The sequence below is a fragment of the Sarcophilus harrisii genome, chromosome 5 (assembly GCF_902635505.1).
Source record: "Sarcophilus harrisii chromosome 5, mSarHar1.11, whole genome shotgun sequence".
NCBI classification, from domain to species: Eukaryota; Metazoa; Chordata; class Mammalia; order Dasyuromorphia; family Dasyuridae; genus Sarcophilus; species Sarcophilus harrisii.
The window spans coordinates 16,119,295-16,191,383 of NC_045430.1; the positions used below are offsets into that span (position 1 = coordinate 16,119,295).

Sequence of the window (72,089 nt, forward strand, 5' to 3'; positions counted from 1 at the left end):
TGTGGCAATGTGCTAAGTGCTGGCAACACCAAGAAAAGTGAAGCACAGCTCTGGTTTCAAGGAGCTCACACCCACAGACAGCAGCCCCCTGGCCCCTTGGGCCTCCTCTGACAAACTTCTCATCCCTCATGTAAAAGCTGTCGGATTCGCCGACAAGACGTGGATGTGTGGAGGCTCCCCCAGCTACCCAGTGCCTCCCACGAGGGAGGAAGAAAGAGTCCAAGATGAACCTTCTACTTTCCTTCTAGGGCCCAGTAAGGTGGTCCACACCCCTTTGTGGCTTGGTTAATGCCTTCTGGCCAGCTTCCACACCCACTGATGGAGAGATCAGCAATCACACCTAATCCCTCCCCCGTCAGCCTCCCACCCAGCGGACTCCTCTCTTTGTATCAGTCAGACTCAGCTACTCCTCCATCCCAAACCTCCCTCCCCTGTCTCTGTGCCGTGGGACACACTCCCTCTGTTTCCACCTCCAGAGCCCCAGCTTCTCTCAAGAAGACAGCAGGGTTCAGCCTCTCCCTCCTGGGGCCTTCCCCTCCCCTGCCTCCCTCACCTACAAGACGTGATGATTTCTGCAAGTGTTCCCCCTTGCCGCTGGGAGGGTAGGGATTATCCTCATGGCCCTAAAGCCTTGAAGAGAAACTGAGGAGGCTTAATAGTCACAGATTTCCATTTAAGCCAATGACAAAGGCAAAGGCAGTAGGATAATTCAGTGCGTGGGGCTAGCCTCAGAGCCGAAGGCCCGGGTTCCCATCCTGCCTCAGACACATGCTACCTGTGACCCCAGATGAGTCTCCTAAGGGGCAGGGAAGGTGCTGGTTTGCACTGATAGGCGGGAAGGCCTCAAAATCACAGTTCCAGTAAAAATAAAGGCACAATTTCGCTTCCCCTCAGCCTCGTGATGTCTCTACTCTGTTGCATCTGTGAGAAATGTTCACGTCCAGCATTTTCAACTTTTTAGACAAGTCTTAACATTCCCATTAATATGAGACTCGGGAAGGGAGGAAAGAAATCCATTAGTTTGAACACTGGAAGATGAAGGAGGATCCCTGCAGCCAGCCGGGATGGGGTAGGACGAGAGTCCGTTTAGACAATGACTAATACTGCAGGACCTAAATGAGGTCATGGGGACATCTGCCAACCACGGACCTGGGGAGGGGGGAGGCAAATGTCAGGATGCTTTGGTCCCCAGTTGCACCAACCAGCTACTCGGCATAAAGAGAAGCAACAGGGGAAGGAGGCTGGGGTGAGGAGTTACAGGGCCTGGCCCTTTGGAAGGGACCTCCTGGGTCACGGTCCAGAGCTCTCATGAAACTAATGGGGAGAGACGGGCCAAGTAATGTGACTGTCAGAAGATCACCATTTGGATCCGGGCCCTGACATTAAGCTTGGTCGGTGGCAGATCACCTTCTCTCCCTGAGCTCAGCGTAATCATTTGAGTCGTGGCTAAGGTGCTTTGCACTAGGGCAGTACACTAAAGCACTAAAAATTTTTTTTTACTGAGCAAGGCCCCTTCCCCCAGTCTGTTAAAATTCCCTGTCCTTGGCACATGGAGACGGGAAACAAGTACGCTCGGGACGAAAAAGCTGACGGCACGAGTGGAGGTGGGCTGGGAAAATGGCCGAGGGTGACGTTCTACTAGAAAAAGGGGAAGGGATCCTCAGTGGGAAGGAGAATTGGGGGATGGTGTGAGTCCTGAAGGAGTCTACTATCTATCGCTTTGCAGCACAGGGGAAAAACAGATGAGACGATACTCCAAATATTAAAAATGTGGGTTTTGTTTTAATATATAAGTACAAAATTTTATTTCTTTATACAACTTTAATGGAATTTGGACCAAACCACTAGGATTTGTTTAAAAAACCAAACCAAAGCAATGATATAAAAACTGTAAGTGAGTCTGAATCCAAAGCTCTCCCTCTAATAGTACCAAATGCCACAAGGTACAGATTATTATACAAATGTGTACAAATTTTAAATACAAATACAATGGGGTTCGGTTTTGAAAACAAAACAAAAACAAAGAATGGGCCCACATCAGAATTTCCTTACTCTAAAAATGACAACTTAGAAGGAACCTCTTCTGGTTCTGGATCTAAGTCTCAGTGTTCCCTCCTTGTTAAAATGGAAGCTTTTTTTAATTTTTTTTTTTTTTTTTTTTACTTTAAACTGGTGTGCAACAAAGCTTTGGGTCAGGAGGCCAACCCCGCCACTTCCCATCCCTTCCCTTTTCTCCCTGTTTTTCGGTTCAACCGCACAGCAGCTTTGAATGGTGAGGGGGCGTGCACATAGCTCCTGGTGGCTGTCCCAAAGCTGAGCTTGGCGATAGCATGGCTATGTGATGGGGGAACCTTAGAGGCTCCCCAAGAATTTCCTCTGAGCCAGCTGGACTGGAGCCCAGGGAAAGGAGCCCCAGGAGGCGGACCCCAGAGGTCAGACCTAACTCAAGCAGACCTTGGGCCCCCAAACTTCACAGCTTTCTCTCCTACGAGAAAGTGAAATTATTCTGGTTGTGTGGAAACAAGGCTAAGGGTCACGCACACACACGCACACACACACACACACACATGCCCCACATACACACGCCTTAGCCCTTCATCTTCAGCACAGCCCACACAATTTTCCACGAGGAATAAAATCCTAAAGGAATGATTCTTCTTTGTCAAGAAATGCTTCAAGCTACAGGTGTGTTAGGGTTTCTGGGGCAGCCTGGAGGGAGGATGAGGAAAGGGGTTGGAAGAGGAACAGATCTAACCAATCTCAATCTTCCACATGCTGCTGCTGGTGGAGGTTTTTTTGTTATTTAAATTATATATACAGAAATTTACAGGATAAATTAAAAACTAACAGATTTTAAAGAGTTAAATATACATGATTAAAACGCACACGCATACACACACACACACACACGTACAAAACTACCTAAGACTCAAGTGCTTTCCTGCAGCTCCCTTGTGAGCAGAGAGCAGAATACTCAGCACTTACATGCTAGGAGACCCTGGAAGATGGGCCGAGGAGGGAGGGCCCTGCTGAGCAAACCCACGTCTTCTCCCGCCACCGAGCACCTGAAGCACTGGCCCTCAGAGGCCTCGGGGAGTTCAGGCCCCGGGCCTGGAGCCGCCAGCCCTCTTCCAGGGCATCTCACTAAGTGCGTTCCAGGAGGAGCTTCGGTGGGTGTCCGGTGTGCCGCACCCATGGGCTGGGCCCTCCCAGGAGGCCCTGGGCCTCCCTCCAGACTAATGATGGGACCAGAAGCTAGTCATCCCTTGCCTAAACCTGTTCTTTCCCTCCAGATAGAAATGACTTTGTCATCTCCCACCTGGCATAAGTGGAGATGGTCACCTCGAGTTGAAAGGATCTGTGTTTTCTCTCCCCTCTTCCCATCCCTTTCTTCCCTCGTACACTTCCCACTGCAAGATAGATAAGGCAAACGGTCAATGATAGGTCTGGGGGACAACACTCGGCTTGGAACAAAACCACCACGTTTTATCTGTCCATAAAAGAGATGCCTTCGGTGCCCAGAACAACCCCCAGGCCCCAAGTTTCTTTGATTTTAAGGCAGATTGATCCACCACCGGAGAAAAGCAAAGCAAAACAAAATTAAAAACCCAAACCCACATTTAAGCCAAGGCTCCCCTTGGCTGGGCCTTCACGTTCCATAAAATTGTTAAAAGTAGGTAGTTACAATCCTATGTATATATTGTACATATATTAAAAACATTAAAACCTACACCCAGAAGCCAGCAAAGGGCGCCAGAACAGTCCATGTCCACGCGGGCCAGCAGGGGGGCAGGGAGAGGGCGGGTCCCAGAATCCTTGGCTGTCAGAGTCCGGGCATGATGTAGGCGATGTTGTCCAGAGTATTCGACTGCAGAGGGAGACCATGGACCCGACTCAGGGGAGCTCTCTGTGCTGGAGAGCAGGGGTGGGGGGTGGGAGGTAGGGGCCCAGCAGGGGCCCTGGGGAGGGGTTAGAAAGGGGGAGGGTGGTAAGTGAAAGACCCTGGGGAGGGGTTAGAAAGGGGGAGAGGGGGTAAGTGAAAGACCCTGGGGAGGGATCAAAGATGGGGAGGGAGTAAGTGAGGGATCTTGAGGAGGGATAAAAGATGGGGAGGAAGGCCAGCAGATGAGGAGGGGTGGGTCAGTGAAGGACCCAGGGGAAGGATTAGAGATGGGGAAATGGGGGTCAGCAGAGACCCTGGGAAGGGCCTATGAGTTATAATGCTGCTGGAAGACACTGTCTTTGAGTTCCCTTTATCCCTATTTGGGAGACAGGGAGGCCTGGAAGTGGATGGGGAAAAATGGGCGGGCCAGAACAGCCATGTACCAGTGGGACACTTGACTGCGCTTCTCCTTTCTAAGCCTGTTTAAAGAAGCCAGTTCTGTTCTCCTCTAAACAGGGCATCTCCCTCCCTCCAGTGTACAATGTATAGAGCACGCACACATGCACACGTGGGCACACCCACCCACACCCACATGGCGGGGCTCCTCCGGGGCCTGGCACAGATGCCCGAGTCCAGCACGACTCACCAGAACTTGCTTAGGGCAGCCATTCAGCTCAGGCAGTTGTGTGGTCAGGCAGGCCAGAGGACCGAGAGCACAAATGATGGAATCGAGGAGAACCGACAGACTTCCAGAAACGGCCACCATTCCCTGAAAAAAAGGGGTCGTAGACTTCAGTCACTCCTCCTGGCCACCTCACTGCCTGGCTGGGCCCCCGGGCACTCCGAGCACCCAGAGCGGGGAGTGTGGCAGGTGAATGCTCCGGTGGTCCTTCCTGGGTCCGGCCCCTCAGTCATGAGCGCCTGGGCCCAAGGCCTCGCATTCTGAAGGTGGCGAGATGGAGAGGCCCTGACGCTGGTACAGGGGCTGGAGGCCAGGCCCTCGTGAGCTGTGTGACTGCACAGCCCTGCGTGAGGTGCACACGATGCTCATGTTATCTGCAGTGGGGGATGTATTGGGAGGACGCTGTGGGGATAGGCGCAGCAGCTGCTCCCTCTACCTCCTGTCCTGTGGGGCCGAGGCCCCCGGCCATGCCAGGGCCGGCTGCGTATCCTCATGCCCCACATCTGGGGCCCCAGCCCAAGCCACGGTCAGGGGCTGCAGGAGCTGAGGAGCCGCAGGCTTGTGCCCATCGCTCAGGACCTCTGTGACCTTGCCTACCTGGCCTGACCTCTCTTGGTTTATTTGGGAAACAGCAATACTCACAGTGCTAAACCTGAAGGGGCGTTGAGAGCATCTTCCATGTGCTACCTACATATGTAGGTGTGAAGTACACTGTGACGACACAGTGGTATACAAATGCCAGCTATCACTGCCCACCCTTCTAGGAGTTTTGCTGAAAGCCACTCTAAGAATCATCTGGGGGATATAGTGCTTTTATGGGAGGCCATAAAGGGAATCCTGCCCTAGATCCCTTCGAGCTGTGTGACTCTGGGCAAGTCATTTAACTTCTGCCTCAGTTTCCTCATCTGTGAAATGTGGATGTAATGGCAGGGACCTGCCAGGGTTGTTGTGAGGGTTGGTCGGGCACTCTGCCAATCTTCAAATCGCTAGGTAGGCTGGCCCCACGGGCGCTCACCCATCCTTGCTGGCAGCCCTGCCTCGTCACCATGAGGATGGCAGCACAGCTTGGGTTCAAGGCCCAGCCCGCCAGGTCACTGCCTGGGTGACTTCTGTCACATAGTTGTGGGGGTCATTCTATGGGCTCTTTCTATTGGAGCCAGCTGCTACAGGAGACAGATCCTTTGTAGGCACCTTGGCGCCTACCTAGCCAAGCAGGCCCTGTTCCTGCCACTCCACTCTGCCAGCTGTCTGCAGGGAGTGGTGGATGAGGTGCCAAGGGAGACACTGAGGTAGGACACAGTCCACAGGCCAGAAGTGGGTATGGGCCCTGGGCTCTGGGTCAGCTGTGGGTATGTGTCTATACCTGCAGGGGATAGAACACTCTTAAATCAATCACTTGCCATGACCCTTGAGGTGCAAAGAAACAGATCTAGTGCTGTGCCAGCCAATGGAGTGGAGGGTTCCAAGGGACCTTTAACATCCACCTGCCTTACACGACACACTTTTTGCCTCCCATTGCTTTCCTGGGGAGAGGACTTGGCTGGCTTTGAGGGAAGAGCAGATGCTGGGGCAACCTCTCCAGAATACGGAAGGGTCACTGGCATCATAGGACCCCTGGAAAATCCAGGAGACAGACATCCAACTTTCCTGGGACTCAGGAGAAAAATTATCCGCCCCTCAAATCCTTCTGTCTTTCTAAAGTCAACCTGTGAATCTGCTGAACAAAGTTCATAATGAACAAACCTCAGCTGCCTCTCAGAAGCGGTTGCACCTTTCATAGACCCAGGGGATTTCATGGCTGAAAAATGGAAACTGATTAAGGACTGATAAAATTGCTCAAGTTGTCTGCGGACTCATCAGAAGGCTTGAATGCAGAGTCAGCCAAAGAACGGATCTGGTGGGAGATATAGGGTGTAATAAAGATAGGAAATCCCAAAGTCACTTTGTGGGTTCCCTCACGTCAAAGGACAGGCACTTCCCAAGTACCTAGAGCCAGGTATGATTTAGAGGGAGCAAGCAGAGGCCCCTGTGAATTACCTATTCTCAGGAAGTAGAAGATCTTTGGGAGAGCGTGAAGCAAATATATTCCTTATATCACAAATCCTCTCCAATGACCGACAGTCCCAATTCAAGCCTTTTAGGAAGGATAAATCAGGAATTTAGGAGAACTTTAACTTTCTAAGGTCAGAGGAGAATGAACGTCTTTGGTAACCAAGTGGTTTGGGCCCCTAGGTTGTGAGCAATCACTCCAAATTGCTTTGACAAAGGCAGAAGAAACCTTTGCAGGAAATGATAAGGATTTGAGAGCAATCAGCAGAAGGGCACATCCAGTGTACTGGGGTTGCCTCCAGGGTTCACCCCTGGTCCCCCAACTCCTAGTGTGGTCACCTTTCTCCTAGCCCATGCTCCCCTGGCTGAACATGGGGATGGGTCTAGGCAGGAAGCTGACGCTAGTTACCCCCAGAGTCCCCAGGGCCACGTCCTCCCATGGAGCGCACGCTTATCGAGCACCCTCTCTGTGCCAGGCACCGGGGAGGCCCAAGAGGAAGGGCAGTCCCCGGCCTCTGACCTTACAGCCGGGCACGGGGCTGAGATAGAAAGTACACGCTTATAACTGGAGGATCCTGAGAGAGGCACCAACAAAATGCCCCAAGGCCCTGGAGACTGCCTTCATAGGGAAGGAAATGCCCTGGACAAAGCCAATGTGGTGGGAAGGAGGAGGTTAAGGGCACGTTCGGGAGGCCAGCAAGAGGAAGGCCTTGCATCCAGTGCCCAAAGGAAAGCCACTTGAAGTCTGAGGGCAGGGAGAAGGCCTGATTAAAACCGTATTTTAAGACGATTAATCTGGCAGGGAGGGTCATTAATGATAATTATAAAGATAGTGATAAAAAGGGAATGTAATTCAATATAATAATATATAACATAATGAAGACAATTATAAAGATAATTGCAAAGATAAATATAATCAAAAGACAATTTTAATAGATGTGGTTATGGTCTTTAGGAGTCAGGGTGACTTGTGAGAAGTGCAGAGGTCAGGCTGAAGCGAAGGCCACCCCACTCACCTCTGTTTCTTGCAGCCGGTGACCGATAAGGCTCAGCGATTCTCCCAAGAGTTGAAGGTGTGCAGCTACATCAATGGGGTCTGTTTCAGGGACTTTGGCTGGGGAGGAAGATAACACGACCGTGCTGGAAGGGGACTTTTTATGAGGTGACATCACTCCAGTAGGAGAAGCTAAGACCAAAGGAAGAAGAAAACAGGGAGATGAGCATTGGTTACTGAACTGAGCGCCAGACAGTGATGGGCTCGTTATGCCTCTTACGATTCACACCCCCCAATGGCCCAGGCCTTTCTGGCCCCCCCTCTGCCCTCGGGGGTCAGCCAGTCCAATCCCCAGCCTGTGTACGGGAAGGGATGCGACACCTCCCAGACTGGGAGACCGCCTTCACTCCCACCTTTGACTCTCATGGCCCCTTCGGAGCCGGTGACTGCCTTCCGCTTCACCGTGGTGGCCTCGGCCTTATTCTGCTTGTGCTGGAGGTACTGGGCTTTCTGTTTCCAGACCTGCAGAGACAGCAAGGATGGAGAAGGATGTTCAGGCTGGGGAACAACAAGGAAGAGGCAAACTGAATGGCCCACTGGGCTCAGCCAGGAGGCCCAAGCTGGAGGCCCAGTGATGAGGTCTACTAAAGAAAGGAGGCCCTGGGCAGTGGGAACTTGTGAGAAGGATCGTCAAAATGTAAGCCTGACATTTAGCTTATATGGGGGCTAAGTATTTGGTGAGCCAGGGCCCATGGCTAATCCATTCTGATGAACAGTCTCCCCAGGGAGTTTGGGAGGCAGCAGCTTCGGTGACCCTGCTCCAGGGTCAGGCAGACAATCTCTAAAAGCAGAATTAGTATGTTCCCTGTTTTCACTACTCCCCATGGCTGGAATGGCCTTCTCCTCCTAAAATCTTAATTGTCCTTCAAAGTGTGACCCTCATTTAGCTCTCCCACAGCACTCTGTCTCCTCTGGGCTGTGGCTATAGCACATGCTGCTGGTCTGTCTGTGGGAAAGACTGAGAGGAGGGGACCTGGGGTCAGTCTCCCTCTGAAGCTGATTAGCAGGGGCCCCTGAGCAAGTCTCTCCTGGGCCAGGGCTTACTGATCCATAAAGTGAAAATAATAACAATACTAATGATAATTTATTACCCATCTCACAGAGTTGATTATTGTGGGGAAAATGTCTTATAGATTTGAAAACATCATAGAAATAAGAATTATGAGCACTGTAGCGAGTAATAAATGGCTGCTAAATGAATGTTTAATAGACAAATGAATCTGACTTTGAAGAGAGAGGTCCTGGGTTAAAATTGTTCACCCCGAATAACACTTGTGGCTTGCCTTTCTTTGAAGATGTTGCTTCATTATTTGCACAAATGGGTGATCACTTCTCACTCCCAATGCAACAGCACATTGCTAGTGGATCAGGTGGGTGCCCCAAGGGTGCTCCAGAGCTGCCCAGATTGATGCAGGTCTAATCTATGATTCCGCTCCTGTTCAAGTTTCAGACCACGTGCAGCTAGCATGCTTCTCTTAAATGATGCTCTCTGACCTCTGGAATCGCTCTGCTGGCAGCCCAGGCTTTTAGGCCCAAAAGCAAGACCATTAGAAACAGGCAGCTTAGGAAAGCAGTGGCTGATACTGGGGAGTGCTCTGGCGTACTTACTCTCTATAGGTCATGGCCCTAGGCTTGGCAGAACCACACTACAGGTTATGGAGAGAACCACAAGGGGGAAATGTTCGACTGCTGTGAGAAACATTTGTTGAGTGTGAAGAACCAGAAAGAGAGGAAAGACCTGAGATGGATAGTTTTTAAAGGGAAAAGTATGATGCCTAGAAACTAGACTGTTGGAAAAATTCTAGAGGATCTTATTCTTAGGGGAACAATTATAAACACCAGGAGCCTGGGAGGAGCTGACTCTGCCAATTTCTCATGTGCTCCCTTAGGCCCTGCTTAACATCAGAGCCAGACCCTGCTTCAGTCTCCAGGATTTCTACCATCTACCCTTAACTCTCAATGGAAGAGAGCCACTCTCCTTCCGTTCTTTCCACAGTCTCCTGAGATAGCCCCAGGGCTTGCCCTTAGGCTACCTTCTCTCCATATTAAAACAGGTCCATGGAAAACAAATAAAATCATAAATAAAAAAGGGAAGCAAGAAGTCACTAACAGTCATCATGGTTTCATCCTGAACAAGTCATGACACATAATCTGATTTCCTTTTATGACAGGCTAGTTGCTAGTCCAGTGCTATAGCCAAAGCGTTCCTGGAGTTTAGCCAGGTACTGAACAAAATTGCTCAACATATTTTTGTGAATGAGATATGGGCTAAATAAGAGTACAATTCGTTTGAGGTGGAATTGATTTCACTGGATCTAAAGAGTTATGAGGCTGCTGAAGACCAAGGAAAGGGTGTCTGGTGTAACACTGCAGAGATCTCTCCTTGGCTCTGGCTGGTTGCATTTTGATCAGTGATTCTGACAAAGGGATTGATGGGATGTCTGGCCAATATAAAGAGGACATAAAATGGAAGGGGATCACCAAAAAATAGGATACCAAGGTTAGGATTCTACAAAGTGGCCGGCCGGCCTGTTGAGTCAAATCTAATAGGTTGGGAACAATATAGAGCATGAGTGGCTGCACCACTACCACCTGCACTAAGTCACAAGTCCTGCTACAAGCTTCCATGCTCTCATTTGTCAAAAAGGAATAATATGTTTTCTTGCATCTCTCTTTGGGAAATACACACAGGGAGAGATGGGACTGCACAAGAAAAGGAAATGAGGGTATTGGAGGACAGCAAGACCGGCCCAAATCCACAGTGCATGTGTCCCTAAGACCCTGAGATTCTGCTTTCATGAGATTGCACTAGTGTGGGCCTTGGTGGGGCCTAGAAGGGGGAAGGAAATGCAGAGTCCTCAGTCAGGGTCTCATCCTGGGCATCAGGGATGAGGTGGGAGCTGGAGGGTAAAACCTAGAGGATCTGCTGGGACTGGAGAAAGGAGGCTTTGGGGAGATTTTTGGGAGTGCCCTAGAAGGAGAATCATGTAGGGCACAGAGGCTAGAGAAAGGCAAACTGAGGCTTGAGGTAAGGAGAAATGGCCTAACAATAGAGTTGGCCAGAAGTGACCAGTGAACAGTGGTGGGCTCCTCTGAGAGTGATGGTCAGGACTGGCCTTGGGGTTCGCATGACAGGGAACATTCTCCTCAGAGGCTCAGCATCTTCAGCTTTACTCGGGGGTAACAATCTGGGGGACTTTCCCCACTTTGGCTGTTGTAAGGAGAGAATCCTGTAGCTTTAGGTGGTGTGGAATCTGTGCTGTCATGGCCTAGACTGGGCATCCCTTCCAATTCTGCTTCTGTTTGGAGGCCGAGTGCACCCCACAAAAGAGGTTTCTGCTCATTCTCCTCTTGGTCTGGGGCTGCTTCCTCACACAAAGGGCTGACTTTCCCACCACACTCTCAGGGCAGGGAGGGTGCCTGGCTACACACCACATCCACCATAGGGACGTGGTCAATAACATGAATATCCACAACAGGTAGGGCAGGGGGAGCACCGTGGGCAGAGCTCTGCTAGGGTCAGAGGAAGGCCCACAATGCCTCAGGTCTATTCTCGAGGGATGGCACAGAAAGACTGTAAACTACCCTGCTGAAGAGACAACCATTGTCTCCAGGGCCACAGACCCAGAGCAGTTAGAAGAGGGCTCAGTGCCACAAGGTTCTGGCCACAAGTCTGCAGACATGTGAAAAGCTGGGAACTTTGCTGGGAGAGGAAAGACCTAGACCACGTTATTAAAAAAAATGTGAAAGGCAGCATGGCAGCATATAGTACAGGGCATTGGACCTGGATGTGGGAAGCCCTAGGATCAAGTCCAACCTCAGATTTACCAGCCAAAGGCCTCAGGCAACTCCTGCTGTGCCCTCTGCCCCAGACATCTTTCCTCCTGGGAAAAAAAGGGAGTGGGGAGCAGGTCGGATTCAAAGATCTCTGGCTCTAGGATTCCTGAAGTGACTTGGTTCTGGTAGGTAGTCATGCTTCCAGTGGCTTTTTGGGGTTCCTGATGGCTAGGCCAAGGAGTGGCAGGTTTTGGCTGGCTCTCCCTGGGCCTCTGGACTCACTGCCCAAGAGCATCTATGAGCTGAGGCCAGGAGGGATTCAAAATATCCCTAATGAAGCAGGAGGAGTATTCCAACCACAAGAAGCTCCTAAATGATTATTTGGACACTTACCAGTTTGTCTTTTTCTGGCAGTTGTTTCCATACTTCAGCCAATTTCTTGCTCAGTTCCCCAAAATCTGGCAAAAAAGAAAAAAAGGTAAATATCCAATATGGATAAACAATTCCATTAAAAGAGGAACAAAAATAGGTGACAAGAGTATGTGTAAGCATTTAGGAAGGTCAGACTTGAATTCACTCTTGGTCTGTCCAGATGAAACGCACAGGCCTCCAGCCCAGCTCAGAGAGAACCTAGAACCAAATCCCTAAAAGTCTGGCTCCCAAAGGTTTTCTCTCTTCAACACATTCAATAAATGCTTTCTAACAGAACCTATCAACTTGTACTTTCACACAAATAAAGAAGGAATCCCTTAGTCCTATATAGGCCAAGGACCTGAGAGAACAGAACCAAAGAAGTTTTTCTGTCTCCTCCTGTCTCAGAGGCGATCGTCTAGATACAAAAAGAGTGGGCCACACATTAACCATATCTTAGTTTGTACGGCATTTCACGTATCCTAAAGTGCTTCCCCCTCAGCTCTCACCTGATTTTCAGTTACTTGTGAGGTATAAGAGTAGGCAGGCAATTTTCAGAGAAGGAAGCTGGGGCTTAGAGAGGTCTGATGGGCTCCCCCAAGGTCACCAAGAAGGTCAGGGAGAAAAGCCAGGGCTAGAAGCCAGGGCTCCTGACTTCTCCTACGGGGTTTATACCACTATACCAGCTGCTTAGAAAGGACAGAGAACATGAACATCTATGGCAGTCAACACTCTGACTCCTATAGCCAGACCCCAGGGATCCAGGGAAGAGCACAGATGCTGTGGTACCAAGCATGTAAACAAGAAGGTCCAGACCAGCACCTCCCAAGTATGGAAAGTTTGCAGCAGCCTCTTGGAGAGCCAAGTCCAATATACACACTCCACAAAAACATCAATATTCACTGGATACTTCTATGATGGATCATCTTTTATTTATAAAACAGGTATTTAACATTTCAGATGCTAATCTGACCTATTTAAATAACATCAGACATGAAGCCGGAAACAGATCTGGCCTTCTTCCCATTCATGCAGGAATCCCTACAAGGCACAAGGAGGCAGCCTGCCCCAGGGGGACTCCTTGCAAGGCCTGAGGTCAAAGGGGAGACGCAGCCTTACCTATTCCTGGGTGCTCCGCCACGATGGTGACCCGATACTCCTTACAGAATACCTGGTAGGCAGACATGTTCTTCTTCTTTGGCTAGCCCCAGAGAGAAAAGTGAACAGGACAAGACATAATTAGGACACAGATTTAGAAACCTGGTACCCAAGGGCACAAAGAAGAAGGATTTCTGTGCTGTTCCATCAAGGGAAATGATCCTAAATTAGGGTTTTCAGATAGCCCAGAAGTAGATGTGTCATAAATGGTTATAGATTATAACCTCCTTGAAGTTAGGGATTGTGTATCATTTGCACATCTCCCCCTCAGCCCCCCAAGGACCTAGCACAATACTTGGGCATAGAGTACACAATAAATGTTTGCCGAGTGAAGGAAATGAAGGAAAGAATCTCTTTAGACTGTAAGCTTGCTGAGGAGGGGGTCTGTCATTTGCCTTTCTTTGTATCGCAAGTCTTTAGCACAGTGCCTAGTACACCGTAGGCACTTAATAAATGTTTACTGACTGACTAGAAAGAGACAAGCACAAGAGACAAAACCAGCTGGCTTTTCTCACTTAAAGTACTGTTACTCATGACAAATATGGAAATACATTTAAAAGAACTGAACATATTTAACTTATGTCAGGATTACTTGCTGTCTTGGGAAGGGGAGAGGTAAGGGAAGGAGAGAGAAAAATTTGGAATTCAAAGTCTCATGAAAATGAATGTTGAAAACTATCTCTACATGTAATTGGAAAATAAAGTACTGAAAATTTTAAAATAGTTTAGTTATTACATATCTCTGCACCTCAGAGATGGATCAGTTAAAGGTACCAGTTTCATGATTTTTTCAAATGAGGAGATCAGACGATTTTCTGAGATACCTTCATCTCTGACATTCTATGCTTTGAAACATAGTATTCATTTTAAATCGGTGTGTTTGTTTTTTCCTTTAAGATTGAAATTGTTTCACTTAACTCCCATTGCCTCAGCCAAAAAAAAAAAAAAGATTAAGTTGTTTGAAGTTTTTCATGTTGACATAGAAGACTCAGACATATATTAGCTGTCTGACCTCATGCAAGTCACTTAATGTAACTAATATATCTATATGATAATTTAATTGTATTTGTGAAGTAAAAGTAAATCACAACCAGTTCACCAAGAGTGGTGCTGGGCACACGATCTTCACCTTAAAACCCTAAGGCATTGCAATTGTTTCATTGAAACAAAATGATAGCGTATTCTGGGTTTTTTCTTCATTACCAAAAGCTACTTTACCTAAACCACCACCACTACAACAGCTAGCTAGCATTTATATAGCACTTTAAATTTTGTTAAGTACTTTATAAATCTTTTCTCAATGAATTCTCACAACAATCCTGGAAAGTGGCAGCTATCCCCATTTGACATATGAAGAAACTGAGGCAGACAGGCTTAAGTTAAGTGACTTGCATAGAGTCAGACAGCTAATAAATGTCTGAGTCTTCTATGTCAACATGAGAAACTTCAAACAATGAATTTGGTATTTACCTTCTTGTTTATGCATGACTTTGGGGGGGGGGGGGAATCACCACCCCAAAGCCATGTGTTCCTGCTTTTTCAATTCCTAAGTGAAATTGACTGGTTTCTTCTTTCTTTTGAAAGAATCATGTGTCCATACAAGACTTTAGTAGGAGGTCATCCAGTCCAAGCTTCTCATTTTATGTATTAGGAGACTGAAGCCCACAAGAGGAAGGGATAGGTAATAATCAGGGAACAGTGTGGTGACTCTAATATGAAGGTAGGCCTCTGTTCAGGAGACCACCCTATGGAGTCAATCATTACTTCCATCTCACTTTTAGCCTTCCTAATCCAGAATGATTGATTCCCCTTCCAATACTCTTCCCACCAAATCCCCTGATATCTTTAGTACAAGAGAAAAAAACATTCTTTTCTCCATTGGTAGAAAGTTTCAAATGTTAGAAAAAAAAAGATTATTCCGCTAGTCTCTGATGATTGAGATACTCAAGGAACTTCTGTCAGTGAAGCAGTTTAATTTTCTGTAAAAATCAGTAACTAGATGTTGTGTCACCACAAAATGATGGGCTAGTTTTTAAAAAAAAAATCACTAGCATGATGCGAATGACTGTTATCTTTTAGTCCCCTGCCAAGAACGTGAATGTATCTGTTCCCATGATGTTAATATTGCTCATGAGTTAGTTGAATTCCAATGTAGGAACTGCCTCTATGGAAAGTTAAAATTTCATGAGAAAGAGAATCTCAATATTTAATGGATGCTCATTATTCTTCAGACTCTAAGAAAAGGGCATTTTTCAGTTTGAGCATGTCCTTTTTACATTTAGTACTGACTATTCTAGTATGTTTTAGATTTGGTACTGACTACTCTAGTTCTTTCCCCCAAGTCCACCTACTTTCTGTCAAATTTTATCTCATTTTTATCAATATTTTTTATTTCTATATCACATTCTTTTCAAAACAGATCCCTTCTCCCTCCCCATCCTAGAAACTATTCCTTGTAACAAAGCCAATCTACTTTCAGAGGGTGAAAAAAAAAAAAAGATTTACTAAAGTACATAAAAGACAGTATGTTATAAAATATTTCTTAAAGGGGAAAAAACAAACAAACCTTAAATAGCTGGAGCAATATTCTTTATTCTTGGCTTGGCCATGCCAATATAACATGAATGTAAAATGATAATGTGATCAGTTAATTTAAACATTTAATTTTATGTCAATAAAATTATCAAAGGAGGGGCAGCTAGGTGGTACAATGGAAAGAGTCCCAGCTCTGAATTTTCAGATACTTAACACTTCTTAGCTGTGAGAATCTGGGCATGTCATTTAACCCCAATTGCCTCAGGGGAAAAATATTTTAAATAAATAAAATGTATTTGTAAAGAGGGTATAGAATTTCTAGACTTCAAACTATATTATGAAGCAGCAGTCAACGAATCCACTGATGTTGGTTGAAAAGTAGAGGCAGATTAATATAACAGATTAGACAAGGTTACCTGGGTATTTGATGAAACAAAAAATATAAAGGCGAGATCTCCCTATGTGATACAAAGTGCTAGGAAAGTGAGAGAGGTATAGTCTAACAGCAATGAGAGTTAGACCAACAACTTCCACTGCACTTTGCAATAAAACCTAAATGTCCATGTGACTCTAATATTAAAGACCACATCATTAAAAAAATGAGAAGAGAAACAGAACATAGACCTCTTACAGATCTGAGTAGGAGATGGATTCTTAACAAAATAAGGGATGGTGACAGAAGATACAAGAGAAAACTCTGATAACATGAAATGGAAAACCTTCTGCATAGACAACATTAATGCACCTAGACTAAGAAGGGAAGTGGTGAATGGGAAAAAAAAAATTTGTCTTAAATTTCTCTGATAAGGGTTTAGTATGCAAGATATATAAATAATGAACAGAGACATATTTATATACATACACACACACAAATATAATTTTTCACGTCACTGACGATATTTTTTCAGGAGTTGTTTTTTAATCCTAGTACCAAGAATTAGGAATAATGGCAAGGGAAAAAAGCCTATTAGATCTCTGTTTATAGCTGAAAACTGTTTTAGGTACTACATACTATAAATAGAAATCATTATTCCTATTCCATTAATCTCTGAGTTTTTACCTAAGTTAAAGCTTTCTTTAAATCTAAAAATTGCTAATAACATTTTAACATAAAAGTTAATCTAAATAAAATTCAATTTTTTTTTTTTTTAAAACCCACTAACTTTGAGTGTCCTGGATGGAACATCTGAGTTTAATCCCCCTATGGCAAGCCGCCAGGAGTCCCTTATAACTTTTTCTTTTTTTTAAATTAAATTAAATTTTTTTTTTATTTTATTATAGTAACTTTTTATTGACAGAATCCATGCCAGGGTAATCCCTTATAACTTTTTCTAAAGAGACTCCAATTTTTCTTCTCAGAATATTATCCAGAATGAGACACACTGTTGCCGATCTGTTGCCAAGCACAATTGGTTTGTTTCACCTTGAATCTCTTGAATACAAAGTAGATATTAAATTCAATACAGTGATGGAGTGAGAAGCTGAGAGAGGGCACAATTCATGTGAAGCTCATGTGGGGAAAATGAGAAAAGCCTAAAAAGAAGAAAAGCATTGGAGGCAATGGAAAGCAAGTAGCTCGTGTGGAGAAAATGAGAAAAGCCTAAAAAGAAGAAAAGCATTGGAGGCAATGGAAAGCAAGTAGCTCATTAAATAACGAACTTCTAAACCCTGGCAGCAAATCTGGCCAAGCCCCAAAGGCAGCCCAGGGGAATGTTGGATACCTTGGTCCCTCACATAACATCCCTTTGGTTTCTCTATCTGGTGACATGTGCATCCACTTCAACTGGGGTCAAGTCACCCAGCATCTGTAATGTCTCTAGCAACTGAATTTGCCTGGAAGGCAAATCCAGAGCCCGGTTTGTGGAGACAATCCAGAAGATGTGGGCTCACCAACAAGCTAAGAATTATTGAAGTTTCTTATTTCATGTCTATGGTACAGTGGAGAACAATGGCTTTGGGGTTGGAGGATCAGATTCATCCTGCCTTTCTTACTACCTTAAACTCCCTGGGCCCTAGTGTGGTCATTTGTAAAAAGTATTGGTCAAAATGGCCTCTAAAGTCTCTTCCAGCCGTAACAGCCTCCCAGACATGTGGTAACATGAGAATAATAACAACAGGGATCCCTCCCGATAGATGGATAAGGTGTGGATAGCCACAAGCTAATCATTATAAACAACAAAATGATCAATATTTTAAACTATTTTGGAAGGAAATCTTTTAACAACATGTTCCATCCTTTTCTGTTCTTTACACTCTCTCCTTCCTTTCCCGGTCTGTTGTAGATTTGAGTCTCCACTAGACCTGATCCCTTTCTTGATGACCCAGAGACCTTGCCAGAAGCAGGACTGGGAATGCCCTCACTAGGATCAGGAATGTCTTCACCAGGAGCATCCTCACTGGGAACGTTCTCATCCGGAGTATCTTCATTACAACCCTTTATTAGGACCATCCTCACCAGGAGCATCCTCATCATGACCATCTTCATTAGGAGCATCCTCATTGGGCCCATCCTTACTAGGTCCATCTTTACCAGGAGCATCCTCACCAGGACCATCTTTACCGGGGCCATCCTCAATAAACCAGGACCATCCTTACCAGGCCCATCCTCATTAGGGCCATCTTCACTGGGAGCATTCTCATTGGGACCATCCTTACCAGAACTATCCTCACTAGGACCATCCTCATTGGGACCATCCTTACCAAGTCCATCCTCATTAGGATCATCTTCACTGGGAGCATGCTCACTAGGACCATGCTCAATAGGACAATCCTAATCAGGAGCATCCTCATTAGGACCATCCTCACTGAGATCATCCTTACTAGAACCATCCTCACCAGAACTATCCTCCCCAGGACCATGCTCACCTGGAGAATCCTAATCAGGACCATCTTCACTAGGACCATTCTCACCTGGAGCATCCTCATTGGGACCATCCTCACTAGGAGCATCCTCATTATGACCATCCTCACCTGGAGCATCCTCATCAGGACCATCCCCACTAGGACCATCCTGACTGGGAGCATCTTCATCAGAACCATCATCACCAGGAGCATCCTCATTGCAACCATCCTCATTAGGACCATCCTTATTGGGAGCATCCTCTCAGGACCATCCTCACTGGGAACATCCTCACTAGGACCATGCTTACCAGGATTCCTCACCAGGAACATCCTCATTGCAACCATCCTCACCGGGAGCATCCTCATTAAGACTATCCTCACTGGGAGCATCCTCACCAGGAGCATCCTCATTGAGACCATCCTTACCAGGACCATCCTCACTGGGAACATCCTCATCAGGACCATCCTCATTAAGAGCATCCTCATTGAGACCATCCTTACCAGGACCATCCTCACCGGGAGCATCCTCATTATGACTATCCTCACTGGGACCATCCTCACCAGGGGCATCCTCATTAGGACTATCCTCACTAAAAGCATCCTTACCAGGACCATCCTCATCAGGACCATCCTCATTAGGAACATCCTCACCAGGATCATGCTTACCAGGACCATCCTCACTGAGAACATCCTCACTAGGAGCATGCTCACCAGGAGCTTCCTCATTGCAACCATCCTCATCAGGGGCATCCTCATTAGGACTATCCTCACTGGGAGCATCCTCACCAGGATCATCCTCAGAGTTGGGAGCATGCTCATCAGGACCATCCTCACTAGGAGCATCCTCATCAGCTTTTCTCACAACTTCATCTCCCACATTTAAGCAGCGTGTTCACAGGTTTTACTTCTGTCTGCTGCAGTTCGGGTCTCCATGTTCCCTGAGGACTAACAGCATCCTTCTGGCTGCCTCTGTGACATACATGACAAAGCTCTAAAGTTCACCTTCTTTATCCATAAAGCCTTCAATAGCACCTTAGTGTTTAATGAGTAAAGCTCCAATGTTTAATGAATCCAGGATCACAAAATGATTTACAAATGTAAGGGACAAAGTTGTTATTTCAGTGAATGCTGAACTTGAGGAAGTGCTTCTCAACAGGCATCCTGAGATTCTGGAGTCACCATCATCTGAGGCAGTAGTGCTTTTAAGGAAGACCAGATTGCAGGAAGAAGCACCTAGAACCTATTTTTAATGGACCTCATGTCCTCATGCCTCAGTTTCACCAGTAAGCAGAGAGTATAATTCTATCTCAAGTCTAACTATCTCTAGACATAAAGAATGCTGATGTTGTTTTTGAAATGTCTTTAAAAAGTCACACCATTTTGAGAAGGGAATGTTAAGCTACTGATTAAAATGGTTTCAAAATGTTCCTTTACTGGGGATATCCTGCCTGCTCCATTTCCTAACAAAGACAAACAAATCCACTCTCCAAAGTTTTCACTTCTAATGATGACTATCTGTGAAATAATCTTGAGCTGTTTTTGGACAATTTTTCTTTTATCCAGAATGTTTCCTGCTATGCTATTTATTCACAGGAGATCTGGCCAAGTCCAGACCTGGGGTTGGAACTGTTATATTTTCCAAATGTACATTTCATAAGAACTTCATTATTCTACATTCTAACACCTGATGCTCAAGATAATCTCTGCCTGCTCCTCTCTCCATCTCTCTGTGTTTCTGTCTCTCTCTCTTCTCCCTCTCTCTTTATAATGACAGCACTTTTTTTACCCTCTCCCCAGTCCTTCATCTCTGCCTCTAGTCTTTCACAAAGAAATTTCTACCAATCTTGTCATATATCTGCTTTCTCATATCTACTCTGTTCTGCAACCTCCTGTTTCCTTCTAATATGCCCAGTACAATAGCCCTTTTCCAGGATGGTAGGGGAAACGCTTCTGAGCTTTATTTCTTTCACCTATAACTTCTCTATTCTTATCTTTCTTGCCCTAACAACATCTAATTGTTCTTGATGACACTATATTCCTTGCTGTTTTCTTCCACAACATTCTCAGTATTTTCTTTGCTACTTTCAGGACATGAAATTATTACTCTTTCTGTTTCTCTGCAAGAATGAGGATCATTTTCTTCCCATCACCATGGGTGGGTCAGCCTCTTCAACTACTTCTGATATCCTAGAAATATCAAGCACTTGGCCTACATTCTCCTCCCTCTTGTCCCCTTTGCCCCCATGACCTCACCCTCTGAGATGAAGAGCCTTTTATCTTAAAGTCATTGTGACTTCCACCTCCCCTGCAGCTGCCCTGTGGAGGCCAAGCTTTATATTGTATTGCTGATGTTGGCACCTCTACCAGACTCCAGAAGGCTATGTCTTATGTTCATGGTCTGCCTATCTTCTGACTCTGTTTCCCCGACACAAAGCACACCAGCTCTCTAAATGCTACTCCTCTCCCAATTCAGATTTCAGGAGGTACCATATTTCACGAGGGACAGTGAATATCAAGAAGTACGTCATTGAGAGGAGAATGACCAGGATGGTGAGAAGATAACAAGCCATGTTTTATGATATTAGCTGAAAGAGCTGAGGATGCTTAGTCTAGGAAAAAAGATTTCAGGGGGATAAAGTAGCTGTCTCATTCAAGAGGGCTTGGATAGTCTGTCTAGCACTCTCTCCATGACCAAAGTCACAGAATGAGCCCTGGGATTAGAGGCAGAAAAGACTGGGTTCAAGTGTCAAAACCTATTTGAATCTCAACTCGCTCCCTCCTCTGTATCCAGCCCACCTGAGAGTACTACTGTCCAGATACTTGACAGATGAAGAAGAGATTGGGACTTCCTTAAGGTTTTTCCCCCTCAAGTTTGGCTCTCTGTGTCAGGGTTCTGCCCATAGAGGTTTATATTTGGGGAGGGGTCATATGTGCTGATCTTTGAGATTCCTTCCAATTCTAGGATTTCATTCCCCAAGATTCTTTCTAACTATATTTGGTTAAAAGGAAGGAAGGGAAAAGACCGGACACTTTAACCCCATCTTCTTGAATATCTCTTGCCTCATTAACTCTCCCCATCACCAACTTATCTGTATTGCCAGGTCAAGCCAAATAGGAGGCACTAAATAAATCTATGCTGATGCAATTAGTTCTGGAGAAAAAAGCATAAAACCACGTTGACAGTTCCTTTCTACCCTGATTTGTTTTCTTAATGTATTTTCTTTTCTTTTTTAGTGTTTCCAGTATTAAACTCCTATCTTTCACTTTGAAATCCAGATCTTCCCATCTCCTTGGTGATATCCTCTTTTTAGAACATCTTTAGTCTATCTCCACTGGCTCTTTGACTTCCTTCACCTTGAGCTGCCCCCTAGTCCCCTTTCTCTGAATTGCATTCCGCCTCTGCCACCATGTTCTTCCCAGCCATTCGCTCACAAGCACTACTTGAAAATGGAGGTGACATATTAGCTGCTTTCCGGTAAAGAAGCCATTAAGGTTCCCTTGTCAGTGTGACTTTAGCTCTTTCTGCTAGACCCCACTTCTGCAGAATGACAAAGAAATGAAGTTTGGGAACCGTAAGATCACAGACTATAGAGGAGTCACTTGGCAGGATCAAAGCCACTTGATTTTGCATTTCAAGCAGTGAATGTAAAGAGAAAACAAGAAAATCCCCAAACCCACTTCGTTTGGAATCCTCAGGAAAGACCAGAACGAGTTTCATTCATGTGATTGGTTATTACTCTCGCAATTCTGGCCATTTCCATTTGGCCTCTAAAAGGCATCCCCGTTTGGACACTGCTCTCCTCATACTCACACTACGGAGACTGGAAACTCTCCTTGGCGCTGGCCAAATGGGGATGTGGTGAAAGAACACGGGAAAGTAATTAAGGGAACTCCTGCTCCGATTGCCTCAGGCGTTCTTCCTCCCCCCCTCCCCCCCCAGCTGACCAATTCTTTACCTTTTCTGTTTTCTCTGACTTCTCCTTCTCCTTCTCTTCTTTCCTCTTCTTCTTCTCGCTCTGCCCATCAGGATGGAAGACTGGTGGTGGGAGTGGAGGCGTGGAAGCCGGGAAAGGTGTGCTTGCTGGGGGCAAGGGCCCAGGGCTTGCCCCCGTGGCTTCCCCTACAGCCGTGGTCCCAGCAGAGGGCCCAGGGCTCTTCTTGGACTTGGAATGCCGCTTCTCCTTGTGCCTCTCCTTGTCCTTCTTCTTCTTGCTCTTCTTGCTTTTCTTCTTCTTTTTGATCTCCCGGTAAGAGTCATCAATCACCAGTTCACCTGCCTCTAGCTCAGCCCCCGAGGATGAACCCGACTCCAGAGCAGGCTCGAGGCTGGAGAGCTCATAGTCAGTGCCGTGGGCTTCCGAAAAGATGGAGGCGTCGGAGGAGAAGCCTTCGGGGCCAGGAGAGGGGTGCTGGTCCGGGGCCGGCTTGTGCTTCTTCCTGGCCGTTTTTAGGAAACTCTGCAGTTCGTGCCCAAGGAGGAAAGTGCCCTGCTCATCTCGAGCTGATTTCTTGGAGGACTTTTTCATTGTCCCTTGTGGAGGGGGATTCTGAAAAGGCTCCTCATCACCTGTCCTGCCTTCCTTCTCTTTGGGTGAGAGAATAAGTTTCATTTTTAAGCCATCTGGCTCTCGCAAGGTCAAGGTCTCCGTATTCACATAGAGCGGCTTCATTTTTTTGGCCTTATGGAAGCCACCGTCCTCAAGGGAGAGCTCCCCACCACTGCCACTGCTCCCCTTTTTTCTGGGGTGCTGCTCCTTTTTGCTTTCTGAATAGCTTGAGGAGCTAAAGGAAGAAAACGAGGATTTCTCCCCAGTTTTTCTGGGGGGCTTGGAACCTGTTGCAAGGGGGGATGTGATGGCCTTCAGCAGGTCCATGGCTGTATCGGAGGCGGGGGAACTCGGCACCACCTTCTTCTTTTTCTTCTGTGACGACTCCAAAGGTGAAAGATCTGAAAATCATCAAAAGGAAGACAGTTTCAGAATGGTAGGAGGCACCGTCTAAAGTGCTTCCCCTTCTCACCAGACACCCCACCAGCAGGAGGAAGAAAGAGGCCAACAGGAAGGGGAGAGGGGGTGACCCTCTACGTGGTTTGCAGCACTCAGAAGTGAATGCCCGTGCACATCCTGGCTCGGCGTGACCGCTTGCCTCAGGACCTGGGAGGCAGCGGGCCACTCAGGAGTCTTCGCAGGCAACCAAACAGAGCACACCCCAGAGGATGGAACAGAGCTGTGGGATTAAGGTAGGTTATAATTTAGAATTCAGAGTAACGTCTGGCTTTGTGTCCAGGCCAAACCCACTGGGGAAAAGGGTTAGTCTCTTCAGCTGTGCTTATTACATGGCCAAGAAAAACTGGTCTTAGTCAGGAGTGGCTATGCAGTTATGCTCCAGAAGAGGGAGAAGTGACCCACAGGTGCAGGCCAGAGGGCATGAGAACCACATGTGGCAAAGGGGGTGCTAGAGAGGAATGGGCAGAAGACAAGTGGATGGTGGGGAGGGACAGGGAACCTGGTACCTGGTGTATCACAAATGAAGACTGTTCTTCTATGCTGAATCCTCCACAATCCCAGCCCTCCACCTCTCTCCTCCTTCACACTGGTTTATCGGCAATCAGAACAAGAACCACTGTCCTGTTAAATAGGCCACTGAGTCAGCAACATCTGGAGCCCTTTCCCTCGCCCCGACTCCTGCGGTCCCGCTCCTGTCCTCACCTCCATAGCAGGACTCGCCGGAGGAATGCTTCCTCCTCCTCTTGTGCGTGTCCGTGCCCAGGGAGAAGAAATCTCTCTCCTAGAACCAAGGGAGAGGAATAGAAATTGACGGCTGTTCAAGGAGGCAACCCTTCAGAAACCATGCTTTGTTCCCTGTCAATTCACACCTTTAGAAACAAATGAACACAACACCAAAAAAGAAAAACAAAAACCCCGGGAGAGAAGCTCTCTCTACCACTCGTGAGAGAGAGGACTTAACCGCCCCATGCTGGATGACCAGTGCCTTACCTTCAGCCTCTTCTTGGAGGACTTCCTGACCTGAGCGGCAATCTCTTCTTCTTCTCTTAAGAGATCCTTGTAAGAACGCTTCTTCTCTCGTTGGCTCCGGCCAGGCGCCAGTCCTATGTCCTCCAAACTCTGGTCACCATCAAAGCAATCTGAAAGCCACGCGAGCATCGGAGGGAGAAAAACAAGAACATCTGATAAATCCCTTAGTCACCACAGCAGTCCCTCAGCTTCATGACAGTAACGGTGGATAATTCCACCAGAGTAAAGGGCCTGGATCCAAGGGGAGGAGACGACTTCTTCGTCCCCAGGTGGCGGCCCAGAACCAACACGCGAGGGTGCACAGACACCTAACGCCCACCCTTGGGTGGGGGCCTCTCGTTCTCAGTTCCCAATTGGGCAGCGGTCAAGAGCACTGCAAAGGGCAGGCCCCGAAGTGGAACCATTAGTGTGCTCTGCTTTTCTGGGGGAGGCCAAACTGTGCTTCCTATCCCCAATCTCTTGCTCTATGGAGCTGGCAAGGTCCAAGAGTGCTGCAGGGGCTCAGCCCAGGAAAACAGAAGCTAATGTCTGTGCTCTCATGCTGGCCCTCCCTGTATTGCTTTTTCACTTCCACGCACCCAGCCTGGGAATGCTGTAGAGACTGGGCATCCTAAGGACTGTGCTCTGTACCATCCTAGGAGAGAGCAGGCTGTGATTTTCAGTCCTGGCCTCTTACTCCATGGCCCGCGGGGACTGAAGAGGGTACCCCCTCTGGAACGCTTCTCAGATTAAGGGCTCATACCTTCTTTCTTCCTGGAGTCATCATAAGCCATGGCCGTCCTGCAGGACCTGAGAATGGGGCGCCGTTTCCAGACTCCTTCCCAGCTACAGGACCAGGCCTGAGAAACAAAGAATGAAAACCTTCCTGTGAGGGAATCACTGTGGAGGCCAAGGAGGCTTCCAGATGGAAATGAGTAGTCATCCACTGAAGGAAAGGGCAGCAACAAACACCTCCTTACGTTCCCTGAAAATCTAGAGGGGTTCATTCAGATTGCAGAAGGTGCACCAGACCTAACAATGTGGCTTGGATTCATAATCTGAAGTTGTGCTTCTTGGAAAAGTATAAATTCTTATGCCAAAAAAGGCCTCTCAAGAGGGCCTGGTACAATGAGCAGGGTAAAAAGACCTAAGGCAACCGGCTGAGTTCATTCCTGGCCACGGGCTCCAGAGATCGGGAAGGCTGTCAGACAACACATTACACTGTACATACAAAAGAGCGTAAGAAGATCTTACATTGATTGAAATGGCAACAGAGGGGAATCTATTGTATTCCAATTTCAATAGGCAGGTGGTTATCACCTTAGAAATGCTATAGAGTTCAGGATTTTTATAAAAGGATTTTGGCAGGTTAAGGAATTTATCAAAATAGTTGGCAAAGTGAGTGACATACTAAATGGCTCAAGAGTATCTCTCGGCACTAGTGAAATGATTTCTAACTGGATTATTCCAGTAAAAAGGGAGGAAAGATGTTATTTTCCCGAATATCGATGAATTTGAATCAGCAAAAAATGTTAAGATGGTCATGCAATTCATAGTAACTTGAAGGAGTACAAATTCTTCACAATTAAATGAAAAAGATCTGCTAGGATTCCAGTTTATAAGTTCTTTAAAAAAAAAAAAACATCAAAGATGGCCCTGTTAATTTGTTAAGTGCAGAAGAAATTGAAGTTTATCAAATATCTTAAGGTACATGACACATCACAAGAGAGCAATGCACATATTTTTGCAAGGGATTTCAAATGGTCTAGATATTCAATATATTTACCTTATATGCTATTTATACTATACATATAATATATATATATATATACGCATGTATACTATACATGAGGTATATTTGAAAATTTCTCATGAAATCAGTAAATAATTTAGATCTTTATCTTGGCTTAGCAGTTACTTAAATTTCATGTTCATTGCAAAGATTTAGAAATTTTACGATGCTTTACAAGAGAATACTCATCAAGAAAACATAATGTTGGGGGTAACAAGATTAAAAAAAGAGGAATGAAAATGCCATCTATATATGTATATGTACATAAACATACACACATAGTCCTTTTCTCTGTCATTAGATTTAAATATGATGCAGAGATGAGGAGAACTTTATCAACAAATAATTTAAAAAGATCTCTGCTGTCTTTCTGCTTTGTAAGCAGACTTGATGGAGGCCATACAAATCGGAAAAACCTGACAGTGGGAATTACTGGCCTCTTCTTCTTATCATGAGGAATGAAGGAGAACTGTTACTTTGGAGAAAAAAGGGCTGAGGGGATACATGGGAAAATAAGTCACAAGTGCAATGTTACCTATCTCCCTGAAGCTAATACTGGATACCGTAGTTCTAAAACAGGTCTTGAGCTCTTCACCTTTCCATCCGACTAATGATGGCATCAATGGGGTAATGAAAGGTATAGCTCCTCTTTATTCCTCAAAAAAATTTGAAGTTATTTTATTAACACCATATGTCTCAAGGTAAGGAACTTGTCAGAAATATATCATTTTCCTGAGAAAGTTTTCCACTGGCAAAAATCTCAGCAATCTGAGAAGTCAGAGCTGGTAAGTGCCTACGAGTCAATTTCTTCCGACTAAGTAAAAGTGAAGAAAATGAACAGGAAAACAGTCATGAAATATTCAATGCCATTAAATATAATCACTGATGTGTAAAGAAGGAAAAAAGGCTCCTCTTATAAAATTTAAAAGCCAGGACAAAGATTGAGCCTAGAAATCACACTTAAAACTTCATCTGTACATCAAAAGGCCATATAACAGGTTCCATAGTGGGAACAGGAACATTTGAAAAAAGCCTAAGAAAGAACAGGGTGGGGATGATTTAGTTGGCCTATAAAAGGAGCATTTCTTAAAATTGCCAATGGATTTGAAAAATTGCTTGGGATGAGAAACAGATCAACAAGAAGATATTCATCCCAGAGGAGGTGAAAAGAGATTATATACTTTGTATACTGTTGCTAGGAATTCTACTACTAGATGTTTTCTTAACACGTAGATGTCATCTAATAAATTAGAAAAAGATGCTGAGGTGACTGACATCTCTTTAAATAAGAAAGTATAGGCTGAATTTGGAACTCTACAGTGAGATATTCGCCAGACTGTTTTAGCCTTAATGTTGAGAAATTCATTCCTATGGTTTTAAAAAAACAACATATTAATCTAGTATGCAGCTGTTGGCCCTGTTTGCTGAATGTGAGAAAGAAAAGACGGTGGTAGTGGTGGGGCGGTGAATAAGTCTTAGAGATCAGTGTTAAAGAAAGGTAGAGTCTAGTCAATTCATGACCAATTAATATAACGAGTCTCTTAACAGGGCTTGGATTTTATGATAAAAACAGGGAGGTAAACTCGGGGTGGAGGGGGCAGATCTTGAGGATTACTAATTCAGGAAAAATGCCTCAAAAGATTAGTTTTGTCTTTTCTATCAGAAAATGGGGCAGGGGGAGGTTAATTAAACTAATGGTCGATAAGCTTATTAAGATGAACCTATATATAGTCTGGGAATTTCTTAAACTTGGAGATGAAGATCAAATTTCTGTAGGCTAAGAAAATACAACTGATCCTTAAGATAGGAGAAAAACTGAGGCTCTAGAGGGGTGAGAAGCACTTTAAACCCCCAAAGAGACAATTCTGAAAAATGTTTAGGAAGTTCTATAGATTCTTTGACATTTGTATACAAGATATGGAAAGGGGGCTATTTGATATAATATACTTTAAATAAAAATTTGATAGTACATGTAAATGAAAAACCTAGGCTTACAATGGTAAAAGTCTCAAATTTGATTAAAAAAAAAAATTAAGTCCCAGATAACATCAAAAAGTTTTTTCTTCCTGGGGTTCTAATTGATTATGGGAAAAGAACGAAGTAAAATCTATAAATTGGGCATTTTAAGTGAGATCCAGGAATTGCTGAGAATCAAGATGCTGTCTTCGAAACTGCCTCATTTTCTTCCCAAGTTCGTCTTTTCGAGGATGTGAGCATGGGTCAATGCAGTTACAGATGGTTCTTCCAGCATGTTCAGAGTCTCTGTTAGCTCTTGGGTGTACTTCTCCAATGACTTCAAGGGGCATCTTCTCACTTCTGATCCAGGTTCTTGTCTTCCCAGCACAGAATTCCAGCCTTCAGCCAGGCTTCACTGCCTTCCCTCAGGATCTCTGCAGCACTCTCAGCCCCTACCAGCTCTGCAAGTTTCGGAGCTACAGACAAGTTGGGATAGGGACAGATGTCTTAGTCCCCAGAAAGAGGCACAGCTAGTACCAATAACTCAACAGTAAGAGAAATGAGAATTTATGGCAATAGTTCATCTGAAAACAAGGCCAAAAACTCTCCATCGATGCAAATTTTGCCTAATAAATAGGTTTTGTTTTACGTTCAGGTAAGTTTTATTTCTTGAGCGGTAAAATGAATGTGAAATCAGCTGTGACCAGCTTGCCCAACAGAAGGTAGGAATATGAATCATTTCCCTCAGAGTATATATTATCATGCAATGTGACATCATATTCTATGAGAGTAGATTAAAACATGATTCCTGTCCTGCGAACAGGCAACCCCATAAGTGAAGCACATTCAAAGTACACTGTAGAAGAAAATATGCACAAAATCCACAATTTGGACAAACACTTGAGGCCACCATTGTGCCCCTTGCCAAACTAGGGCATGATTAGCAAAGAGTGAAGACAAGGGAATGAAGAGAGTCCTTCAATTCTTCTCCTTATGGATCAAAGCACAGCAGATCTGGAAGGGACCTCAGAAATCACTTAGTCTAACCATCTCAATTTAGATACCAGCATGATTTGCCCCTTTGTCCCCTTGGGTGGACCCCTTTGGTGGTCTGATGAAACTTTTTTTTTTTTTTTGGCTGAGGCAGCTGGGGTTAAGTGACTTGCCCAGAGTCATCACACAGCTAGGAAGTGTTAAATGTCTGAGGGCAGATTTGAACTCAGATCCTCCTGACTTTAGGGCCGGTGCTCTATCTACCTAGTGGCCCCCTCTGGTGAAACTTTTATGGAGCACTTCTCAACAATGTTTTTTTAGATACACAAAATAAAACAAATAAACATAGTATTACAAAAGTTAGATTGAAAAAGCGATCAAAACATAATTTTAAAAACTTCATGGACCTTGGGTGAAGAACACTTCCTTATATTCCGGTTTATAATTAATGCATCAATTCTTAATCACAGAATCTGGAGCTACAAAGGATCTTAAGAGGTCAGCCAAGGTTCTTTCTCTCAGCAAACTTTCCTAGCACACATCACCTGCGGTTTTTCTTTTGCTCCATCTTACCCTTTTCTCCTATCAGCCCAGCAAAGCTGCCTTCCCTGTAGCAAGCATCTAATAAATGTGTTAATTTCTCTATCCCAGTCCCTTGCATTTTATAGATGAAGAAATCAAGAGCAGAAGATACTGACTTGACCAAGTGTGCTGCACTTGCCATGAGATTTGGAGTTAGAAAACCTCAAATCCTAGATCTACTACTTAATCTATATCTGAGCTACATCTTATTTTCTCTTTCTTTCTTCTTCTTCTTTTTTTGGTACATCTTATTTTCAATCTGTAAAATGCGAGGCTCTAATGAATGAAGTTGCTCTAACTAGTCTAAGTGATGGTTAGATTTCAAGAGTTTCAGAAACTTGGATGGGGAAAAACCATGACATCTCCATATCAGTATAATTGATTTCATTCACTATAAATGGCTTCCTATTTTAGGCATTTAAAAACGTTATTTTAAGAGGAACAGAGTACAACCAAACTTTTAGAGGGCTTAATGCTACAAAAACGGTTAAGAACTGCTCTGAGGACTTCTTCCTGGTTCTGTAGCAAAATACAAGGGATACAGTGGAAGGGCCCAGAGGGACAATGGCAGTGAGCTCACGAGGATGCCTTCAGGCACTCAAAGACCCAAGGAAGGCTCAAGCTTACAAGGACTTACTAGTATCCCAGCTTTCCAGAGTAAGAATGGCCTCCTGGAGCAGTCTTCCTGACTGAGTATCTTGAGTCATAGCTGGATTGCCAGTCCTCCCTTAGCATCTGGCCTCTTGAAACCCCTTCTTCCCCCTCAGTTCCTTTCCAACTCTCAGAATCTGGGTGGTTATGAAGTAGCAGGATTCAAACCCAGAGCCACTGGCTCCCAAATCCATCTTTTCTCCTATACTTTGGTGCCTCCTCAGGGTGAAAGCACAGCTCCCAAATGACCCAGGGAAGCAGCCGATTAAATGGAAAGTTTTGTATTCAGAGGTGCTGGGTTCTAGGGCCTTGGCTCTGCTACCTGCTTAATCTCAGAGGCCTTTATTAGCTATCAAACATGTGCCAGGAGCTGTGTTAGGCCCTGGGCACATCAGGACCAAATGACTGTTCACCCTTGGGTTGCCCCTTCCTAATTGGACCCCAAGTGAAGGAGAGCCTGACCTCTAGCTCCAGCTCTGGAGACAAGGCTAGCATTGGACATTATTTAGAATAATCCAAGAAAAAATACCAATAGGACTGTCTGGTTCTCGTGGCCCCTCTGACTGATTACTGAGGCTGATTACTACACCCTCTGAGTCCCCACTTTGGGGGGGGGGTGGGGGTAGAAACGATCCTACCTCGGGGAGCCTCAGAAGCAATTGACTGCCAAGTTTCTGCCGCAGTGTCTCAGAGCCCAGCAAGACAGGACCCCAGGCTGTCCCCGACTTTCCCGGAAAGCCCTGGCAGTGTTTGGATCTCCCCAAGGAGGCTTCCTAGAATTCAAGCAACTTCATGGAACCATTAGGAACTGGAGCAGGGCTCTTGGTGAAGCTACAAGCCCCATTCCTCCCCATCTGTAAAACTGCAGCCTAGGACTGGGTTATCTCAATTAGGAGGACCTTTCCAGCTCTAAATTTTAAGAACCAGTAGCCAGTAGCCCTGGGAATGAAAATATCTGGCATCGGGTTCCTTCCCCTCTTTGGCCCTCACTGCTAGCACCTAGAATACAGCTCTGCATATAGTGGGTGCTTAATAAATGCTTGTTGAGCTAAGACTGTCCATGTGTAAAAAGAGGGTGGATGTGGATTGCCTCTAAGGGGCCCTCTGGCTTCAAGTCTGTGAGCCCTAGCCTGGGGACCAGAATCCCATGAGCTCTCTGGCCCTGATCCTCCGACAGCCCGGCCTGGGGAGCCCGCTCAGCACTGGTCCCCACTCTGGGGCCAGTCTTTGTCTCTGGATCTCCAGTACTTAGGACACAATAGGCATCGGAAGCCTATTCAGCCGTGTTCCCTACAGACAAAAGGGCAGGGCTGGCACGGGCTGACTCTGACAAGTCCCTCGGAGCAGAACCCCTGCATTTCCAGGCAGTGCCCAGCTCTCCTTCCCCCTCTTGGGCTCCTCTGCCCACCTGAAAGAGTCTGGGCAGGTGCTCCTGAAGGCCCCCCACAGCTGCATCTAGAATGCTTCTGTCTTCTGGACTGGGAATGAGGCGGCATGCGTTCTAGTCCCTCCTGCAGCCCAAGGAAAGTCTGGGGCTCACACAGGCCGCCACCACCTTCCAGCTGTTTGGCTTTGACCTTGCCGGGTTTGGAAGCACCTCCAGCTCTAAGACCCCTCCGAGCCTCCCCCTGTTAACCTAGAGGGCAGGCCCGAGGGCCTCCACAGCCCCCTTCTGGTTCTACATCGGGGAGCCCCTCCTCTGAGAAGGGCGGGGCCGCGGGCCGTTCCAGTTCTGAAAACTTGGGGCTCCCTGACTCTTCCCGACTCTTTCCCTTTTCTGTGCCTCAGCTTCCCGTAAAATGAGACCTACAATCGCTCAGGTGCTTCCTAACTCAAATCTGCGCTTTGGGGCCTCGGTTTCCTCAGAGGTTTGGAGGTCTCCAAGACGCCCTCTAGCTCCGAGTCTGTGGTTCTAGAGCCTTCTCCGTGCCTCAGTTTCCCCGCCTGTAAAAAGGGGGGTGGGGGAAGTCGGGCGGGACAGCGCCTGAGGGGCCATTCCTGGCTCCGTGCCTCAGTTTCCCCGCCTGGAAAAGCGTGGCGGAGACGGGACCCAACGGCCCGCGCTAGGCTGGGGAGCCCGGCTCCCTGTCTCCTTCCCAGCCCCGTGCCTCAGTTTCCCGGTCTGTGAGACGGGCAGGGCTCGGGCCGGACGGCTTCGTGCTCCCCGGCGCGCTCCGACCTCCCTGCCCTGCGCGCTCGGTCCCCGCGCCCCCGCCCTCCCCGTTCCCGCCGCCCGGCTCCGGCTCCCGCGCTCGCGCCCGCGGCCTCCAGGGCGCCCCCGCGGCGGGGCGGGCACTGGGCAGGCGCGGGGGCGGGCTGCCCGGCCTCGCGCGCCCCCGCGCGCGCCCCGCCCCTGGCCCCCGCCGCCACTTTCCCGCCTTCTCAGTTTGAACGCGTCCCGCCCCCGTCGGCCCCACTCCGCCGCCCCGGGCCGCCGCCTCGCTCCGGGCCGCGGCCGCCACTCCAGCCCCCGGCTCGGGCCAGGGCCCAGGCCGCGCGGCGCGGGGAGGCGGCCCGGGCCAGCGCGCGGGCCCAGGGGCGGCAGGCGGACGCAGGACAGGAGTGGCAGGGCCCAGGGGCCCCGGCCGGCCGAGTTGGGCGGGGTCGCTGCTCGCCGCTACCTTCACTCCGCGGGCCCGGCTCCCGCCTCAGCGCCGCCGACCGCCGCCATCTTGAGAGGGAGAGAAGAGCTGAGAGCCGCCAGGCCGCCGCAGCCGAGCGCCGAGCGCCTCCACCGCGGCGACCGGTCGGGGCCGAGGGGCGGGGAGCGGGCCGGGGAAGGGAGGAGGGAGAGAGAGGGAGGAGCGCCGAGCGCATCGAATACCTGCCGGCTCCCGCTGCGGCTCCGGCTCCCGCTGCGGCTCCGGCTCCCGCTGCGGCTCCGGCTCCCGCTGCGGCTCCGGCTCCCGCTGCGGCTCCGGCTCCCGCTGCGGCTCCGGCTCCCGCTCGGGCTCCCGCCTCAGCCCCTGCTCGGGGCGCGCGCCACCTGCGCCACCTGCGCTACCTGCGCGCCCGGCCCCCTGGAGCGTTGTGACAATAACGACCACAACTGCGCCCGGCGCTAGCACCGCGCCGCCGTCGGGTCTCAGGGTATTCTAGCGGTAGCGGCTGCTGAGCTAGGGAGAGAGCGCTGCCGGCATCGCCCCGATTTTACAGGGGGGGGGAAACTGAGGCACCGCTCCCAATGACGTAATATTCTGGAACTCTCAGCGCAGCGCCCGGCACGGAGCAGGCGCTTAACACCTGCTGATCCGGGGTGAAAACAGGTGTCCGTCACCATCACCGCTAGTCAATATCCTAATTATTAAGGAATAAGTAACAATAACAATTACTTATTAAGTAATAAGAGAAGAAGAAGAAATCGACGGGATGAGAGTAGGTAACGAGAAAACAAAGCCATCAATCACTCTTTGCAGATGATAGGATGGTGTATTGAGAGAATCAATTAAAAATTAAAAAAAAAAGAAAAACAGGAAACGAACAACTTGAGCAAAGCTGCTGGATGAAACCAGCATTTCTTATGTTATTTACAAAGCCCAACCGCAAGAGACAAGTTTCATTTAAAATAACTCGAGGCTATATAAAGTCTCTGGGAGTTTTCCCGGCAAGATAAACCCAGGAACTATAGGAACACAATCAACCAACACTTTTCACACAAATAAAGCCAGATCTAAACAAGCGGAAAAACTGATAATGGGTAGTTGGAACTAATAATAGAAATGATAATTCTTCCTAGATTTATTTATTCAGTGCCGTACTGATCAAAGTATTATTGATTAATTAGGCATTACTATTTTATAGTGCTAGGAAAAAAATAATAAAATTTGTCTGGAAGAACCAATATCAAGGGAATTAATGAAAAAAAATGCAAAGGAAGGTGCCTAGCCATACCAGACCTAAAACTAAAGCGGCACTCGCCATAACCTTTTGTTACTGGAAAAATTGATAATGAGTAGGTGGAACTCATATAATAAAAATGACAATTCTACCTAGATCTGGAGATTTTTGATTACATTAATTTAAAGAGGTTTTGCACAAAGCCAATGCAAACAAGATCAGAAGGAAAGCAGAAAGTTGGAATTTTTTTTTTTTTTCCTAAGGCAATTGGGTTAAATGACCTGCCCAGAGTCACAGTGTTAAGTGTCTGAGAAAAGATTTGAACTCAGGTCCTTCTAATTTCAGGGCTGGTGCTCTATCTGCTAAACCACTAGCTGCCCCAGAAAGTTGGGATTTTGCAGTCAGTATTTCAGTTAAAGGCCTTATTTCTTGAGAACTGAGTCAAATTTATAAGAATACAAGTCATTTTCCAAGTGATACATGATCAAAGGATATAGACAAGTTTTCAGATAAAGACATTAAATATATTGTCATATAAAAAATGCTCTAAATCACTATTGATTAGAGAATTGCAGATTAAAACAATTCCGAGGGATCACCCCGCACCTATCAGACTGGCTAATATGACAGAAAAGGAGAATGATAAATGTTGGAGAAGATGTGAGAAAATTGGAATATCAATACCTTGTTGGTGGACTTGTGAACTGATTCAACCATGCTGGAGAGCAATTTGGAACTATGCCCAAAAGGCAGTCAAACTGCATATCTTTTGATCCAGCAATACCAGTATTAAGTCTGTATCCTAAAGGGATCATAAAAAAGGGACCTACATGTTCAAAAATATTTATAGCAGCTGTTTTTATGGTGGCAAAGAACTGGAAACTGAGAATTCGGGGATACCATCAATTGGGGAATGGCTAAAGAAGTTGTGGTATATGAATGTAATAGAATACATCGGAAATTACGGACAGGAAGATTTCAGAAAACTAGGACTTAATGAATTGATGCTGAGTGAAATGAGCAGAACCAGAAGAACATTGTATACAGTAATGGCACTGTGGAATGACTTTGCTCTCAGAAATACAATGATCCAGGACATTTCCAAATACAATTCCAAAGGATTCATGATGGAAAATGCTATCGACATACAGAGAAAGGACTATGGAGTCTGAATGCAAATGGAAGCATTCTATTTTAACTCTTTTAAAAATTCTTTTTTCTCTTTTATTCTGACTCTTCTTTCACAACATGACCAATATGGAAATGTTTAATCTGATTGTATATTATAAACTATATCAGATTATTTGCTGTCTTGGGGAAGCAAGGAAGGAAAAAAAAAACTTTGGAACTCATACTCTTACAAAGAAGAATGTTGAATACTATCTTTACATGTAATTGGAAAAAAAATAAAAAACTATTAAGTGGAAAAAGAAATGTATGTTTATTATCCCCTTCCTCCTTCCACAATGAATCAGCTGGTAAGCAGCAAGCAGATTGAGGATCTGACACAGTTCATAGAAGTGCCATCACCTTATTGTAATGTCCTGATTGAGAGCTGGAAGGGAACTTAGTCAGCCTGTGAAGCATAGAAAGGTTATTTAAACTTGCCCAGAATCATCCTGTTATTGTGTCCAAGATTGGGATTCAAATTTAGTGTTCTGACAATTGTTTCATGCCTCTGCTGAAGCCTTAACTGAAGTGATTTCCTCCATCCCTAGGGGCTAGTGTCCTTTCCCCAAAATTTTTTTAGTCATGAAAGGCAGTATATTACAGGGAAGTATATGAATAGAGAGTGATTACAGATGAGGAAACTGAGGCAATTAAGGTGAAGTGGTTTGCCCAGGATCACACAGCTAGGATACTTGTGATGTTGAGTATGAATTCAGGGCTTTCTGGCTTCTATGCACTATGGCACTACCTAGTGCTCCCACCTGCTCTCTTTGGTTACAAACCACAAATAGCTCATCTGTATTGGTAGATGCCATTTTACCAACTGCCAATTTAGCAATATACCCTTTTTATTGGCAGATACCCCTTGCCAATAAATTTATAGGACCAGTCCTAAAAATAAAGCCTCTAACCTATTTTTTTTTTTTTAATGACAGGAGTCTATTTTTTCATTAATTTTCAGACAATGCATCAATCCAGGGGTACATAGCAAATGATAGATTCTATCCACTATGTCTCCATTGTATACAGTGGACACCTAAATAAATACTTGTTAGGTTGAATTGAGTTGATAGAATCAGGACCTGACTGAATCTTAGAATTGAGAGGGTTCTCAGAAGGCATCAGGTATAGTTCTACAATGAGAATTTCCTCTTCAACATCTACAATAATTTAGCCTCTCTTTGAATACCTCTGGTGATGGGAGGTCACCACCTAATCTTAGACTCTGAGCTCCTTAGAAGAATGTCTTTTATTTTTCTTTGGAGCTCTGATACAGCACACAGTAGGTGCTTAGTAGGTACTAGTTGACTATTAAGACACCCATTCTACATTAGCACCATTCTAATTGTTTGGAAGTCAAGAATATCAAGGGAATTAAGGGGAAAAAAATGTAAAGGAAGGTGGCTAACCATGCTAGAGCTAAAACTAAAGTACTGACTAAGAAATAGTGTTGGATCAGTAGAAAAGATTAGATATACATGACACAGTAGCCAATGACGATAATATTCTACTGTTTGGTAAACTCAAAGACTCTAGTTTCTGGAATAAGAATCCATCATTTGACAAAAACTGCTGGGAAATCTGGGAACTAGCATGGTAGAAACTAGGCATAGATCAACATCTTACACCATATATATCAGTCAACTTTCCTGCAAATATTACTCACTGACCCTAGTGAATTTTAGAGATCTGCTAGTTCAAGACTCTCATTTCACAGATAAAGAAACGGGCCAGAAAGTTTGGCAGGTAGATACTATTGGGGAAAAAATTCAAGTCCCTTGATTTCATACTTATCCCATCTCTCTAAGGCAGATAATGCTCATGACTATTTAATTTTTAAAGATAAAATATTGTCTCCTTTTATCCCCTCAAGTCTCAGTCCATTTTGTTTTGGATAAATAATCCTTTCAGTAGGAGAAAACAGTGGATTTGGTTCTGGAATAATTGGACTCCATTCCAGTCTTTGATGCTTCCAGACTGTGTGACTATAGGCAAGTCCCTCCTCATTCCCAAACATCAATTTTCACATCTATAAAATGTAAATAGGACATATATGGATAGAGTACTGGGCCTGGAGTCATGAACACTCATCTTCCTGAGCTCAAATCCATTCTTAGAGACATATCTGTATGACCCTGGGCAAGTCATTTCACCCTGTTTCTTTATGTGTAGAAAGAACTAGAGAAGGAAATGGCAAAACACTCTAATATCTTTGTTAAGAAAAGCATAAATGGGGTCATAAAAAGTCAGTAATGATTGAAAAAACACCTCAAAGTATAGATAGATTACCTACCTGTAAAGGTTGTTGGGAGGAAAGTTCTTTTTTTTTTTTTTTTTTTTTTTTTTTTTTTAAATTATAAGACATTGGAAATGTGAGCTATCATTGGTTATATGGAAATTTCAGAGGGTCACAGTGGGGATTGGGAATATGTGGGCTGTCTTTTCTAAGAGTGTATTGTGAAATCATTTGCATATTGCATCATTCCCTGGCATATTGCAAAAGTTATTTGCATCTTTAGAACCAGGAGCTGCCTTCAATCGTTGAAGAGCTGTCATGAAAAGGGAATAGACATTCATCTGTGTGACTCTGGAGGCCAGGCTAGTGAGCGGGGGAATCACAAGACTGATTTGGGGTTCAATAATAGTTCCTCACATTTTAAATTGGATTTTCCAAACGACAAAGGACTTTCCCACCTGTTATTTGCCTTTGGTCTTTATCGCCACCTTGTGGGGATTACATGTTGTCCCCAAAACACTTTTTTCCCATCATTTTGGTCTTTGTTCCATTACCGATCCTTTCAGTCAAAGAAGATGACAGCTTGCTGCTTCAGAAATGATTGAGGACACCTGACAGGAGCTCTTTCCATTAATTCCATCATCACCCACTCTTCACCCACTCTTCCCTACTTCCCTCTGCTTAATGTAAGAGCAGGTGACCCTTCCCTGGTGCTTTTCTGTCTCCCCAGAGGTCTTGATTGGCCACTAGATTTTTACCAGCTGTCTCCAAATATGATCAAGTTTCCTTAACCTTACAAAAGTCCTTGACGCTTCTTGATCAATCTATCATTCCACCATTTAACCATGTTGGTTAAATTTCTTAAAAAACTGACAAGTCAGTAAGGTCTTGCTACGAATTAAGGATTTAAAGAAAGTAACAAACAAAACCAGATCCTGTTTTCAATGAACTCACAATCTAATGAGTCGTGTGCAAGCAATTATGTACAAATAGAATCTCTCTCCCTTCCTTCCCTCTTCTCTCTCTTCCTCCTCTCTTTCTGTCCTCTTCCTCTTTCTCCTCCCCCTTCTTCCTCTTTTTGTTCTTCTTCTCCTCCCCCCTCTCTCACTTTCCTCTCTTTGTCTCTCTCCCATCTCTTCTTTTTTTTTTTTTACTTCTCTTCCTTCCTCTCTTCATCTTTCTCTTTTCTGTCTCTCTCTGTCTCTGCCTTTCTGTGTCTCTCTCTCTCTCTGTCTCTCTCTTTCTCTCCCTCCTCATCCCTTTTCCCCTGCTCTTCCTCCTTACCTCTTCTATCTCTCCTGTCTCTCTCTGTCTCTATCTCGGTTTCTCCCCATCTCTGTCTCTCTAGTAAACTGGTAAAAAATACAAGAGGAAAGGCGCTCAGATTAAGGGCTAGGAAAAGCTTTATATAATAAAGATTTTGAAAAAGTCATCTACACCTAATATTTCTCCTTCTTTGGGACACACTTTGTTTTTACCCACCCCCTGAATCTGGTTTTCGTTAAAGCTGTTCTACTGAAGCTCTTCTTTCAAAAGTCACCAAACCAGCTACCTTTTCCCCATGCCAGACCTTCATCCTGAGGACACTCTTGGCCCACTCCCTCCCTTTTTTGCTGGATTTTCTCTTGCTTTGGCTTCAACCTTTTCCCACTTCTCAAACCTCTCCTTTGTTCAAATCTCTGCCTGGGCTTTTACTGTGACTGTTCCATAATGGTCTGTCTGTGATTTTCCCTCCCCTCCTCTGCCTTTCTTTTTCCCATCTTTTCTTTTCCTCTTGCATTTCATCTCATCTAATTAGTCTTCTCTCATTGAAAAGGTCTCCCTTCTGATCTCTCAAATCACTTGGTTCTGAAACTTTCCAATGCAGTTGTCCCATGACTTGGAATTGTATCTTTATTTGTGACTGAGGGGTCTACTGGCCTAGAAGCTCCCTGAGGACAAGAAGCCTGAATTGTCTAAACTTTGTATGTCTCTCAGTGACCAGTATAGGGCCTTGCACACAGTAAGTGCATAATCAATGTTGGGTGAATTTTATAGATGATTAAACTGAAGCCCAGAGTAGTAAATGGACCTCTCCAAGACCCTATGTCTAATATGTGCCAGATCAGGTTTATAATCCAGGTATATTTTCCCTACTCCCCCTATTATCCCCAGTGTCTTTCCCTTGGATCACTAGAAATTACAAGAGCTCCTATCAGGGATCCTTTTGTATTGGTTTGAGACTTTTCAGGGAACTTTCCCCAATGCAACACAAACAGAAATAACTTTATTATCCTTTCCCCTAAATCTACCCTTCCTCTTAAACTACCCTTATTTCTGTCAAGGACCCACTATCCTTTGAGTCCCCAAGATTTGTGGCTTTCTGAGACTTTCTCCTTGGTTTTATCTCCATCTCACTTGTATGTTCTCTTCACACAACCATGATTCTAGTTCAGACCCTTAGAATACCTCTTAGAATATTGCCGTCACCTCTGATGGGGCTCTCTGCTTCCGGTGTTTCTCTCTCCTCATCTCCAAATCTATCTTCTGTCCAGTTAACAAACTGCCATTTGTAAAGAACGGGTCTGAGCTCTCCTCCTCAAGAAGGATCCTTATGGCTTTTAAGATATGTTTGATGTGCAAAACCCTTCATTCTCTGGATTTGAGAAGACTAATTTGGAGTACTTTGCTTCATGCTCTTTGCTGGACTAAAATCCAGTGTGTGTGTGTGTGTGTATGTGTTCCCAAGCTAGTAACAATGTGGGGAATAATGGTTGTCCTTGAGGTTCTAACTTCCTGCTGGACACCTCCCCCTATATATCCTACTAGCATCTCAAATTTATCATATTGATAACTAAATTTATATTTTCTTTCCCAATACCTATCCCATTCCCCCAATTCCTTATACTTTTACCTTACTATTTCTTCAGCAGCCAGATGCCAAACCTTATCCTTCATCAATCTCTTACTAACTCTCCCATGTCCTAATCAATTGCCAAAACCCTGGCTCCTCATGGTAAGTCCAGTGCTCAGTGTACAGGAATAGGGATGGGGTGAAGCACAGGACATATTTAGGGGATAGTGAACCTTAGATCCTAGATTTAGAACTACCTCCCTGTTCATCTTGCTCCCATTTTATAGTGAAGAAACAGGCTATTTCACAGAAGTTCAAAACTTGGTTCTCTCTTCCCAGAACTCTCTCTTGAGCTCTTTCTTTGTATCTTGCTTGAATTATAAAGCCTGATGTTATGCTAGAGTGGAAGGACAGTATGGTGAAATCCAGCTGGAAGGGCTAGGGTGGTACCATATTGGAGAGGGCTTTGAATGCTGCGTTGAGAAAGCCAACGCGTTCCTTGTATGGTAGGCTGATGGGAGCATCCTAAAGGTCTGGCAAATACTAGAGTTGTTGTATATACACATATGTTATTATATACTATAATATTTTACACATACACACACAGCACTTGGCATAAAGCAGGTGCCAGACAAGCAAGAATTGGCTTGTTGGCCAATTCTTAATATCATCTTTCCTCTCAAAACTGAGATTCTCTGAAACAGTCGAGTATTGCAAAATATGAAATTTATACGTATTTATATCCACATATCCACATCTACACATACTCAACACACACATGACATTTGTTATTCAGTTTATTGACCTTCATGGTTCCATTCTGTTCATGGATTTTTCTTAGCAAAGATACCGGGGTGGTTGGCTGTTTCCTTCTTCAGTGGATCAAGGCAAACAGAAGTTGTGACTTGCCCACGGTCACACAGCTAGTAAGATCTGAGGCTGGATTTGAATTCAGGTCTTCCTGAGTGCTCTATCTACTGACTCATCCAATTATTATACACGACTTATACACATGTGTATAGTCATACAAGATATAAAGAATCATAACATATGTGTCTATTCCTTATGTATATATACTTTTAACACATATTCTTTATATATAAATTGCTAAATAAATAATTAATTAAATAAAATAAATAAAAATATAAAATAAAAAAATTATAAATAAAAAATATGTACATTAAATAGTATATGAACTATATACAAATATATTTATATATCTATATATACACACATACTTTTAATACATATATTTGTATATATAGATATAACAATTACATATACATATAAGTATACATAAATATTTATATATGCAACACACACGTATACTCAGGTATATATTTATCTCTATTTCTATCTCTATATGTGGTACACCTACTGTTTTTAGTTTTAGTACCTCCACATGTCCACTAGATGACTCTCTTCACCTAGTTTTAATCTCAGTGGCTGCTGATGGGTTTTAGGGGAAGGTGATTGGTCCGGAGCATAAAGGATGGCGGCAGTGCTGGTGACCTAAAAGGCAAGACCCTAGGACTTGCACTTTGAAGGGGGCTACTTTTTCTCTCAGGTTCTGCTTCTCTCTTGAGCTTCCAGCCCGTGGAAAGACCGCAGCTTCAGAAGCAGGAGACTCAGATCCAAATCCCAGCTCTTTCATGTATTACCTGAGTGTCCTTGGCAGTCTTTTCCCTTCTCTTGGTCTCAGTTTTCTCTTCTGTGAAATGGATGGATCAGTATAGCTAACCTCAGGGTTCTCTTCCTTTTTTTGGCCTTTGATTCCATGACTGCCATGCCATCCAAGCTGGATCTCAACAGGAATTCTCTGTGACCTGCTAAAGTTAAGTCCCATAGGCACTCTATGCCCAGCCGTTGACAGACAAGAAGGGAAACCTGCTGATCTCACAGTATCCCATTCCACTCTGAGATGCTGATGATTTTTAAGGATATTTTTTTTTCATCAAAGAAAGCCTAACTTTGCTTTTTTTTGGGGTAATTTTCACTAATTGTTCTTAGTTCGGAAGCTTCAGGGCCAGGCAGAAGAGTCTTATCCCTTTCCCTGTGACTGACCTGTAGACAGCTGCCACATTTCCCACGAGTCTTCTCCTTTCTGGGCTGCTCATCCTTAGTTCCCTCAGCTGGTCATTATAGGGTGTGATCTTCAAAGTCCTTCTTTATCCTGCCTGCTCTACCATGGAGAGCTCCTCTGGTTGTTATTGAGCAGAACTGTTAGTGTCCTTTCTACAACTGTTAGTGTCAAATGCACCAGCTTTAGACTGGCCAAGGGCAGAGATGAAGAAGCACTGAGGAGTGGGGAAAAGGAATAAGCATTTATATAGCACCTACCACATACCAAACACTTTACAAGTATCTCATTTGATTCTCACAACAACCTACACAGTGGGTGCTATCTTCATTTTACAGTTGGGGAAATTGAGGCAGAGATTAACCGATTTACTCAATGTTACACAGCTAGTAAGTGTCTGATTCTGGATTTGAACTCAGGTCTTGCTGACTCTAGGACTAATGCTCTGTGTACAGTGCTCTCCACTTCCTCTGATGACTCATTTAGCTCTAGACTACATCTCTCTGCTTGACAGAGCAGATGTATAGTGAGCTTGCCGAGACTCTCAGATTTTTTTTTTTTTTCTGATGAACCTTTCTCTAGGTATATCTTCCTCACCTTTACAGATAAGGAAAGTGAGATCCAGTTTCTTAGGATTATAATTATGCATCTAGTATTTGAATGAAAATTCAAATTCAATTTGATTTTCAAGTCCAGGACCCTTTTTATGACACCATATTGGTCACATGTCTAATAATTAGTGGAGCTCTTCAGAGTCTGTCTTCATCCTGACATTCAAGATTATTGATCCTCTTCACACATTCTAAATTCCCATTTCTAGTCAAATTAATCTTTATATTGCCCATATAACATCTCATCTCCCACCTCCATGCATTTGCACAGGCTGTCCCTCATGCCTGGAGTGCCTTTTTCTCACTTACATTTCTTGGAGCCCTACTTCCTTTCAAGACTCAGCTCGAGCCACCTCTGATAAGAGGACTTTCCTAATTTCCCTTAGCTGTTAGTTACTTTGTATTTGTTTTGAATGTACCTTACCTATATAAATGTTCATGAATCCCTTTTGTAGAACATAAGCTCCCTGAGGGCAGAGGCTCTTTTATTTATTTATTTATTTATTTTTTGGGGGGGTTGTTTCCTTTAATCTAGCATAGTGCTCAATCAAGTATTTAAACGTTTATTATGGGTCAGGCAGTATGATGGGTGCTGGGGATACAAATACTAAAAAAAAAAAAGAAAGAAAGAAAAAGAAAAAAATGTAATAGTCTCTATTCTAAAGGAACATATAGTCTAAATGTCTGTCCAATTGAATTGGAGTCAGACTTTGCCCACAGGTGTTCCCACTACAAACTTTATGCTAGGTTACAGTGCTAGGTCTGGAGTAAGAATTAAATTAGTTAAATTAAATTTAATTAAAATCCAGCCTCAGATACTTTCTAGTTGGGTGACTCTGGGCAAGTCACTTGCTTCAGTTACTTCTGCTGAAAAAGAGGGGATAATAATAGGACCAACCTCTCAGTGAGGTTTAAATGAGATAATGCTGGTAATATGCCTGGTATATAGTAGGTGCTTTATAAATGTTTATTCCCTTCCCCATCCCCTTTGCAGAATACTGCCTCTTCCCCATCTCTGTTCTCTCTATATCTTAGGTGTTTCAAAACAACCCATGGGCTTTGCCTCTGTCCTCTGGAGGCTCCCATGGCTGTAGAAACTACATTCGCTTAGTGGAACTTGGGGATTTTTCAGGAAAATGTCCTTCCCTCTCTCCCTCCTGCCCTCAAGTCCTTGTTCTTCTGCACTGACAGCCCAGCAAATATTCCACTAGAAAACCACAAATGACTATCCTTGGAATTGATCATTAGGATTTTTATCATGGCTTTTAAAAATGGGTCCCATGGCTGAGTCCCAAGAAAAGGTCAGATTCTGGATCTTCCCCTCTTAGCTCTTCCCTTCAGCACAGTCAACCCAGCCTTGTGGAATAGTGACTGACTTGCTGCTTGGGGAAGGGCTTAGGTCATATCAGGACTGTTTTCTTACCAGCTACATTCAGAAACTTACTTGAAAATTTAATTTTTTTCCCTCCAGTGAATAAAAATCTGTTTTCTCTCTCTTGCCTCTTCACACCCCATCAAGGGGAACACAATTACCCTGTAATCCATATGCAGAATCATGCAAAACAAATTCCCTCACTGACTATGTCCAAGAAATATGAGCCTCATTCTGTCCCCTGGATCCATCATTCCTCTATTGGGAAATGAGGGGTTTGCTTTATCATCAGCCCTCCAGGATTGTGGTTGGTCACCTTGTTGATCAGATAGGTTTCTTGGTAGGTATGGTGGTGAAGTGCTGAGCCTGGATTTTGAAGGACCTGAGTCCAAATCTGGCCCCTTTCCCTGTGGTCATTACTGTAAACAACATTCTCCTGGTTCTGATCATTTCATTCTTCATTATTCATGAAAGTCTTTCCAAGTTTTTCTAAAATCAATTTGCTCAAAATTGCACAGTAGTATTCCAACATATTCTTCTTCTTTTCTTTTATTATTTTTATAACTCTTTTTTTCTGAGGCAATTTGGGTTAAGTGACTTGCCCAGGGTCACACAGCTAGGAGGTGTTAAGAGTCTGAGGTCAAATTTGAACTCAGATCCTCCTTACTTCAGGTCTGGCGCTCTATCCATTGCAACACCAGCTACCCCCAACATATTCCTCTTTACAATTCTAGCTTGGGATTATATCTGTGTACCCATAGTGATGAGGAAAAAAAAAACATTGTAAAATAAGGGAACCCTGTTGAGATTGGGAGCAGGATTATAGAAGGAGTTTGCTGTCATGACTGTTCTCAGCCACCTGGTATACTGGTTAGGTCAAAAAGACCTGAGTTCCAGTAATGGTTCATATGCTTATTAGTTGTAAAACCCTGGGCAAATTATATATGGAATTATGAGTGAGAAAGAAGCTTTGCAAATCTCAAAGCATTATAGAAAAAGTAGTTATTATCTTCACCATCATCATCATCACCATCTTCATCACTCCCCTACCATATGATCTCTCCATTTCTCCATTTTTTCTTTTTTTTTTTAATTAAAGCTTTTTATTTTTCACAACATATGCATGGATAATTCTGTGACCATTAACCTTATATTCCAATTTTCTCTCCTTCCCCCAAGCCCTCCCCTAGATGGCAAGTAGTCCAATATATGTTAAACATGGTAGAAATATATGTCAAATCCAATATATGCATACATATTTATACAATTCTCTTGCTGCACAAGAAAAATCAGATCAGATTGGAAAAAATAAAGAAAATAAAACGTAAACAAACAACAACAAAAAGAGTGAAAATGCTATGTTGTAAACCACACAGTTCCCACAGTTCTCCATTTTTTTCTGTCCAATTTCTGTGCCTCACATCCTGACCAGACATACTCCTCTTCATCAAATTCATTACATTTCTCAGACCAGAGTTTGTGTTAAACATTTGTTGATTTGACTTGATTTTCTTATTAAGATGAAACAATTTGTCTGATGGTTTGTGGCTAAGTGATTTAGAGCATCTTAAGAGTTGGATGAGTGATCTCTGTGTCTGGCTCTCAAACCATACTGATTTAGTTGACTGATTATCTAGACACAGCCTATGTCAGCAGATAGAAGATCAAGTGTGGTTGTTGGACAGTTCCAAGAAGGAACCGCCTGGCTTCCACCCAGAGTTGTTAAGAGAGTCCCTGATTTTAGTAGATGCTGTTTTACAACCGAAGGAGGTAGGGTGATTGATCTTTGGGGGCAGGAAGGTAGTAGTTGTTGCCAGTATCTCTAAAGAGAACACCCATCTCGTTCATTCTCTGAGTCTGCCTTTAGGTAGTTAAAATAGGGAGATTTCCAAACTCTGGACTGATGGTCTTTCACTGATCCTTAAATTATGACTATACAATTGCATGTGATGAAGAAAAGACTGAGAGTCAGTTGAGACCCTGTTGGATGACAGCCATGTAGTTCTGAGGAGACTGATTATTCGGGTCATTCTTCCCTGTGTCTCTCTGTTTCTTGTTGTGTGTATGCTTGTGAGAGCGTCACTTGGCTGAGCTGTCAGCTGCCTGAGGTCTTGGGCACAGAGTATACCAAAGCGTTGGAGGTTGACACTGTCTCAAGGTCAGAACCGGCTGTATATCAGGGACTACTTTCTGAATCCTCCCCTATTTTCTTCAACAGAAATCCCCGGTAGTCAATAGACCTCCAGACCACACAGTTTGTAGAGTTCTAGTCTATTGCCAATGACTCTTTCCCCATCTTACTGTAACCTTGTCTGATGGAAAGGGCATGAGTCTGAAAGCCTTTCTCTCAATCAGAGATACAAGATAACTGGAAAAGGGCAGCAAATTTGTCTTGTCAAACTTCAGTAGTCTGCATGGGAATCATTGGTTAGGTGATTGGCTTTGAGTTAATTTTCATTCCTGAAATTGATTTTCTTTTTCTCTTATCATCCTGGGCACTCCCAGACTCTTCCCCCCCCCCCCCCCCAACTCACTGCCAGTAGAATGTGTTCAGGAAGTGGAAAGTCATTTCAGTGCAGGCACAGCCCACCTAATTTGACAGTAAACAGTATTTTTTTTTTTTTTTTGCAATAACGCAATTAATAGATTATAGCTAAACCCCCATGCTCCATTATGAAGCTCAGTTATAGTGCTATTTGGTCAGTTGTCCATTAATGATATTATTTTCATGAAATAAACAGCCTTTCCCCTGCCCCGTAATATTTCTTTTGGCCTTTGGTTATGTTTTTAAGTAACTGGTTATTCTCCATCAATCTTAGGGACCATTTCCAGGATGGAGTCTTCCTGGATTTCTCCCAACTGAAAGTATTCTAGTTACCAGCTTAAATTGTGGATCATGATTCCATGTGAGATCTTATAGTTGAATGTAGGAATCATGAAATTATTATTTATTATCAGTAAATATTTGATTTTTATACCTATTTTATATGCCAATATACCTGAATGTTTGGTTTGTATACCTGTTTTATATGCTTATATACCTGGGGTCTCATTACAATTTCTTGGCACAGAGGGGTCATGAATGGAAAAAGTTCAAAAAGCCTTGTTCTAGATTGTCTTTGCCCTCTGCTTGTCTTTTTTGTTATCCCCATCAACTCCTAGTTTGTATTATATTATCATTTTACACATCTCCTATTCAGTAGAACATCTTGAGGGCAGCAACTGGATTACTTTTATATTTGTATTCCTGGGGCTTCGTATAGTGCCTTAAATATAGTAGACACTTAATAAATGTTTGCTACATTGAATGAGAGTGACTATATTATATTAATATTATATTGAATTGAGATAGCTAGGTCAAACAGTGGATAGAGGCTCAAGAAGCCCTGAGTTCAAATGTAGTCTTAGAGACTTTCTAGTTGTATGCCCCATATCAAGTAAATAACCCCTGTCTGCCTCAGTTTCCTTTACTATAAAATGAGAAGGAAAATAGCACTTAAATACAAAGTTGTCATGAGGAACAAAAAAGCCAGGAAAATCACAGTGAGTTTGTTTTTATTAATTATTCAAAGCCATAATTTCACATTGCTCTTTCATTAAGATTTAAGTTTTCCAATAAAAAACTAATCAACAATTTTGCTGTTTTTAATCATCTCTGTTCATTTTTAGCTCACTTAGTTCAATTTCTAATGCAAGTGATTTTATTTTATGTCCTGTGCCATTTTTTCCCCTGCAGAATTCATTGAAATATTATCCTTAGGGATGTCAGAGGGAGTGGCTGATGGACATTGAAAGATTGGTCACCTTGCCTTGGTGGAAATCAGTCTTCCCTGAAAGACTGGAACTAGTGGTTGGTAAAATGGACAGCACCAATGAATAAAACGTGGAGGTAGTGTGGAATAAAGGTATAAAATATGAGGATATACATATTTGTAGTTGTTTAGGCATTTTGCAGTCATGTCCATCTCCTTGTGATCCCATTTGGGTTTTTTTGGGCAAAGATACTGGAATGGTTTGTCATTTCCTCCTCAGAATATGAGAAGTGTATATCAAACAGACATATACATATACAATAAAGGTTTAACATGTGAGGAGTGCATATATAACATATATGCACAACATAGGAATACACACAACATACATATACATATAAAGGTACAAAATGCAAGGAGTAATATAGCAGAAATATACACATATAATAAAAGTACAAAACAGGAGTACAGATATAACATACATTTACATGTATAATAAAGGTTCAAAATACATACTATCTGTAATAAAGATATAAAATATAAGGTACAAAGAAGGGACACATTTTAACATCATTTCTTATATATTCACATAACAATAATAATGATAGCTAGAGTTCATTAAAGCACTTTTAAGGTTTGCAAAGTACTTTACATATGTTAATTTGAGCACATATATTTAATATCAGAAGATTCCATTCTTTAGACACATGCACTCGACTTGTGTCATTAGATCATCAGCACAATTCTAGGGGAAGGCAAGGATGGGATCAGTATCCCCAAGGGGTCCAGTGCTTTTTTCAGCCCCCACCAAATCAAATTTCTTTGTATGAGTTTTGTAATATCTGATGCGCGCTTATATTTTCTCACTTTCTACTCCTGTCCAGCTCTAATAATTAGAAGATTTTCCTTACGTGCAGCTGACTTTAATTTTCTCTCTCTTTGTCCTTAATTTTTTGCTGAAGACTAATTTTGTGTTCCTCACCTCTCTGGGATCATAGAACTGCTGATTTAGAATAGAAAAAGACCTCACCAAGTCTAAACTCCTCATTTCATTGATGAGGAGACAATTGAGGGGAGGAAAGTCACTTACCCACCATCACATAGGGAGTAATTATGCGAGCTGAAATTCAAACCCAGGCCTTCTGATAGGTCTTTCCACTAACTATGTTCTAAGAAAGGGGCTGTGGACCTTCCTGAACAGAAGGTGATATATGAAAAAGTGCCATGGAGTCTAGACTTATAGAGAGGAACATATGTGGTAATATATATAAGTCTCTATCCCACCAGCCTTTTCTTCTTTCAGACTTTCTGTTGTCATGATAACCTTCCCCTGGACCTCCAAGAGCAATTCCTGAGGGTGTGCATAGGGGCTGAATCCAATGGTACCTCACCTCTGAGGTTATCTTCCATCTCCTCTGTATATATTTTGCATCTTATAATCATAATACTAATGTTTATTAGCACTTTGCTATTATCAAATTCCTTAGAGATATTTAATCCTTACAATATGCTGGGGAGATAGTAGTAGCCCATTTTACAGATGAGGAAACTGAGACAAAAGTAACTTGCCCGGGGTCAAGTGTCAGAGGTGATATTTGAACTTGGGTCTTTCTGACTCCAGGCCCAGCTGCACAACTTTGATTACTTATACATATCTATTTATCTCCATGTTGTTTCTCACCTTGAGGATGTAAGCTCCTTGAGGGCAAAGGCTGTTTTTGCTTTTTCTTTGTATCCCCAGTATTTAATCCAGTGCCCGGTGCTTTGTTTGACCGATTGACAGAACATTGGGCTGGGCCAGTTGTGAAGGTACCTTCCATGTGTGTAGCCGTCAGCACCATTCCATTCTATGAGATGTCATTTTCTTGCATCCTTGCTTACCACAGAATGGATAAAAGACAGATTGAATGTTGTGAAGAGAGCAGCAAAAATAAATAAATAATTAAAAATAAAGAAAGAGAGAGAGAGAGAAGAGGAAAAGAGAGAGAGAAAGAGAGAGTGAGAGAGAGAGAGAGAGAGAGAGAGAGAGAGGAGAGAGAGAGAGAGAGAAAGAGAGAGAGAGAGAGAGTGAGAGTGTTTGGTGAGAAAACAATAGAAAGGTAGAGAAGAAAAGTATCTGGAAGTTTGATTTCTATTTTGATTCAGTACCTGCCATCACCATGACAAACACTTCCTCCGCCTCTTCCTCCTCCTTCTTGGCAACTGGTGTTAAGTGATTTGCTCAAAATCATACAGCAAATCTATATATCAAATATCTGAGGCGGGATTTGGACTCAAATCCTCCTAGCTTCAGCCATTCTATCCACTGTGCCATCTAGCTGCCCTGATGGCAGCTTCTTTTTCCAATAAGACTTTGACAGGAATCTTCTAAGTAGGGATTGAAGGCAATGGAGATACCTCGTGTCCCATCCTGAAGCTAGAGAGAAATCCTCTCTAAATACAGCTTTCCCCTTGAGCTTGCCAGAAGTCTGCTGTCACAGTTTGCTAAAGAACAATAGAGACCTGATGTTCTCACTCTCAGTACACATGGAGGCCAAGAGGGATTTTGCAACGGCCCATGGAGAGGGTGATGGATTTGTGTTTCTACTGGTGCTCAATAACAATTATCAATGGGTCAAACACAACTGGATTGCTTTCCTGTGAAAGGTGAAAAGTCCTAAGAAGACAGAGAGAAGCCTTTTCTAAATACAGCTTCCCTCTAGAGCTTGCCAACAGTCTGCTGTCATAGTTAGCTTAAAGAACAATAGAGACCTGAAGTTCTCACTCTCAGTACACATGGAGGTCAAGAGGGATTTTGCAATGGCCCATGGAGAGTGTGATGGATTTGTGTTACTACTGGTGCTCAATAACAACTATCAATGGGTCAAACACAACTGGATCTCTTTCCTATGGAAGGAAGAGCACATGTCTCCTCTCCAGCTCGTCAGAGATAACTTGTGTTCCTAGGAAGATTAGAAAAAGTACTTTGAAGGGAAAGGAAAGAAAGAAAGTGATAGCAATGCTAACTCATGCCAGGAGTATGGAAGATGGAAGAATACGTCTCAGAAAAGGAAGGGAGGCTATTTAATAAGTGGAAGATGAAGCTGGATCATCCAAGGAGTAAGCATTTGCTCATGCTCCAGGGAATGATAAAGTCTAGCAGAGGACTCACCATAAGTCCTCCAATCCTCTAATGCTTCGAGCTTCTTGAAGGCTATAAATCATTGGTTACTGGGACAGAGTCTCTGTGCTAGATTCTACAAAAACCTATGTGTGGATTTAGCTAGCAGACCAACTAACAATTTGTATAAAGCTGTATAAAGACAGAGACCATACAATAAACGTAGAAAGGAGTGATTCTGAAATCCCTGATGAGGGATACCGAGACAGCTTTAGGTCAGTCTGATGAGAATAATGGAAAAGTATGGTGTTTCCTTGGGCATATAGCTGAGACATGATGGAGAGCATCCCAAGGTGTGTGCATTTTGAATGACAAGCTTTAGGTGATCCATACAGGGAGAAATGATGCTATCAGAAGGAACTTAGAAAGCACTGCTTTGGCCATTAGGTGGCTCCATAGTGCACAGGACACCAGACCTGTATAGTCAGGAAGGTTCAAATTTGTCCTCAGACACTAGCTGTGTGACTCTGGGCAAGTCACTTCAAACTGTCTGCCTCGGTTTCCTTATCTGGAAAATGATCTGGCGAAGGAAACGGCAAACCACTCCAGTATGTTTGCCAAGAAAATTCCAAATGGGACCACAAAGAGTCAGACACAACTGAAAAGCAATTGAACCACAAAGAAAGCACTGGTAAGGATTATAAAGTATTGAGCAAAGACAAATAACTCCCTCCTCCATAATCTACAACATTAAAGACCCTAAGAAGGCAGTTGACATTGTCTTTATTGCTATTAATTCAAGGAAAGTGATTCAGAAGAGAAAGGAAGAAGCGAGATATAATCAACTGTCTTTGAAGATGATATCTGTAAGTGGAATATAGATTCCTGAATCTTGATTTAAAATGAAGTAATGCTGGGCTATGGCCAAGGATGGAGAATAGTTAGGAAGATCTAGAGACAACATATTTTCTTGGAGTCTTGCCAAATTTCCTTAAAGTGAAAAAGGGGAAAAGCTAGATAAGATTGCCTGCATATACATATGCCAAGTGCAGAGATATGCAGGTACAACTAAGAAAAAAACAACAATAATCATCACAGGCCAGTAATTCACCAGAGACAATATCTAAGAAGAAAAGCAGCAATGAATCAATCTAAGATATCTATATGCAAGTTTGCAAAGTAAGAATAAAAGTTAAATGATATTTATCATATCGATTACTTATTAACACAAATGTCAATCAATTATTAATTTAATATTTAAAACTAATATTAACTCAATACTAATATATTAATATAGGGTGGTAAATTTGACTTTTTACTGAAATTGGTCACTGAGTTCAAATCTGGCCACAGACATTTCCTAGCTGTGTGACTTTAGGTAAGTCACTTCACCATGTCTGTCTCAGTTTCCTCATCTTAAAATGGGCTGGAGAAGGAAGTGGCAAACCACTCCCGTATCTTTGCCAAGAAAATTCCAAATGGGATCACAGAAAATCAGAAATTGCTCACTGAAATTGGTTGTGGTATGTATACATATATATATATATACATATCCACATATATAGACATGTATATATATACACACATATATATATACATATTCATACATATAGATATGTATATATACATATACACATACACACACATATAGGCAAGAGTTACAAAAGGGTGGCCATGATGGAGAACAACATATAATGGTTTGAGTTGGAGATGACTGGAAAATTTTGTGGTGAACACAAGCTGACCAATCAGAGTCAGCTTTGCATTGAATGCTAGTGGGAGAAGGCTGGAATGTTGGTGGGGCATGGATTTAAAGATGGTCTGGAAGTAGAGTGGTTGGTCTAGGACAGAAACAATATAAAGGGCAGTGGAATAAGGCTGTTCACTAGGGAGATATACTCTCTAGAGTTGTATAATGGTCCAGACTGAGAATAAAAGCAGAGAGGTGAGAATGAAGCAAGAAATGTAAGCCATATTTTCATGGTAGCAGGTTGCAAATCATTAGGCAAGAAATAGGAAATAGATGAGACACCTGGGAAACAGATAATAAACCTGGAATGGAGACAGTATATAATTGAGATCAAGGCCTTCAGTGAGTCTGGATGTCTCCTAAATCTTTTTCTGCCAAAAGGAGAACAATTCAGATTCTTGACTTGCTTTAATGACAATTTCATTTTTCAAAAAGTGTCAGTGGCGATGATAGGAAACTGCCATAGTGGATTTGATCCTTATCCATTTGGAGGAACTGGTTGCTGAAGTAGAAATAATAAAAAAGCCTTGGGAAGAAGATATCAATCTGTCTAAAATTTTTTTTTGACTGAAAAAGGAAACCAGGTATAGTGTAACAGAAATTCTAGATTTTTATATTCCAAGAAAGTTTCTCATCTGCAAAACACCATGACTTAAAAATTTTACAGGTGAAGTTATTTTGAGAGGAAACTCTAAAGAATGAAAATTTAAAGACAAACACACAAATTATTCAAATGAGGATTATAAGGAAGAGTTTTCTTTTTTCATGTTTTCATTTTCCCCAGTTACAGTAAAACAGTTTTTATATTTGTTTTTAAAACTTTGAGTTCCAGATTCTCTTCCTCACTCTCCCCCATTCCAATTCCCCTTAGAAGGCACATGTGAAGTTATTTCCATAAAAGTCACGTTGTGTAAGAAAACATAGATCTCCCCCCCAAAAAAAAATACCCTCAAGAAAAAAATATTTTAAAAAGTATGCTTCAGTATGGATCTAGACACAATCAGTTCTTTCTTTGGGTATGACTGGCATTTTTCATAAGTCATTCAGAGTATCACTACATTACTGAGAATGGCAAAGTCTGACCATCCCACAACATTGCTATTACTTTGTATATAGTATATTTTACTTTGCTTGAGCTCATGGAGGACTTTGCATTTTTTTTCTGAGAGCATTCTGCTTATCATTTCTTACTGAACAATAATATTTCATCATAATCATGTACAATACTTTATTTAGCCAATCCCTAATTTTTAAGTATTCCCTCAGTTTCCAATTCTTTGCCCTGAGAAAAAATATACTATATTTTTACAGTATACACACACACACATACACACACACACACACACACACACACACACACCCTTTTCCTTTTTTTTAAAACCTCTTTTGGAATTCATGTCTAGTAGTCAAAGGACATGCAGGATTTTTATAGCCCTTTGGACATATTTCTTGTCTTTTGATCATTTACCAACTGGGGAATGGCTCTTATCAATTTTGTTTATTCTTTATGAATTTCCCTATATAATTCCCTATACAGTTGTCTATACATTTGAGAAATGAGGCTTTCGCTTCAAATATTTAAAAATCATTTAATCATTATTAGTGCTAACTGTATTTCCCCACTGTTTATTCTATTCTCTCTCTCCTTTCACCCTGTTCCAAGGAAGAGCTTTCTAATAGATTGTTGTATATGAACAGGAAATGCATTATAGGACGAATACAAAAAAACAACATACTTCCACAAGAATAATAATGTGTGCTAATATGCATCCAGAGTTGGTGATGATGTTAAAAAAAAATAACCTATATTGGGGACAAGAGGAAAAGCAAAATCAGGATTGGACCACTACTCAGGGTGAATGGAGCAATGCTAATTATCGACAAAATAGACAGAGTGACTTTTTGTTTGTTTGTTTGTTTGTTTCTCTTTTCTCCAACAAAGAGAATAATCTTTGTGATTTAAAAAACACAATAGAATTGGCTAATAAGTGAATTGATGTAAAAAGAACATCTGGACGCCATTAGTGAATTCAAGTTACCGTACCTGATAGCTTGACACTCCAATCCTAGGTACTGAAAAGACTTTTTACTGTGATAGCTGAGATATTCCCAATGAGCTCTGAAAAATTGTGCAAGATAGAAGAGATACAGTGGAACTGAGAAAAGCAAATACACAGAGGAAAATGAGCTGATTCTGGAGGCAGGACAGCCTGAATCCAAATCGACTCTGGGACATTTACTGGCTGTATAACCTTGAACCAGCTAACCTCTGTTTGCCTAAGCTTCTTCCTCTTGTAAAATGAAGATAATATCATCTACCTCCTAAGACTATTGTGAAAGCTCAAACGAGATAATGCTTGTGAAATGCTTGGTACAATGCTTGGTACGAACTAAGCACTATAGAAATGTTAGATGATATTTCTATTACTCTTATTCTTCCCAATTTCAGAAAAAGAGAAAAAGGCCATTTTCTCAAATTATAGGCCAAGGAGTTTGAGTAGTTCCTGACAAAGTTATAGACTATATTAAAAAAAAAAACAAAAGGATAGGAACTTTAAAAAAATGTTTATGTCTACTGGAAGCCAGTGTGACTTCTCTATTTAACTAGTAGGTTACATGTCATAGATTTTCTTTTATATTATCCTTATGGATAAGAAAACATGTAGACAAGATGGTAGAATGATTAGGCAGGTTTAGAAATGGTTGGATAACTAGACGTCTGATGATAATGATGATGACAAGATGTCACCTCTCTGACTCTGGTTCTGATTAAAGACAAGTCAAGTTAGCAACCATTTAAAATGCATCTATTATATGCCAGACACATTGAGTGGGATTCCAGGAAAGTTAAAATGGTCCCTGCCCTCAAAGAGCTCACAATCTAAGAGGGGAAGACAATTTGTAAATAACTGTATAAACATATATATACAGGATAAAGTGGAGATATATTCTAGTGAAAGGCACTATCATCAAGGGAGATCAAAAGGCTTATTGCAGAAGGTGAGATTTTAGCTGGGACTCTCAAGAAACCAGAGGACCCAAGAGGTGGAGAAGAAAAGCAAGAGAATTCTAGGTATGGGAGAGCCAATGAAAATATAGGGAGGAAAAATAAAGATCTCAGTTTTAGTGGATTATAGAGAATGTGGGAGGTAGCAAGGTGCAAGAAGATTGGAAAGGTAGGAAAGGACCAGTTTATGAATGACTTTCAGAATGACTTTAAAAATCAAACAGTGAACTTTATATTTGATCCTGGAGGTAATAGGGAGCCATAGGAGTTTATTAAGTTGTGGGGAGGGCATAGTCAGATTTATGTTTTAGGAAGTTCACTTTGACAAATTGTGTGGAAGACACACCGAAGTAGAGGAGACTTGTGGTTGGAAGACTAACCAGTGGGCACTTGCAAAAGTCCAAACAAGAAGTTATGATGGGCTAGGATGGTGAGAATATTGAGTGGAGAAAGAAGCATTAAGATATTGCATTAAAGATATGATCAATAGAACCTAGCAGAAGTAGGTGAGAAGGGACAAGGATGTGAGGGACAGTCCCTAGGTTTTGCAAACTTGGAGTCAGAGTATGGTAGTACCCTTGAGAGTAATAGGATTATTTAAAAGAAAAGATGATTATTGAGTTGAGTTTTAGACAAGTTAAGTTTAAGATGTCTATGGAAGGGCAGATAGATAGATGGATAGAACAACACCCTGGAGTCAGAAGGACCTGAGTTCAAATGTGGCCCCAGACATTTAACACTCACCAGCTGTGTGATCTTGGGCAAGTCATTTAACCTCAAATGCCTTCTTAAAAAAATGTCAGTGGAATATCTAGTTCAAAATGTTGGATAAGCATTTGGGGGATGTGAGTCTGGCAGTCAGGAATTAGGGTCAGGATTTTATATAAAAGATTTAAAAATCACCTGCAAAGAGATAATTAAATTTGTGGAACTTTATGAGATTGTAAAATCATATAAATAGAGAAGACAGGAGAGAACCTTTCAGGATACTCACAGTTAAGGTGTGACCTAGATGAAGATCCAACCAACGAAACTGAGAAGGAACAAGGAGCTAGGAGGATATCCAGAAGCCAGCAGTATCATGAAAATCTAAAGAGGAAAGTATTAAGGAGAAGAGCTGATGGACAGGGGCAGAGGTTCCAGGGAGATTTGGTCACAAACCTTAAAGAGTTCTTGGAAGAGCTTCAAAAAGAATTTTAAAAATCAAAGGAGAGGTTGAGGAAGAATTAGGAAAAAATAAGAGTAATGCAAGAAAAATCAAGAAAACTGGGGAAAAAAAAGCCAACCAGCTGGAAAAAGAGAGTCAAAAACTTATAGAAGAAATACCTCCTTCCAAATTAGAATGGGGCAATATAAGATCTCAAGATATAATAAAACATTAAAAAAATAAAAAATAGAAGACATTGTGAGTATCTCTTTAGGAAAAAAAAACAACTAATTTGGTAAACAGATAAGAGATAATATAAGCATTATTGGACTACCTGAAAGTTAGTCTAGATATTATATTTCAAGAAATAATTAAGGAAAAGTTTCCTGAAGTTTTAGAAATAAAATAAAAAATCCACCAATTATTACCACCTCAAAGAACTCCTAAAATGAAAACTCACAGAAACATTATAGCTAAATTTCAAACCTCTCAATTCAAGGAGAAAATATTATAAACAGCTAGGGAAAAAAAAAAAAACAATTTAAATATTGTGGACTACAGTCAGGACAACATAAGACCAGAATTGAACAGAAAATTGATCTACATGGACCAGGAGAGACAAAGGTAAACATGAAAGACTAATTATAAGAGATTTCATAAGTTTAAATTAATTACTTCTCATATGGAAAGACTTGGTGTTGAGTTGATTATGACTGGATGATACTAAAAAATAAAACTGGATAGGGAGAGGTAAAATAGAGCAAATTATCTTATACAAAAGAGGCTTGAATGTAAAAAAGTTATAGAGGAGGAGATTAAGGGGTGAAGGTAGAAAAAATACCTTAATCTGAACTAGATTAAAGAGGGAATAACTTCTTAATTTACAGAAATAAGGTATGGAATATTAGAAAGGTGTGCAGATTAAGAAACAGGAAGGCAAGAGAACAGGATAAGGGAGTGACTTTGAAAGGTATTCAGATTATTGAGTTAATGGTCAGAAGTAAATTAGACTGCTGAGGAGGAATAGGGTAAAAAGAGAAAGATTGATAAACAGTGAGTAAAAATAGTATGGAGGGACATACACAACAACTGGATAGCAGATCATAGAAAAAAAAAAAAAACCAGAGCCTGACAATATGTTATTTACAAGAAATACACTTAAAAATGAGAGACACACATAGAATAAAAACAAAATCCTGGAATAGAATTTATTATGCTTCGATTAATGAAAAAAAGCAGAGGTAGTGATCATGATCTAAAGCTAAAATAGATTTATTTAAAAGAGATAAACAGGGTAATTACATCATATTAAAAGGTGCTATAACCAAATGCTATAACATTCAAAATTTTAAAAGTACAGGTAAATAAATTTGGAATAGAGAACAAAACAATTAAGGGGGGATTGGATTTTAACTTTTCCTTTTCAGAACTGGATAAATCTTACCAACAAATAAGAAAGAAGTCAAGGAGATGAATAGAATCTTAGGTAAGGTAGGTGTGATAGACGCGGAAAGAAATGGATAGAACAGAAAGAAATGCTTTTTTTCCTCAGAGGTGAATGGCACCTTTATAAAACTGACAGTGTATCAGTCCACTAAACTTTAGAGTTAAACACAGAAAAGCAGAAGTGTTAAAATGCATTCTTTACAAATAATAATATAATAAAAATTACATTTAATAAATGCCCATGGAAACACAGATTAAAAATAAATTGAAGACTAAATAGTCTAATTTTAAAGAATGAGCGGATTAAAGGACAAGTCATAGAAATTAAATAATTTTATTAAATAAAATTGCAAAAATGAGGCAACATAAGATTTATGGGATGCAGAATCAGAGGAAAATTTATATCTCCAAATGCTTATATCAAAAAATAGAAAAAGAATAGGTTAATGAATTGAGTATGCAATTAAAAAAGAACAAGTTTTTAAAAACCCAATTTAACTCCAAATTGGAAATCCTAAAAATTGAAGGTGAGATTAATAAAATTGAATGTAAGAAAATCATCAAATTAATAAATAAAACTAGGGAAAAAAAACAATAAAATGTTAAACCATTGGTTAATATGATTAAAAAAGAGAGAAGAAAACCAAATTGCCAGCATCAAAAATTATAATGTTGAGTATATCACTAGTGAAAATGAAATTAAAGCAATTATTAGGAGTTATTTGGCCCAATTATATGCTAATAAATTTAACACCTTAAGTGAAATTGAAGAATACTTATAAGAAATAAACTGTCCAGAATAAAAGGAGAGGAGATAGAATATCTAAATAAGTCTATTTTAGAAAAAGAAGTTAAATAGGTCATAAATGAGCTCCCCAAGAAAAGAGGACATGGGCCAGATGACTTACAAAGGGATTTTACCAACTAATTTCAATATTAAATACAGTATTTGGAATGATAGGCAAAGGAGTTCTGCCAAATTTCTGTTATGAAACAAATGTGGTCCTGAGACCTGAAGCCAGAGAAGCAAAAAATATAAACTAATTTCACTGATAAGTATTGACCAAAAATCCCAAATAAACTACTAACTAGGAAACTATAATATATCATAAAAATTATACATTGTGACCAAGTGGGATTTGTAGCAGGAATGAAGATCTGGCTCAATAGGAAGAAAACTATTAATATAATTGATACCAGTAAAAAAAGTAACAAAAGTAACAAAAATCACATGATTATATTAAGAGATGCAGAAAAAGCTTTTGTCAAAATGTAACACTCATTCCTATTAAAAAATTGAAAGCATTGGTATAAATGGATTTTCCTTTAAAATGGTAAGAAGCGCCTACATAAAACCATAGGAAACATTATCTGTAATGGGATAAGCTAGAAGCCTTCCCAAAAATATCAGAAGTGAAACAAAGATGCTCATCATCACCAATATTATTTAGTATTGTACTAGAAATGCTAGCAATAGCAATAGAAGAAGAAAAAGACATTGAAGGAATCTGAATGGCCAATGAGGAAGTAAAACTTTCTCTTTTTACAGATAATGGCATTTTGGAAAATCCTAGAGATTCAACTAAAAAGTTAGTTGAAACAATAATTTTAACAAAATATCAGGATATAAAATAAAACCAAATATCATCGGCATTTCTATATATCACTAGCTAAGCCCTGCAAGGACAGATAGTAAGAGATATTTTATTTAAAATAATCACAGACAATATAAACTACCTGAGAGTGTACCTGCCAAGACAAATCCAGCAACTAAATGAATATGATTTTAAAACACTCTTTATTCAAAAAAAATCAGATTTAAATAATTGGAGAAATGTTAATTGTTCATGAATGAGCCATATTATTCTACCCAAAGTAATCCACTTATTAGTAGAATAGATATACCACACACAGTTGTAAATAATTATAATAAATTTGTGTTTGATAAATATAAAGATTTCACTTTTTAGGATAAGAATTCACTTTTTGGTAAATAATTTTGGGAAAACTAGAAAGGAGCCTGGTAGAAACTAGGTCATTATCTTATATTATTTACCAAGATAAGGTCAAAATGGATACATGACCTAGGCATAAAGGGAGATATCATCAGTAAGTTAGAAGAACATTGAACTATTATTTATAAGATTTATGGATGGGGAAGAATTAATGAATAAACAAGAGAGAAAGAGCATTGAGATTTAAAATGGGATAACTTTGATTACAATACATGCAATTGTTCTTGTACAAATAAAACCAATGTGCACAAGATTAGAAATAAAATGGGAAATTGGAAAAAAAATTTATAGACAATTTGTTAAGGCCTCACATTTTAATATGTGGGAAAACTTTTTTCAAATTTATAAGAACATAAGTCATTTCCTAATTGATAAATGGTCAAAGAATGTGAACAGGCAATTTTTGGAAAAAGAAATAAAAAATATATATAGTTACATAAAAAATGCTTCAAATAATTATTAATTAGAAATGAAATGAATGAAATGAAATGTAATGAAATGAAATATATGAAATAAATGAAATGAATGAATGTTCATTCTGAACATGAAATGAAATGTTGATGAATGAAATGAAAATGAAATGAATGAAATGAAAATAATTCTGAGATGCCATCTCAGACCTATTGGGTTGGCTAAAATAATATGAGAAAAATGACAGATGTTGGAGGAGATGTGGAAAAATTGGAATATATAGCCTGTTGGTGGAATTGTGAACTAATCCAATCATTTTGGAGAACAATCTGGAATTATGCCCCAAGAGTTTTAAAATTATATATACCCTTTGACCTAGGAATATCACTATCAAGTCTCCTTTTCTAAGGTGATCAGAGAAAAAGGAAAAGGAGCTACATGTGCTAAAATACTTATAATAGCTCTCTTTATGGTAACAAAGAACTGGAAATTAAGGGTATGCTTATTACTTGGAGAATGGCTAAATAAGTTGTGGTGTATGACTTTGATGGAATACTACTGTGCTGTAAGAAATGGTGAGCAGGATGACTTTACAAAAACATGGAAACACACATGAAATAATAGTGAAATGGGTAGAATAAGATGTATGCAGTAAAAGCAATACTGTTTGAGGAGTAAGTGAATGACAAAGCTATTTGGAGTAATTCAAATCAATTATAAAGGACCCATGAAGGAAGTTGCTGTACACCTCCAGAGAAAGAACTGATATATGGAAGTATTTATTGTATGCTTTAATACATATATCTGTGTCAAATGTTTGATGTCTCTAGTGTGGGGTTGGGAGAGAGGGAGGCAGATAGTTTAAAACTCAAAATATAATATAAAAATTTTTAAAAAATTAAGAGAGAGGGAGGGAGGGAAAGAGGAAGGAGAGACAGAAAGACAGAGAGAGTGAGAGAGAGAGAGAGAGAAAGAAAGAGATAGAGAGAGAGAATGAATCCTGCGCTAAACCTGTAGTGCAGAGGTGAGTAGGGAGAGTATTTTTTTTGGCATTGAGGGTAGCCTGTATAAAACAAAGGTGGGAAGTGAGCCATGGAGTTTAGGAAACAACAAATAGGTCATTGAAACACAGGGTATATGGAGAGAGCAATGTGCAATAATCTTGGAAGATAGAATAGAACAGAATAGAAATGCTTTCAGTGTCTAATCAAGGCATTTGTGGAAGCAGCATGGTCTGATGGGAAGAGGCCTGACTCTGCAAACATGAGACCAGAACTCAAATTCTACCTCTGTGGCTTATTATCATTGTCACTAAGTAATATAACCTCCTTTAGCCTTAGTTTATCCATTCCTAAAAGAAAGGGGGTGGGATAGGTGGTTTCTAAGGTCCTTTCCAGCTGTAGCTTTATAATCCTATATACTCTTAGGTAAACTGAATATTTGATTAATTTGAATACTTCATCTCTTGGGAGCTTTTAGAGCCTAAATAAGTTTCTTGGCCAGGAATAAACAGGCACCCAATTTCTCCCGGTCTGAGGTTTCTGCCCTTTGCCCATTCTCTTGTTTCTTCCCAAGATCAGTAGGAGCCCATCACCATTTGGAATAAGCTCATATGTCTGCCATGCATGCTTCTCCAAAGCTGTCAGCTGCCAGGAATATATTACCTGGCTTCATACTGCCTGTAACTCAATTTATAGCAATTTATTCTACAAAAGCAGACAGTAACTCACCGGTTGGGGGGTGGGGTGGAATGCACAAAATAAAAGGCCCAACTGGCTGCTACCTCATTGTGCCACTGAAATCAAAATGTTAATGCCTGTAATAGATTTCTGCAGGTAATAGGACTGGCTGGTGAATGTGTGAGCCGAGTTAAATGCCTTTTAAGTTAATCTCAGCATGAGGTCCCTTAGTCACTCCGCTATAGGAGCGTGGTGACCGATTGAAGTAATGCAGACACATGGCACATGCTGTCCCCTTTATTAGGCCATTCAGTGAAGCCTGGTAATCACCGTGGCCAGAAAGATTACAGAGTTCCTGATTGCTATGGCCATTGGCTGTCTCTGACCATTCAGTCTGAAATATCCCAAGCTGTGTGATCAGCCCGTGGCCAGAAATGACAGACTGACTTACTGCTATGTGGTGGTGATGGTGGTGGTGGTAGTAATAGTAATGGTTGTCATTGTTTTCAGAAATAGAACAAGAAGATGAAATTAATAATTCTAGACATGGAGGTCAAGGAATCACTTTGCTAAGATAAGATTACTCAATGAGGCAACAGGGTGTGGTGGAAAGAACTCTAGCTCTGGAGTTATCAGAACTGGCTAAATTCTAAATTTCCATGCTTGTCAGCAATCACTTCATCTGTCTAAGTCTCAGTTTTCTTATCTATAAAGCGGGAATGATCATCTTTGTACATCTTACCTCATGTGGTTGTTATAGGGAAAACACTTCTCAAGCCTTAATGTGATATACAAGTATATTCCATTCAAAATATGGCTTATGACTTGTGCAGTGAGAATTGATGGCCATTAGGAATCAGAGAAGCGTGGGAAAACTTATGTGAACTGATGCTGAGTAAGCATTTTCTCACATTTTTTCAACAGAAAAACAGCATAGTGAGGAGTACCAAAAATATCAATGGAAAGGATAAAATTAGGTATAACTATAATGACCAACCTTGGTTCCAGAGATTAGATGATAAATTTCCTTCATTAACTGGAAGCGATGTGGGATTCCGGGTGTGAAACTGTCAACTATGCTCATTATATTGATTGGTTTCAATAAACTTTTAAACTTTAAAAAATCTTTGTTCTAAAGGATGGCTCACTGATATATTTGGAGATGATGGTGATATAAAAATGACAGATAACAATAAAAAGAAGTTTAAAACTAAGTAATGAATAATAGACATTTCATTTCTCAAATGAATTGGGATTGATTTATTCCATATAAAAAATGGACAGCAATAGCAAAAGATATTTTTATTCAAATCCTGTGGTCCTGAACATCAGGGATGGGGAGAAAGATGATCTACTTTGCTGTAGCATCATTAGACAATACAAGAGGAAGAAAGAATGTTTGTAATCCAAACCCAGGGTAACTACATTAGCTGAAGCCTTCAAATTGGAAATCCTAGATTTTCCAAGACTCTTGGGCTGGGAACCAGACTTCTAAGGGACTAATTAGTCCCTTATAATGATGTGGATTTATTATCAGTGTTGGTCAGATCTCCTTCCTTTTCTGTATTATCGACTAGGAATGGGATAGGAAGCCAGTATTGTTAGAGAAGAGCTCTGTTATGTTACCTCTTCTTCTTTACAGTATCCATAGAAGCAGAAAGCACAGTTGTCAGTAAGTTGCTTTATTAAAGCAACTCCTAAAGGTCTCCTAAAAAGCATTTTTGGTCAAAACCCATTCTTAATGAGTACCCAGAGCTACTTGGCAGCCAACAGTGTCTGTAATGTTACTCTTAATGCTGGAGGGAGAAAGTTTCCCAGCCTGCCTATCTTCACAGTTTTGAAAGAAGAAATGCTGCAAGGTCTGCTTTCCGGTATCCATCTGTAGCAACCTCGAGTTCAGGTCTTTGAGACTTGCTGAGCAATCATCCCATTCTGATGACTCAAACTGATATTGGTCTTCCATGATCTTAGGTAGCATCAGGATCTGTTGTCGGTTCCAGTGGGGAGAGCCAAATGGGGATGTACACATAGGCCCAGAGGTCAGTCTCTTTGTCATAACCAAGATGGGTTTCATCCATGGAACACTTCAGAATCTCTGGGGCAAAATATTCTAGGATCATACAGTTCTCAAAGTTTCTCTCCAAATCCCAAGTGTCAAGAAAAATCAAAATCAGAAAGTTAAATCTGCTCGTTGTCATTTAGAAGAAGATTCTTGAGTTTCAGGTTATGGTTTAAGAAGTTGTTATCATGAAGAAAACTATTATCTCCAACAAAAAACTAAAGAATAGCCTCCTCTTTTTGTATCAGTCAGGCAGCTTTCCTCTGGATGAATAATTGAGGGTGATGGTGTGGGGTGCCAGTAACCAGGTGTGGGATATAAGTCTTTCTGCCAATTGTTTTCCTCACCTCTTTTACCTACTCAAGACTCAATCTCTTAGTAATGGCTTTCCTGATCTTTACTTCGACCTCTTGACCAGTAGGTTGGCACCTAACCACAGATTTTATGCCCTTGTCAGTGACGTCTTTGCAATCAGACTTCTCATAGAATTCCTTGGCTCCAAATCAATCATGTAGCTCCAATCTCACATCCAGCACCATCCTGAAAGACCGTGGTGCTTTTGTTTAATGGCAGAACTATTCCAAAACAGTCTCTTATAACAGCCACAGATCTTACTCCCACCTCCTTAGGCTAGGCCCTTTCACTAAACAGAGGTACTGCTGCCTTTCTCCTCTCCCTGCTAATCCTCCCCCTCCCCCATATATTAAAGCCTGGGAGATCTATAAAATAAGCAAATAAATAAATGAACTAACAAATTAATAAAAAACCTACCTAGCTAATTAAGTTATTATTGTTGGCCAATGATTGGTATGATTAGAGTTGGAGTTTGGACAATATTATGTTATATTGGAAATCTCTGAGGTTGAGGTAATTCCTATAATCTCAGAACTTCCGAATTGGAAGGGAACGAAAACCCATCTAGTACAACCCAAACTGGATCAGGAATCCCCTTTTCCACATCCTTGAAAAGTGGCTTGAAGAGTTTCAGTGAGGGAGAATGTACTATATCCTGAAGCAACCCGTTCATTCTAGTTAGAAAGCTATTTATTTTCATATTCATATATTCATAAGATGCTAGACACTAGGAGAGACAAGGAGGAAATTTGGACAACTCAGAGACTGGGCTTGTAAGGTCCCAATTTTCTAGGGGTTGATAGTACTCAGAGGATTTGACATTAATGAATACCCCAAAAATTATTGTGGGGCACATAAAAATATTAACCCCCCCAATCTTTAGGAACTCTTTGAGGATTAGGGGGTATCAGGAAAACTTTCCAAGTGGGGCCTATTCATTTACAAAGAGAGAAATCTGCCCCCTCCCATGGGAAATGCTTCCTCGTTAAAGCTCTAGTCATTTCGTTTGGTCACAGCAACAAAAAAATGATGGGAAAACTCCATCTCCTCACCTTCATGATCTGTAACCGGAATGCTTCCCAGTTTCCCTAGAGAAGCCCCTTTGGGCCCTTGGTCAAGTGTATGGATAATATCTGGAGCATGGTTGCCAGAAGAGCTGAATATTAGAGACAGCTAGATGGCACAGGAGATAGAACATTGGAATTGAGGTTGGGGACAACTGAACTAAAATCCTTTTTTAGAACTCTTATTAACAGTGTGACCCGGGCGTAAAATGGGGATAATGAGAGCATCTACCTTACACAGTTATTATGAGGATCATTGAAGATAATTCATATAAAGTATTCCATTAAATTAAACTCTTCAAAGATTGAGACTTTCTTTGGCATCTTTTTGTGTTTCCAATGCTTAGTACAGTGCCTGGCACATAGTAGGTGCTTAACAAATATTTATTGACTAACTAACCACTCGTTTTATTTTGTCTGTAGTCACATTCCATATTTCCCTTTATGGGACAAGATTCATCATGTTTCCACATTTTGGATCCATACTTTAATATACTGATGGCTAGTCAGATTTTCTAGAATACTGATAACAAAAACAATAATTGTTAGCATCTAATTGCAAAGTGTCTTATATTTGTGATTAAATTAATTCTTTCAATAACCCTATGAGGTAGAGGCTATTATTATACCCATTTCACAGGTAAGAAAGCTGAGGCTTAGAGAAGTTAAGTTCTATGGCTAGTAAATGCTAAAGTAAGTCCAATGTGCCATCCAATGAACCGGTGTCTGCTAGATCATGGGTTTTATTCCCCATGATGGATTAACTTTCTTGAATTCCATATCCTGCATCCATATCTGTGGCCAGCTCTTTCACTCGTGCTTTTGTTTTTAGAAGGGAATGGATGTGAGTATTCATGCAGTTCAATGCTGGTTAATTCCCACTATCCCAAAGGCAACGTAAAAATCAGGTCCACTGACATTTGTGACTAGCCACATCAGGGTCAGACCTCAGGAAATAGTGGAGAAAAATATAGTCTGATATAGTTATCTATTTCATGATCAATCCCTTTCTTCTCCTTGATAATACCCTTCTCTTGGATAACCTATTTCTCCATAGTCTTGTCTGCCATGGAAATCTGCCCAAACATTGAGGTCTTCAAGACCGATAATAGTTTTGAGCAGGAGTTCTCACCCGTTCTGTGATAATTTGATAATTAATCTGGTTCCCTTGTTATGATCATGTTCTTATATATTTGAAATCAAATTCATAGAACTGATTACAAAGGAAACCAATTATATTTTAAATATGATTATCAAAATATAGAAAACAAATTTCTAGACCCCCAAAAAAGTTACCCCTCCCAGAAGAGAAGGTTGCAGTTAAATATAAGTGAAGCTTTCTCTTTAGGAAGTTGTGAAGGGAAATTCCATCTCTACAACTGAATCTTAGAGAGTTATTATCCAGAATACCAAGACATTTAGTATCTTGGCCAGGGGGCCACACTCATTCAGTGTGTATAAAGGCTGAAACCCAGTACTTTCTAAGTGTAAAGCAGTCTCTCTAACTACCATACTACACTGTTTCATTTATTTCTTTTATTGAAAAGCAAAGATAATGCATTTCTGCCTCAGAGTTGTTATGGTTAGGTGCGGGAAGGGAGTAATGAATATATCCGTAAATATGATATCTATCTGCTAATCTCACCCTATAAATTGGGTGTTCCATTCCTTTTCTTCTGGAAAAAATCGACATGCCATTAATGGGTAATATGTCTGGATAAAAGGTCCTGGGCTGAATTTGATTATGAGACAAGATTATGATGACTATAATCCAAACGGGTTATTTTTGCAAATGATTTTCAATGCACTGGGGAAATGATCACATATGATAATTTTAGAGAGAAGAAGAATAAAAAAAAATCACAAAATCCCATAAAAGTCAAATGGATTTTGGCCATCCTGCTCTCCTTATGGTCACACATGCTCATAGAATTCTATTTCAAGAGTACACAAAAAGGGACCTAGTCTTAACTTTTAATAGCACCTTGTATTCTTTCCAGGACAGACAGAATATGACATCATACTTGGAAACTGTATGACACTGGAAAGAGTAACACATTTGCAGTCAGAAGACCTGGGTTCCAGACAAGCTCTGCTCTACCACTAACTAGCCTCATGAACTCAGGCTCATCCCCAAGCCTTCTGAACCTTTATTTTTTCACTAGGGAAATAGGAATAACAATTCCTGCTCTTTCTCCCTCACAGGGCTGTTGTAAAGGTTAAATGAATCCATGAGATCATCGATCTAGATCAGGAAGAGTCTTAGAGGCAATCTAGTCCAATGTCCTCATTTTACAAATGAGAAAGCAGAGGCCAAAAAATATGAAATGATTTATAAAAAGTTGTGTAGGTTGTAACAGTGCCTGGATTTTAAAACTGGGTCCTCTGAATCTAAATTCATTGCATCACATAATTTCTTGAAGGGATAGGAAAGTTCTTTGGTAGTGTGCAAGACAAACTTCCTCTTCTTCTTTTTCCTTCTTCTCTTTTTCTTTTTCATTCTTCTATTTCTTCTTCATTCTCTTTTTTCTTTTCCTCCCCTTCATTCTTTTTCTTCTTCCTCTTCCTCCTCTTCTTTCCCTTCCTCTTCATTCTTCCTCCTCTTCTTCTTCTTTTTTTCTTTCCTTTCTTCCTGTCTTATTCCTCCCTCCCTTCCTCTCTCCCTCTCCCTCCCTTCTTCCTTCCCTTTCTTCCTTTCTCCCTCTCCTCCCCTCTCTCTCTCCCTTCCTTCCTTCCTTCCTTCCTTCCTTCCTTCCTTCCTTCTTTCCTTCCTTCCTTCCTTCCTTCTCCTTCCTCTTCTTTTTCTTCTCTTCCTCCTCCTCCTCCTTCTCACTGGACTTGTTCTTAAGAACTCACTTTACTACTGAAGATGAAATTATAACTATAAAACATTTTTCCAACCTGAAAACACTGTGCAAATACTATCTTCTATTCTTCTCTGCACTTGATTGTCTTAGAGAGTTGCCAGGGTCTCTGAAAGCTTAACCAGCTTTCCCAGTCGTGATCAGTATGTATAACATGTGAGACTTGAATCAGCTCTTCCTTAATCTAAAGCCAACTGTCTACCCACTCTTGCCTCCATACAAGTGTTGTTCTCTTTTGTTACATGGCTGGTTTTTATTCATTCAAGATTTACCTACATCTCTGATATCCTACTCCAAGACTTTGAAGGGTTCTCAGGGAAGGGGGTTGAGATGTGCTCTCCTTAACCTTATAGTGGAGAACAAGGAATAATAAGGGAAATCAAATAGAGGGGAATTTTGGACTCAATGTAAAGAAAGCCTATGCAACAACTAGCATGGCATTGCAGAATCCCAGAGCTGTAATGATTTGGGTTCAAATCCTGCAGATTTTAACAGATACTAGCAGGTGAGCCAAAAGTCCTCTCAGGGATCTAGGCAACTCTGTGAGAATATAAGATGCAGAAAGATGGTGTCCTGCTTTGGTAATGGGAGTCCCCTCATCTGCGAGTTACCTATACCACTGAAATCCTGAGTCGTGTCCTGTCCCTACTAATAATAAGAGAGATTTGAAACAGAACAAACTGCAGTGGGTAGGTATTATACTGCATTTTCTATTATCATGGGTCTTTAAGTTGAATGGACCATTTTCAGGAGTACTACAGAACTTCTACTTCATTGGGGGTATCCCTAGCACCTGCCACTGTAATAGATATTTGATTGACTAGGATAGATACTTGATTGATTGATTTGTTGCAAGAATTTAGCTTGATGGAAAGGAAAAAAACTTGCTAACCCTGAGGATTGTCCAAAAGGGAATGGGTGGTATTAGAAGGTAGTTCATTCCCATCACTGAATATCTTAAACTGATAACATCATTATAGAGGAGCTTCCTGCTTGTATTGGGGTTGGAATGGTCTCTGAGGTACTTTTATTCTGATTTTTTATGATGTTGTGAATATCTGAAATGAAATATACATCGACAGTACCAGGTATTAATAGTAGAAGTGGTCTTATTCCTTTTGTGGCTGGCAGCACATACTTGATTTTCCCTGAACTTTTTCCTGTCAGAAGTCTAGAGATGTAGACTTCAAGGGGATTGTTTGATCATTATGACTGCAGGATTTTCAGGGATACCACTTAGAGCCTTGCACACAGCTTTTGTATATGGAAGTGTGAAAATGGGACTGCCTGTTTGGTAATTCTGTTCCTCTCTTTTTCTGTCTCTATATTCAAGTCATATTTTGTAGGAGAAAGTCTAGTGTGTGATTCCCCACCAGGCCTCAGCCTGGGCTAAGTAGAGCTGCTCAACTTTATCAAGGTCTGAAGGAACCATAGGTTTTAGATAAATTCAGCAGATACAAGATGTGTCAATAAAGTAACATGACCAGCATCACAACTAGAGTGTAGCAGCCAGGAAGAACACTCAGGCTACCTGAAATTTAGAGTAGTCTTACAAGGAAACAACAAGGTTGGCACGTCCTTAGCAAGAATTATTCAATTTAGGAAGATATTTTGGGTTTGATTTTTCTACTTCCCCACTACACTCCTGATGTGATTCTCTGTGCCCCTCTATCAGCTTCCCCGTATTTCAGAGTGTCCAACTTCTCTTCCCCAATAGAATTGGCCTTAAAATGTTGGTGTGAAATCAAGCTTTGTGCTGCTTGTCTCAAGGTTTTACAAAGCTTATACTAGATGTCACTTGCCACTCTGAGTGTTTTAGTAACTTATATGTTAGGATTTTTCTATCCAGGTAAGTTTTGTCCCTTTTGAAGAAGTGACATAGAAGGACAATTTCCTTATTCTCATGATGCTTTTATCACTGAACCATTTGTGAAATAGTCTTCAAAACCAAGAAGTGAGCCACACATTCATTACTACTGACATTGATATCATCATTACTACCGACATTCCCATTGTCTCCTCCATTGCCATCACCTTCATCGTTGTCGTCGTCATCATCATCATCATCACTATCATCACTGCTAAAGCTTTTTATCTTCATCCTCCAGCTACTGTATCTTAGCAGCTGAATTCCTACCCAGGGAGAAAACCTTAGATTTCTTCTCATATAGTTAAGAGAGTTTTATTTTCAAATCATCGCTGTGTCAATCTGTTGGCTTTTGTGTTAAATTTCCATGTCATAATAATAACTCACATTTACAAGGCACTTTATGGTTTACAAAGCACTTTCCTTACAATGACCTTGTGAGGTAGGCAGCACAAGTTTTGTTATCCTAGCTTTAAAAATGAGGAAATTAAGGGTCAAAGTTGAAACACTGTGCTCAAAGTTATACACACAGTTAAGTGTTGGATTAAACCTTGGTTTACTATTTCTGTGTCCAGGAATTTTTTCCATTATGCAATGATTTCCACATCTCTCTGGAAGTCTTCTAGGCAGACATAGGCTATTTCCAAAAGGGATTCAGTATGCTTTAGATATGGAAGAACTTTACAGACTAGTTATAGTTTTAAAAAATTATTTATTTAGTATTTTATTTTCCCTAATTGCATGCAAAAACAATTTTTAATATTTGTTTTTTTTAATTTGAGTAACAATTTTTCTTCATTCTACCTCACTTCCCTCATTGAGAAGGCAAACAATTTAATATAGGTTATATATGTGTGATCATTCAAAATAATTTCCTTATTAGTTACATTGTAAAAGAAAAAAGAGTAAAAAAAAAACCCAAAATAAAAAAAGTAAAAAAAAAGTATTTCTTTTACCTATATTCCACCTCTATCAATTTTATCTCTGAGGATGGAGAGTATTTTTTATCATGAGTCTTTTGGAATTGTCTTGGATCATTGTATTGCTGAGAATAGCT

At 41.7% G+C, this 72,089-nt stretch overlaps 1 protein-coding gene across 4 annotated transcripts; it reads right to left on the bottom strand.

Annotated features, from left to right (window-relative positions):
- Positions 1-1,762: 1,762 nt before the first annotated feature.
- Positions 1,763-33,090, bottom strand: HMGXB4 (HMG-box containing 4). Of its 4 annotated transcripts, XM_031938892.1 has the most exons (12): positions 33,000-33,088; positions 25,168-25,264; positions 24,387-24,535; positions 24,099-24,177; positions 23,903-24,017; positions 22,347-23,338; positions 12,976-13,057; positions 11,839-11,903; positions 8,022-8,130; positions 7,631-7,800; positions 4,530-4,652; positions 1,763-3,868 (listed from the first exon to the last, which is right to left on the bottom strand). In XM_031938892.1, the coding sequence occupies exons 6-12, from the start codon at positions 23,262-23,264 to the stop codon at positions 3,824-3,826; spliced, it is 1,512 nt and encodes a 503-aa protein (XP_031794752.1). In that variant the 5' UTR covers positions 23,265-23,338; positions 23,903-24,017; positions 24,099-24,177; positions 24,387-24,535; positions 25,168-25,264; positions 33,000-33,088; the 3' UTR covers positions 1,763-3,823. The 4 variants fall into 4 exon arrangements, with proteins under 4 accessions (XP_031794752.1, XP_031794751.1, XP_031794753.1 ...); XM_031938891.1 differs by lacking the exon at positions 23,903-24,017 and having other exon boundaries at positions 33,000-33,090; XM_031938893.1 differs by lacking the exon at positions 25,168-25,264.
- Between the last annotated feature and the right edge of the window lie 38,999 nt (positions 33,091-72,089).

Bases quoted from the DNA above. Each gene is read 5' to 3' on its own strand.
- HMGXB4 (XM_031938891.1), bottom strand. From the start codon at position 25,198: ATGGCTTATGATGACTCCAGGAAGAAAGAAG. The intron at 24,178-24,386 runs GTAAGGCACTGG...CCTTGGTTCTAG, and splicing joins CCTCCAAGAAGAGGCTGAAG to GAGAGAGATTTCTTCTCCCT. The intron at 11,904-12,975 runs GTAAGGCTGCGT...CTTTTTTGCCAG, and splicing joins GGCGGAGCACCCAGGAATAG to ATTTTGGGGAACTGAGCAAG.